The sequence below is a fragment of the Scylla paramamosain genome, chromosome 8 (assembly GCF_035594125.1).
Source record: "Scylla paramamosain isolate STU-SP2022 chromosome 8, ASM3559412v1, whole genome shotgun sequence".
NCBI classification, from domain to species: Eukaryota; Metazoa; Arthropoda; class Malacostraca; order Decapoda; family Portunidae; genus Scylla; species Scylla paramamosain.
This window is the reverse complement of record NC_087158.1, coordinates 24,172,181-24,244,269: the sequence shown is the minus strand read 5'-3', so window position 1 is coordinate 24,244,269 and position 72,089 is coordinate 24,172,181. Positions and strand designations below refer to the sequence as shown.

At 40.1% G+C, this 72,089-nt stretch overlaps 2 protein-coding genes and 1 long non-coding RNA gene across 14 annotated transcripts; 2 read left to right on the top strand and 1 right to left on the bottom strand.

Annotated features, from left to right (window-relative positions):
• Positions 1–36,811: 36,811 nt before the first annotated feature.
• Positions 36,812–38,941, top strand: LOC135103019 (uncharacterized). 3 transcript variants are annotated; one of them, XR_010269890.1, is made up of 3 exons: positions 36,812–36,925; positions 37,108–37,251; positions 38,362–38,941. It is a non-coding gene; the product is annotated as an uncharacterized LOC135103019 (long non-coding RNA). The 3 variants fall into 3 exon arrangements; XR_010269891.1 differs by having other exon boundaries at positions 36,829–36,920; XR_010269892.1 differs by lacking the exon at positions 36,812–36,925 and adding an exon at positions 36,959–36,977.
• A 3,134-nt stretch (positions 38,942–42,075) lies between these two features.
• On the bottom strand, positions 42,076–53,631 carry LOC135103017 (uncharacterized). 7 transcript variants are annotated; one of them, XM_064008864.1, is made up of 10 exons: positions 53,526–53,631; positions 52,046–52,180; positions 51,196–51,390; positions 50,257–50,421; positions 49,703–49,859; positions 49,012–49,160; positions 48,355–48,546; positions 48,025–48,063; positions 47,616–47,789; positions 42,076–46,023 (listed from the first exon to the last, which is right to left on the bottom strand). In XM_064008864.1, the coding sequence occupies exons 2-10, from the start codon at positions 52,175–52,177 to the stop codon at positions 44,158–44,160; spliced, it is 3,069 nt and encodes a 1,022-aa protein (XP_063864934.1). In that variant the 5' UTR covers positions 52,178–52,180; positions 53,526–53,631; the 3' UTR covers positions 42,076–44,157. The 7 variants fall into 7 exon arrangements, with proteins under 7 accessions (XP_063864934.1, XP_063864935.1, XP_063864932.1 ...); XM_064008865.1 differs by lacking the exon at positions 53,526–53,631 and adding an exon at positions 53,286–53,407; XM_064008862.1 differs by lacking the exon at positions 53,526–53,631 and adding an exon at positions 53,190–53,329.
• Positions 53,209–60,034, top strand: LOC135103018 (palmitoyltransferase ZDHHC23-like). 4 transcript variants are annotated; one of them, XM_064008870.1, is made up of 5 exons: positions 53,209–53,346; positions 55,606–55,721; positions 56,901–57,539; positions 57,905–58,090; positions 58,551–60,034. In XM_064008870.1, the coding sequence occupies exons 3-5, from the start codon at positions 56,947–56,949 to the stop codon at positions 58,750–58,752; spliced, it is 981 nt and encodes a 326-aa protein (XP_063864940.1). In that variant the 5' UTR covers positions 53,209–53,346; positions 55,606–55,721; positions 56,901–56,946; the 3' UTR covers positions 58,753–60,034. The 4 variants fall into 4 exon arrangements, with proteins under 4 accessions (XP_063864940.1, XP_063864942.1, XP_063864939.1 ...); XM_064008872.1 differs by having other exon boundaries at positions 55,606–55,762; XM_064008869.1 differs by lacking the exon at positions 53,209–53,346 and adding an exon at positions 53,926–54,082.
• The last annotated feature ends 12,055 nt before the right edge of the window (positions 60,035–72,089 follow it).

Genomic DNA, 72,089 nt, shown 5'->3' with positions numbered 1-72,089 from the left:
CAGGCGCGATAGTGAATCTAAGAGGGAAAAATTACATGGTCACGCTAATCTGCTGTGCTGAAAGAGTAGAAGAAAGAGAAAAGTACCTGCAGTGTTATTCCAGTCAGTTTTTAATGGAGGGAAAAAAGTGAAAAAGGGATGCAGTAAGAGTAGAATCACTAAGAAAACTTAAACCCTTTGATATAAAGGATTAAAGGCTTTCACTTGAGTTCCGCACAAGGTGAAAGACGTGCCATGCGAGGATAACTTCATTTCATTAAAGTCACTTCACGCGTGCATGTTCCTCTGCCCGCTGAAGGAAATCATCCCAACAAACTTGGGAGCATAGAACGTTTTTCAAATTGAAATTCTTATCTTACTCGATACCGCCAAAGCAACATCAGAGACGAAAGTAGAAACGAGAGGTGGCGTGCGTGGGGTGGATTCCAGCAGCCTGGGAGTGAAAGTGGAGAGGCGAGGTGTAAGTGCAGTACGGCAGCGTGATGGGTGGAGGGCAGGGGAAGGAGGAAGGAGCGTCGTATCTGTGAGGGCGTGAGGCAAGTACCAGCACAACCCACCCATGAGGTCGTCCACAGGCAGCTTGGCGAACACAGTGAAGCCGCCGAACTCTCCCGCCGAGGACTGCCGGTCGTTGGGCTGCGCGGGGCGACTGAAGCACAGCCCGGTCACGGTGGGGATGGGTTTGAACTCTTTACAGCAGTGAGTGGCGTTAACTGTATCCCCGTAAAAACACTTCAGAACGATTTCCTCGCAACTGTGAGGGATACATGGTGTATTTCAAAATCAGAGGTCATCGTGTTGTCTCATAAACCATGCGTTTAATTGTTATTAATCTACACACACACACACACACACACACACACTGGCGCAAACCTATGAATCAAAAGACTCACCACATGTAAGCTCCTCCTCCTCTTCCTCCTCCATCTCTTCAACTCACGTACCTGTAAGATATGCTGGCAATCAGCTGAGCAATGTTCATGTTTTTCTCTTTAAGGATTCTGAGAAGATCGCTATAGGCCCTCCTCGCCAACGCGTAGCCCCTGTCGGTAAACATCACTTCTTTGTTGACCAAACTATGCAGAAGGAGCGCCACAATGATGTAGCTACCGACCTCGTCACTGACTCCCTGCGCTGAGGATCAAGTCAAGAACATTTTTTTTTTTTTTTTTTTTTGTAGCAAAGCATATTTCTTTGTTTCAGGATGAGTGAAAAAATACATTCGATCATCTAAATTTTCACTTTAAAAAATATTACTTTTTAACACTAAAAACTTAACTTAATGCGGAACGCCATGTGTTGGGAATGACAAATCAGTCTTTCACATGAGACGCGATGCAGCACAGTGGATACATCAACAACCAGGAGTGCTTCAAGTTACAATACATCGTTTAAAGGACAGCTCAAGAGGGCGAATAGAACACAGGAGAAGAGACTGCATAGGAGAGCGAATAATACATATGTGCCTTTGCGAATGAAGGAAACACTCACCTTTCATCTTGGCGTTGGAGAAGAAGCCGCGGTTGCAAATGATGACGGAGGGCAGCGGAAGACCTGATATTTTCGCAGTTCCCAGCGTTGTCTGCCGAAGTGACGAGGACGCAAGACATTCAAGAGGAGGGTCGGAGTAAAGAGAAACAAACGTCACGCCAAACACGTCGAATTATTTCTTCCTGCTTTCAGTAAACCATGTGGCTTAGAGAACTGGTGTGTGGATATGGGAAAAGAATTACATAACGAAAAATAGTGCTTACTCTGCTCGGTGAATTTAAATGCGAGGAGGGAAGAGTTTCAAGAGATTATTTGGGTGAGGATGAGTTTGAGACGAGTTTCCAGTGAGGCTAAAGCATAGTAGTAAACATAACAGTACTAAACTCAAACCTGCAAATGTCGAATTATGAGAGCAATTTAGTTCCTCCAGAATTATTTTTTTCTTTTTATTCGTTATGAGTCCCTAACTTGATCCTTTTCCGCATTTTTTCATTGCCTTCCTTTTTCAAATACTCAAACTATTAACTGCCCATCTTTAAATTTACCCTTAAAATTTAATCAGCCTTTCTTACTTTTATTGAATTCCCATTGTTCGTCCTACTTTTTTTCTCTGTTTAATTATTAGCTTCCCACGCACTCATTCCTTACCTGAGACTGAACTTCTCTCTTGGAAAACCTGACAAGGAGGTCACCTTGGATGACCATGAGGCAGATATACAGCACGATGGTGATGACCGCCCACATCACGCCGAAGCACGTGCCTCTGTTCCGGACGACGTGGCCTGGGCCGTGGCACGTGGTCAGTTTGCTGAACGCTATTATCCCGTCCACAAATTTCTCTTGGTGTAGGTCTGCCCAATTCATTTTATTCTTTTTCTTCTCCTTTCTCTGACCTCCATCCTTTCCCGGCGTTCCCTGCGAGTGTTTATCCGTGAATACCGTGCAAAGAAAAGTGTGAAGGCATCTGTATTGAGGAGAATGTCAAGAGAATATTGTCGTATTCAAACTTTGAGTCTGAAGCAGACAATATTGTGTATTCTAAACGTTGAATTTTCACTCGTACTCGTCACTTCACCTGCAGTGTGTCAACATGAACCAGTCCACACTTCATGTCTTGATGTCCCCCGGCACGTTTTCTATCACCGTTGATGTTCCGGTCATGGAATTATAACTAAAGGGGTGGAACTATTCTGACACTCTTTCCCAGTGACTTAACATATTCTCCTTGCCGCCCTGCAACCCCCCCCCCTGTCCTCCCACCTGAACAGACGTCTGACCTGCGTCCGGAGATAAGCTTACAATATATCAAACGCCAAAGGCTTGTCTGACCTGGGAGGATAATTGTTTTTAAGTTTATTTCAACATACGTTACTTGTTGTATATTCCTGTCGGTTTGTATCTGTATTGTTTTCATAACATCATAGCGTGATAAGAATGGATAAAGGAACACATTTAAGAGAAATTCAAGGCCTGTCATAATACTCTTGTTCTGTCTCTTCCTTTCCCCCTTAACGTCTGGAATTATTTTTTGCCTCATCTCGTCTCTCCTCGAAGTCTCCCTCACCGTGTGTTTATAAAGAGATGCTTTCTTGGCCCACTCGCTGGAGGGAGGGTGAGGCGGCGTCTCCTTTTTGCTGTTCCTAGCACCCATTTTGCTCTGCTCGTTCAAAGCACACCTGTAGTAATTATTGATAAGTTAACAAGGGCGACCGTAGAAGCCAGTCAGGCCATACATAACACCCTAATGTATTCTCTAATATTTGCTGCTTAAAAATCATTATTGTGAACTGTCATGCAAGCGATAACCAAGCATTCAGTGAGGCACTTCGAGGAACAGGTAGATCGAAAGAACTGGCATGGAAAAAAGGAGTTATAGTCGCAGTTATTCAGGAGTTTCAGCAGTGCAAGGAAATGTAGTGATGAGACAAGTACCTCAGAGTGTCAGGGAAAAAGTGGTGAAAATGTTACATTCTCACTGGGCCTTTTTTGTACTTATTTTCCTTTGTTGCCCTTGCCAGCACTCTTCTTACATAGAAATAAATCTCCTTGCGTTTCCAAGTGCACTTCTTGGTCACCTGATACATTCTTACTTACTCCCTACATGTTAGACGCACAGTGGACTCCAGGTTGTGCTGCGTAGGGACCTCACACCAAGGGTATACAAGGTCACATGTACCTGTTATTGTCACATTTCGACAGTTTTCTCACGTACGGTCAAAATGCTCTTGACTTAATGATCACTGACGTGGGTGTTCATTGCTCCCACCGAGGCCTTTCCTCCCCCATCCCCTCCCGCGCCAGGATCACATCAGGGGCGCGTCAGTGGTATGGTTGAAAGTCATCACTCCAATCCGACATGTAAATCAATTGGCCACTGTGGAACCGCGGCCTCAGCTGTCCGGGAGTTGTAAAAGTGGGTCACTCCAACACCCGAGCAGTGAGGCAGCTGATACGAAGTTGGTGTAAGCAAACAATGAGGTCTACCAAGTTTAGTCATGGTCAGTAGTCAAGTAGCATACCACACTCCCTGTCACGGTGTTGATCACTTTCCTTCAATATTCAGTCTTGTGATCTGCTGAGAGTGTATCAATGATCAGGTTTAGTAGGAAGACCGTAATCACACCTGATGACTTAGAGAAGAGCACAAAATACAGTGGAATTAAGTGTGACGTGTTAATTGACTTGTAATCGTGACTGCACCATGACACCCTGTTGGGGCCGAACCATCCATCATCATTTGCCTGGTGGGTGACGCACTACGTGAAACCCATTCGATACATATGAACATTTACACAGAACCGAGTAACAAATCTTTATGATGAAATAGGAGTGGAAAAAGGGACTGCCACTCAGAATCCTGCTGTTAAGGAAAGCCACCAGAAGTCATTGTGGTAACTGAATATAACAGACAACAAAGCCTCTACATCTTTTTGAAAAACATTATACTTCTGCAGTGAGAACTTCCGTGAATATACCATGACACTTTACCCTTCACTCACGCACCAGTGTCCGTTAGTTCACCTTTGGGAAGTCACCGAGAAGTCAATACAGGTGTTGCGTCTGACAGGCAGGCTTGTTACCGACCCGACAGACTGCTTGTAGCCGCCGCGTTCCTTCAGAGCCACAAAAGACACCCCGTGGGCTAAGCGCCACTTCCCCGGCGGTTGATATTGCGCCACTGAAGCTGATAAACGTTCTTCACACGACGACCACACACCGAGGTGAAGAATTTCGTTAGATAATTACGTTATTGAGTGCCTGCTGTGTATACAGTGGGTCCCATTAAAAATCGAAAGCACACACACACAGACACACACACACACACACACACACACACACACACACACACACACACACACACACACACACACACACACACACACACACACACACATATCTATCTATCTATCTATCTATCACACGCTATTCCCTCTTGCAACAAATATTCCAGACCTCTTTTAAGTTTAAAGTTTTAAACCAATGACCATTATAAGCATCATAATAGTAGTGCTTCATGTCAAAGGGAGGGAAGAAGCGACGCAGCAGTGCATCTGTCCCTTGTTGCCGCCACTCTGAGTGATCACTTTATAATTACCATCTCGAACAGATCGTGGGTAATAGGAGTTCTAATGACAACAGCAACAAGATTAAGTATAACGAAGCTGTTACCTTGTCATAGGAGTTCTAATGACAACAGCAACAAGATTAAGTATAACGAAGCTGTTACCTTGGCATGAGTTCCTTACCTGTGTTATTGTGGCGGTGAGATGAACACAATGCAATACAAATACAGGAACACAATACAACACACTTCTCCCTCACGCTTCCGTCCTCCTTCCCTCCATCCGTGATACTGGGGAGGGGGTAAGGAGTGAGGGAAGGGATAGCGATCAGAAGTCAACACAAGGGGGATGGGGAACTGCAGGGAATGAAGAGGGAGGGGCTATCATCCATCACTTAACAATATGGTCGATGCAATTGTTATTTTGAAGTGATATTATAAACACATGCTGGTCACAGGTAGGACGGATAATAGCTCTACCGGTGTGTTGACCTAAGAAAATGAACAGCTGTGGTGGAGGTAGTTATCGGACTCGGTATTGCCCTGAGTGTCTTGTAAGTATTGGTAGGAGTGATGGATGGGACGCGTGGCAAGTTAATCAGACTACTGACAGGACAAGGAGTAGAAGGGAATCGTTAGAAAGTGTGTGTGTGTGTGTGTGTGTGTGTGTGTGTGTGTGTGTGTGTGTGTGTGTGTGTGTGTGTGTGTGTGTGTGTGTGGAAGGAAAAGTGTTATGTAGCAAAATAGAGTAATAATGGTTATGGACAGGAACATAAATGGAGAAAATCAAATTAGGGAGCTTTAATGGTGTTCAACAGATATTTGCAAAATCCACAAGCAAAGAAGAGAAAAAGGAAATGTTTACATAAAACCATAAAAACGAATATCACCAATCACAAAGAAAGTGCGGAGGGAGAGAGAGAGAGAGAGAGAGAGAGAGAGAGAGAGAGAGAGAGAGAGAGAGAGAGAGAGAGAGAGAGAGAGAGAGAGAGACTTAAGAATCAAGAACATGTGCAAGGCTGACCCCAATAAAATAAAAAAAATAATGAAAACGGCAATAACTTTAGAGCAAACTATATAGAAAGGACACTCAATCCTTCCAAAATGATAATTCTGCACCAGTAAGGTCTCGTGTACCTTGTATGCATAACCACAAAAAAAGCATTAAATTTGCAAGATGTTTGCAGAGGAGGAAAACTGTTGACTTAATTGACAATTCTAGGTGCTCCAACGAGGAGAGAATAGAAGAGAATAAGGCGAAAGAGGAAGAGAATGAGAAGACAAAGAATAGGAGGAGGAAGAGGAGGAGGAGGAGGAGGAGGAGGAGGAGGAGATTACGTTTCCAGAGTGTTACCATAGAACAAAGAGCAATCATAAGTATGGGTCTCTTAGTACACAAGTGGAAGGACACGTTTGCCAAGCACTCACCAACACAACACAAAATACGCAAATGGCTGAGAAGTGAACGCTCCTTAGCTATATCTTTGTGACCTTCAGTGAACAATCGATTTTTATGGCCGAAGTTTTGGCAATTATCTCATAGTGAGAGTGGCTTGTTGTTGCCTGTGTGAGTGTTTCTGCTCGACAGGTACTTTTCAGTCTTGTTTTTAAGGTCACAATTCACAACTGTTATAGGGTAAAATGAAACAGCCATAACGGTTTTAAGAACATTAATCTATCGTTTAACATTCAAATTACGAAAATTGTGAACGATTATCGAGTTTATAGGGTACACAACTGCATGATAAATAGCGACCACGGTTTTAAGAATAATTATAAAGTATTTAAAATTAGAATTACTAAATGATTATTGTATTTACTAGTTAAAAGTTAAGACATTATGTCGATGTGATTATTGATAAATGATATCCTGGAGGTTCTTTATGTTACGCTGTGAATGTGAATTACTTTCTTTGGTATTTTGCATGAATGATCGTGAGACAAGAAACAAGAGCTTGATAAGGCGATTGATGGGTGGTGGCAATACGAGTAATTGATTGATATAATGACTCTAGAATGTGAACAAAATGACGTGGTAACAATGACTTGACCTCTAACCATCGATTGTACTTTGGGACAAGCAAGGCCATTAGCAGAGTCCATGAGGTCCAACTCCTGATTCAAGCGTAAATGGATCTTACTATTAGATCACGAGTTCATTAGCGCGAGCCGACGGAACGCCTGCAAAGCTCCACCTCGTTACTGGAGTTAGGTGATCCTGCCAAAAGTTATTAGCAATGCGAATGGCGTCGTGATGGTGGCTTCCTTGGCGGCGTCACGGAAATGGAGTTGAGGATGAGCATGGCAACCTTCCTAGCACTAGCCGACGAAATCTCATCACGACAGCTTTTCCAGGATTTCGCCAAAATATCACATTCTTTTTCCTTTTTAAACTTCCCTCGCCATCTGAAAATATTTGAGTTTTTTTCTCTCTCGCTCTCGTCTGATTAAGAAATATTGATAATGTCGTCCTAAGCTTCACTCGCGATCTGAAAGTATTGCAGTTTTCTCTTTCATATTAGCAAGAAATATTCATAATGTTGCCACTGCATCCATGGTGGTCTTTTTTTTTTCAAGTCTCCAGCTTTCCAAGGTTTTAACAAGCGATCTTTCTTTTCGTTTATCCTCAAAAATTGACTCGTTCTATGACTTTTGGGAACAGCAAGTTAATCAAGCTTTTTTCCTTTCTTTTTTCTTCTTTTTTTCCTTGGTCAGTCTCCTTGACACGCTAAGAAAAATAATGGTGAAAAATCGGTCAACACTTTGAAGCTTATAACCATTTCATCTGCTTGTGAATGTTTCAAGGCAGGAGTTCTAATGTTTGTGTTGCGGGCGTGTCATGAGACTGAAGATGTGTGCATAGACTCTGCAGGAATGTGTGTCACCACATTATGATTAGGTTCTGAGTGAGACAAATTAGCAGGATCACGTCGTCGTCCAGTGTGACGCTTATAGGCACAGCAGGAACTACAAGGTTCATCGATTGATCTAACCATTTATTTTTATGCTTGTCCCTTGCTGTCATTCAAAGCGCTGTAAAAATTTGCTTGCATACTGAAAAAGAGAGAACAGGTAGTTGATTTTATATTTTCAAAGTTACAAAGCTATTTAAAACTGTAGTATAAAAAATAAAAAAAAGCGGCTATAAAGTTGTAAGTGATAGGGAGAAAATTGTTTTGTAGTGAAAGGATAACAATAAGGTCATATGGCGCCATACAGACGAGAAGGATTAAAATGAACGTGTTAAAATTTTCCTTTTTTTTTTTTTTGAGACTAAAATTTCCTCATATTTTTGAACACCATAATTTTATGTTCTCTTGGAATGTGGTACACACACACACACACACACACACACACACACACACACACACACACACACACACACACAGAAGGTCAAAGGTGCATGAGTTTTGATTTGCATGCGACTTCATCATCCCGTTGACGTCAGCCCAGCCTTGCTTGACCTGCCGCGGGTGAAAGGTCATTACCATTATTTAGAAGGACCTTCAGACGCCTCGTGTTGACCTCCTTAACATTCGCCACTTTTTTTTTTTCGGTACATGTTTTTTTTTTTTTTTTTTTTTTAGTGTCTTAATTTTATTTAAAGTAAGGACAAGTGGTTAATACGTGAGGTGTTACAGGTGTGAGGAGCAGGTGCTGCTGACAGGAAACATTGCTCCGGCTAATGTTTTCGCTTGTTTCATTTTTTTATTTTATTTTATTTTTTTTATTTATCTGGTATTTGTATATTTTTACGAGTTTAAAAGGTTTACAGTCATTTGGTACTGAGGTGGATGATACCCAGATCATGTAGTCCTCGGATCTGATGGTCATCAAGACAGATCCACCTATCCACCTACTGGCAAATCCTTCCTTCCATCCACTCAGAGAGAGAGAGAGAGAGAGAGAGAGAGAGAGAGTCTGGCTGCTCTTAATTTATAACTATTTTACCTGAGGAAAAAGCTGCTTCCTGGGAAACATGACCAATAACTTATAGAATTACGAAGGATAATCAGAAAGTTGAACCTCAGCCATCTTTTTTATTACCTTTTATTACTTACGAATGAACAACATTGAACTGAGGTTGAAGTGTCAAATTACATTATATTATATACCTCATAAACCACCGTATTGTTATCGGAAAAAGAGACTATATGTATATAATAACGATAAATGATAACTTGGTGTCTCATTTCAAAATCCATTGCTCTGTTTTTTGGAAGTAGGAAGCTAGTAGTTTTTAAAATATAGTGATGAGTGGTACAATATTACATGGGTATGCTTTATCCTGCCTGTCGTGAAAAGTGACTGAAAGAGATGAAAGCGAGGGGCTGGGAATTCTTTCTCCCTGCAAATAATAAATAGGAAGGTTTTTAGAATACGGTGATGACAGATAGAATAGTGAATGGTCTCTCTTCTTTTGCTTGTCGTGAAAAGTTACTAAAAGCAGATGAAGGCAGAGGGTTGGAAATTCTTCCTCCCTGCAACCAAAAACGAAGCAGAAAAGGATCATCTGTTTTCTATTATGTATTTTTTTTTATTCTCTTATTTTTACGCATCTCAAGTGGATGCCTCATAACATTAATGGGAAACCAAACAAATTCAGTTTACTGGCAGCACTAGTAGCAGTAGTAGTAGTAGTAGTAGTAGTAGTAGTAGTAAAAATAGTAGCAGAAACATAAGCGATGTCGAAGGTACATATAACAACGTTAAGATAATGACAAGAAGGATCATTTATCTACTGTACGTAACTTCAATACTTAACTTATCCACTTTCAATATCACCATAGGTAAGCGTGGCGGGACTGATGTATGGCCGGGCGGGGCTAAGTATGAGGAAATTTTGCTGTGCTTTGTGAGATTATCGGTGAAGGTTACATACTCAAGGGTGTTCAGATGGGGGTAAACAGGTTATAGATCAGAGAAGGGGACTATAGGGGTCTGAAAGGAGTGAAAAAGTGAATAGAGTGGGTGTGTATGTAGTGAGAGGTGGTTGGATGTGGGCAGGGTGTAGGTGTTGGTGTTGGGGTTCGGGTGTAGTGAGTAGGGTGTGCTAGGAGCCACCAAGAGTACATACATTAAGTGATTATAGTTATCAGAATCAATATAAGGTCAACATTGTCTATAGATTATACACCACATATCTTGTTTTAAGCTGCGACGTAACACAGGCACACACACACACACACACACACACACGCACACACACACACACACACACACACACACACACACACACACACACACCAGAGCTGAATTAAATAATTTCTTCACAAAATGATCCCGCGTAAAATACTGCTGTCTTACATCATCATTTGGCTTGATCGCAAATCCCATTAAATATAAACACGGTCGTTTGAACCTCGCTGGGGAGAATTTTATGTCCCCCAGACACGAATCCTTAATGCGGAGTACTTATGCATGCTTTTTTTCTTTAAATTTGCCGAGTCATTAAGAAAAGCGACCTCGCGGTATGCGTAATGAGTGACGCTGAAAAGAACAAGAACTGGAAAAAAAAAAATGTGGGAAGTGAGACTGAAAAATAAAAAAAAATGGTAGATGACTGCCCAAGTGATTGAGTTTGTTTGTTTTTTTTGGTATTGATTTTGAGAAAAGAAATGTGATAGACGAGTGGCTAAGTAAGTGAGTTCTTTTTGGGGGACGGTTTAATTTTGAAAAATAAAAAAAAAAAAAAAACGAAAAATGTTATAGCAGCGGCTGAATAACTTTGTGTGTGTGTGTGTGTGTGTGTGTGTGTGTGTGTGTGTGTGTGTGTGTGTGTGTGTGTGTGTTGTGTATGCATCTGATTATGAGAAATATAAGAGTGAGGAAAGACGAAAGAAAAGAGAATGATGAGGTGAGAGTAAAAGGCGTCTTGACCTGAAAAGAAAAGAAACAGTCAGTTATTTAAGTACAGGTGTGGTAGCCATGAAAAGTAAATGTGTGAATGAGTCAGTGAAGAAGAGACGGAGTGAGGAATAAAAATTAAACTTTAAAAGCAATGAAGAGATGAAAGCAGAATGAAAAAAAAAGTGGTAAGAAGGTAAAAAAAAAAAGAAATGCGAGTTGTAGATTCTTGTGATATTGAATGAAAATAAATGAAGAAAGTGTTGGTGAGGGAAAGAAGGTGAGACAACAAAGAGATGAGAGCAACATGCAGAAAATGACCACAGAAGCTAAAAAAAAAAAAAAAAAAGATAGAAATTGAGCTTTAGGTACAGGAAAAATATGAAAACTGGAAGAGAGCGTGAGCAAGAAAAGAAAAGAAAAAAAAGGCGGGGGACGATCATTTTTATACATCCATTGGAAACAAGAGAAACAAATACGAGGAAGTGTCGAGCAGAGATAACCACAGAAAAAAAAAAGTAAAAATCAATTAAGCATGTCTGAGTAAGTAATACGCGGAAAGACTAGCAAGAACAACACTGAGTCTTTTTCTTCATTCACTGGGCCTTTCAGATTGTCTTTGCTTTCATTCAGTGGAACTTTTTTCATTAAGGACTTTTTTTTTCGTTAAGCGGGCTTTTTATTCATTCAGTGGGACTTTTTTTCTTTCACCCGCTTTGTTGCCCTAGGCCATAACCCCATTTACTTACAAGAATTATCATGAGTTAAGAAGATAAAACAAGAAACCTTTAAATGATAGGACAAAATAGACATAAGATGAAGATACACATTGTGACTTTTCGGAGGAGTGAAACGAGGAAAAAACTCGCGGAAATTAACAGAGAAACAATAGAATATACAGTTAAGAGTATCCGTGTAAGTAACAAGGAAATAACGTGGCAGTAATAGGAAAGTAACACGGAAGGAAGTAACAAGGAAGCGATAGAAGCAATAGACTTTGCAAATACCAGGAGCAACAATACGAGGAAGAACTCACGAAAGCAGCAGGGAAGCAACAGCACGAAGATACAGGGCAGATAAAACAGATACAACAGATACACGGATCACAGAAACTACCACCAGGCTGTCTAACCTCATCGATAAACAGATTAGTAAGATTCAGTAAGGAGCAACAAGAACACACGCGCACCTCATATCGACAAGGTAGTTAAGGGCGAACCAAACAGTGTAACTTCTTAGAAATGTTTTAAAGTGACTTAGATAATCATAGGGATACTTTTTTACATCATTAAGCTAAGGAAGGTAAGAGAAAAAAAATAGGTAGTAAAAGCATTTTGGGTTATACGAAACTTGTTGAGGAAAAGAGAAAGAAGAGTAAAGTATACGATGGATGCAAGAGATAAGAAAAGTTGTAGATTTTAAAGGAAAGGAATGAGGAGGTGAAACGAGGAATAAAGCAGAATGCGAAAAAAAAATGGAAGATTGAAGAGATGAGTAGATAAATGATAGACGCTTAGAAAAATGAATGAAGGAAAGAGGAAATTGTAGATGTTTGAAGAAAGGAATTGAGTGCAAATAAAAAAAAAATGCAGGTGTGAAAAAAGCGAAATAAAAAAAAAAGTGAGTGGACAAACAACAGGCGCTTAGAAATATAAGAGAAAAATGAGGAAGATACATTAAAAATACATCAAAAAGAAAGAAAACAAATGGAGGAAGCAAAAAATAAATAAATAAAAAATATGAAAAAATGGCAGGCTAAAGAATATGAGTAAAGAAATGAAAAAAAAAAAAAATAGATGATAAATGGATAAAAGGGAGAAGACGAACATGACGAACATAGAGAAAGAAAGAGGCGTGAAAATACGAGAAAGTAAAGAAGACGAAATGGGAAGATGGAGGCCTTAGATACGTAATAACTTCTTCAAGGCGGCGACGAAGGAGAGGCCCACGAATAAGATACTCTCGAGCAGAGTGATGATGCTGGCGCCGAGGATGAGGCCCATGGAGCCCCCGAGGTCATCTGAAGGAGGGAGAAACCATCACACACACACACACACACACACACACATGATCCATACCTCCTCCATCACTTCTCTTAATCATCATCACGAAGCATTTTTTTTTTCTTTCAATCTTTTAACCTGCATTATTCTACTCGCTCCTTCCTTCCCCTATTCCTTATTTTTACTTTGATTTCATTCTTTCTTTACTCTTATCATATACTTTCCTACTTTTATTCTTTCCACCCCAATTTCTATATACCTTTATTTTTATTCACTTTCTATTATGCAATATCTGTCTCTCTCGTATTTATTTCATCCCTTCCCTTCCTCTCTTCAGATACTCGTGCATTTCTTCCTTTCCCCTCCCCCTTTCCTTCTCTCTCCTTCCTCCTCCTATCCCGCCCTCTCGACACTCACCAAGGTAGTCGCGAATGGTAGTCCTGGACAGAATGAGGCGCGAGTGCAGAAAGGAAGGGTAGTACACCGACACCACCGACGCATTGTTGCTGTCACAAAAGTGAGAACGTAGATGTTTCAAGACAACTCTGCTAATGGTGAACTCCAATGAGATTTTCCGCCTTAGTGGGGAATATAGTAAAGGTATCACTTTGGTTTACTATACTAGGTTTTTATTTTTATTTTTTAAGTTTCTAAAAAAAAAAAAGATATTGTGTTAGATGAGTGGCTAAGATTCTATAAAATTTTAGATCCTAATTGTTGCTGTGAGAGAAGATTACCAAGAAACTAATAGTAAAAGAAAAGAAAAGGATGGAAAATATGTCTTTCCTTCTCTTCGTCTTATAATAAGGTTAGTTTTTTTTTTTTTTTATCTGATCATATTGAAACCTTTAGATCTTTATTGCATCTTTAACCTAAGGAAATAGCAAAAAAGCGAAAAGGTGTCCTCCAATCCATTCTTTCTTCGTCACACCAACGTCTTGAGGCGATAAGACACTGTAGTACTTGCTGGGAAAGATACGCTTAGAAATTTTCGCATCGAGTAAAGACAGTAGTGTTTCCTGCCCTATTGCATGCGATGGTGGGTATGTACTGCCAGGAGCACAGGAGATGAAGGGTCTGCAATACATCCCTAAGTCCACAAATACTACAAGAACGAACATATACGTGTGTGGATAAAGAAAAAAATATCAAGCCTTCCTATTCGTCCTCAAATATTTAGCCAAGAAATTCTCAAGTGAACTGGCCTTTTTTCCCCCCCTTCTTTTCTGTGTCACTGCTTCCGTGTGTGTCTTGTTCCGGCAAGTGACAAGACCTTCGCAAGGCAAGTTTCTGCCAGCGTTGGTGTTCATCGCCTCGCCTTAATTGGCATACCACTCCTTCTGGCCTTGGGAGGAGGAAGGAAGACGAGAAAGGGAGGAGGAAGAGGAGGAGGAGGAGGAAAGGAACAGAGACACGGAGAAAAACGAGAGGTAAAACGAGGACAGGAAAGAGAAAAAAAAAAGATGGGCAAGGACGATGAAAAGATAGAGGAAGACGAGGAGGAAGATGGCGAAGAGGTGGAAGAGGAGAAGAAGGAGAGGGAGCAGAAGAAACTCAGAGGGAAGAATAACAAAAGATGGTGATGGATGAGGCGAAGGAAAGAACGAAAAGAGTGAGAAGAGGGGAGAGAAGGAGAAAAAGGAGGAGGTGGAGGAGGAGAAAGAAAAGTATGTTGAAGGACGAAAAAGTAAGGAGGAAGGAGGAGGAGGAGGAGGAATAGAAGGTTGCGGCGAAGAGAAAATTGAAAGAAAGAGATGAGGATGAAAGAAGAACGAGAGGAACAATAAGAGAGAGAGAGAACGAAATAACAGAAAGAAAAATGTAGTGAAACAAATAAGACAACGGAGTTTAAAGATGAAAGAAAGAAGAAAGACAAGAAAGGGGAAGCGAAAGAGGAGGGACATGAGAGAGAGCAGAAAGAGGAAGAAGAAAAAGAGAACTAGCGCAGGAGCGACAACAGTAGTACGAAGAAAGAGAAAGTGCGTAGGAAAAGGGAGGAAGGGGAAGGGGAAGGGGGAGAAAGAGGACGAGCAGGATTACTTGATTGATTGAAAGTTTAAACAGAAGGTGATTTATGAGTGCCAAGATGAATATTATGCAAGGACGAGGTACAACTTTACCATTACTATTAAACTCGACTTAATAACACACGCAAAGGTAACAGGAAGCATCAGTGTCTCTTATGTCAAATGAATTTCCAATCTAGTAACGTACAGGACACAGTGTTTCATCAAGAGTATTACAAAAGTTCCCAATGTGGACTCAAGCGCCAAGCCGTGTAATCATATTCTGAAACTCTATGTTCTCTCACCACTATTATTTTCAAAAAGCCGCAGAGATGATGAGCCAGGTTCCCAAGAGTGTTTCTCCTATGAATAATGTAGAAATTTTGTTAGTCTGTCACTACAACCGTGAAAACAGTCTTCAAAAACCCGAATCATTTCAACAGGTCTTTTGAACGTAGTGGAGGAGGTGCGGCGTAGAGGTGTTTCATAAGACATTCACAACATCGCGGAGCAAACACGCCGTAATATCCGCTACAGACGAGAGAGGGAGTCCTTATGATTGCATTCGTGGAGGGGGTGATTAGCAGCAATCCAGGTCACGGACGGGAGGTTAGGGAGTAATTGGCCACGTTACCAATACACGTGAAGGTCTATTGAAGATCGTTAGTTATGCTAGAGTTATGTAATCGCTTTCCTTTTCACTATAGAGGCTGGATAGGAGGTCTGTGTATGTGTATATGAGAGAGTAAGGACAGGTATCGTTGTAAATTAGAAAAAAAATGAAAAAGCGACCATATTTGGTTTCAAAATTTATATGAAAATGGAAGATGGTGAGAGAGAGACTGTATGTGTGTGTGTGTGTGTGTGTGTGTGTGTGTGTGTGTGTGTGTGTGTGTGTGTCTGTGTCGCTACCTACTCAACATTAATCTTCATCCTTTTCCTTATCTTGTGCAGCAGGATGGGCGGCAGGTCGTGCACTCGCGTCTTGGAGGAGAAGGTGTCCTCCTCACACACTGGTAGGCAGTTCCTCCGGTCTGGCGAGCAGGCGAGGTCATTATGTGCGTTGGACTCATCGGATATCATATAGAGCTACAAAAAGTTCATATCATTGTTTCTCTCAAAACAGTTCATCTCCCCAAACATCATCATTATGTCTGTGAATCTGTTTATGCATGTGTAAATCTATTTATGCATCTCTTTATCTTTTTATATGTTTACTTCATCTTAATCTAATATCTCAAACAGCTTATCTCCCAAACATTAAATTTATACCTGCGAATCTACTTAGGTATTACTCTATCTGCTTGTGTCTTTCCCTTTAGTTCCCATTCTCTCACACATTCACGGATCCATCTGCTCACTTACATATTTCAGTGCACCTCTCCCTCGCCGCCTCCAGCACGGGGTCCTGCGACCGACTCTCGTTTGTCAGCTTCTTGAAGGCGTTGTAGCAGTTATGACTGGTCGGCACGTCACACAGATTCTTCCCACCGTCTTCCGGAGTGAAACCAGTGCATGGCCTTAGAATTGGGTCTCCATTTCTCTCTATTACTCTGTCCTTACATCCTGCTCTCCATCTGTTCCTCATTCCCTTACTCCTCCATTGCATATGTATTCTAATCATAATCCAGTTTTGTATAATCCCTTTGACTCTTTCTTTTAGGGACTGGTGTCTCAGTTGGTTTATTTTTTCTTCCTGTTGTCCTTGTCCAAAACTACTCTTACATAACAAAGTCTTGCTCAACATACGAGTACATCCCTCTTTTCAATACTCATGATACAGACTAGCTCTCCATTCCTCCTTTTTCTCATAATCTTGCACTCCAGCCATCCTTCTCTCCCTCACTCATGATGTAATATTGCTCTCCATCCTGTCCTCTTTCCTCCACTGATATAATTTTGCTCCGTCCCTCCCTCCTCCCCTGCTGTTCGTTCCTGGACTCAAACTCAGCCAACCAATCAGCCAGTCAATCAATTAATCAATCGGTTAGCCAATGAATCAGTGAGTGAGTGAGTCAGTCAGTCACTCACTCACTCAGCCAATCAATTAATTAATCACTCAGTCAGTCAGTCAATCCAATCAATCCATTCCTCCTCCTCCAGCCCTTCCTCCTCCTCCTCCTCCTCCTCCTCCTCCTCCTCCTCCTCCTCCTCCTCCTCCTCCTTTTCCTACTGCAACTGACTCACCCTCTTCGAAGTCCCTGTAGCTGGGGAAGGTGCAGTTAGAGCAGAAGGCGGAGATGCAGCGGTAAGCCTTCATCATGCTGCAGTTGGCGGAGGATCGCAGGCGCTGGGTGGAGTTGGCGGTGTTTTTGAGATATGACATGGTGACACACGACGGCTCATCCACGTCCAATATTCTCTTGAGTCTCGTTCTGTCTATCTATTTGAAGGAGGAAGAGGGGGAGGAAGAGTTAAGGAGGATGGGGAGAAAAAGAGTGTTTTGAGGATGGGAATGGGAGAAAAAGTGTTTCGAGGATGGAAAGGGGAGGAAAGGGTTTTTTGAGGATGAAAATGGGAGGAAAAGGATGTTTTGAGGGTGGAAAGGGGGGGAAAGGGTGCTTTGAGGATGGAAATGGTAAAGAAGATTATTGAAGGATGGAAAATAAAAGATAGATGGTATTTTTAGGATTCAAGGGAAGCTGAAAACTAAGAACAAAATTAGTAAACACGAATTACTAAAACAAATTAGTAAAACATGAAGCAAGATAAAAAAAAAAGTCACATAGATGATATTCAAGATAGTGATAGTTTCTCTCTCTCTCTCTCTCTCTCTCTCTCTCTCTCTCTCTCTCTCTCTCTCTCTCTCTCTCTCTCTCTCTCTCTCTCTCTCTCACCTGGGTCAGAAACACCCTGATGGCGGTGACGGTGCCCGGCCTGATGATAGAGCCCTCCCCCAGCACCCGCCACATGGGGATCGTGATGTTGCTGATCAGAGTGACTTGCAGCCCAGTCTTGGCCATCGCTAAAATATCCACGATGGAGGCGTCGAATTCTGAGAGTGACGAGGAGGAGGGTTAGGAGCAGAAGGAAGATCAGCAAAGGAAGAACGAAAAGGAGGGAAAGGCGTAGAGAAAAAGGACAATGGTTAAGAGGGAAAAGGGAAAAGGGGAGAGGATAGAATGGGAGGGATATGAAAAATAGGAAATATAGATATGGAGGGCAAAGGCAGAAACAAGAGAAAAAGGAGGAGGAGGAGGAGGAGGAGGAGGAGGAAAAGGAGATTAAACTGCATGAGGAGGAAAATAACTATACAAAGAATACTCTACATGTTTTCTATCTATCCAAAACTTATTTCATTTTCCACTTAACACAAATCCCCGTGTAGCATTATCAGAATCAAGACGGATTGTAAGTCGTTTTTCCTTCAGTACAAGAGATAAGATAGAGAGCTTTAAACTACCGCCCGTCCTCTGTAATCACTCCGGGTAGACTCGCCACTGACTGCACAAAGACTCGCTACCTACGCTCAAGTATGTGTGGAAGTATTTTGGCGCGACTCTAAACCCTCTCTTCCTCTCTTCCATTCCCTTCCTTGTGTCTTTGAACCTTCCCGCTTTTCCTTCCTTCTTTCCTTCCTTCTCTCCTCCTATCTTCGCTTCTTGTTATCTCCTGTTATCACTTCCCTCGCTGCTTCTCTCGCTGCTTCATCTCGTCCAACTTTCCCTGGTCTCCTCATTCGCTCTCATTTTCTCCGTCTGTCCTTTCTAATCTTGGTCCTGCTTGAGTTGCCTCCTCTATCTCTCATTCACATCATTTTCTGCCCGCATTTACTCTCTCTCTCTCTCTCTCTCTCTCTCTCTCTCTCTCTCTCTCTCTCTCTCTCTCTCTCTCTCTCTCTCTCTCTCTCTCTCTCTCTCTCTCTCTCTCTCTCTCTCTCTCTCTCTCTCTCTCTCTCTCTCTCTCTCTCTCTCTCTCTCTCTCTCTCTCTCTCTCTCTCTCTCTCTCCAGTCACCGCCCAGCACACATACCAGGTCTTTGGTCGCTTATATCCCGCAGAAGGAAGGTGAGGCCGTTGTTCTCGCCGCTAAGGGTCTGCTTGATAGTAGATCCAGTGTACAGGACGTAGCAATGACCCAGCATGGTAGTGGCTGGCACGGCCATCTTGCAACAATCCTCCGGGCCCATCGTGAAGTTTCGGAAGCGACACTGCAACATGAATTCCTCACACCTTCAGGGAGAGGGATTATATGTCTGTGTGTGATTTTAGAAAGGTCCTGAGAGATATAAAGTACATTGATTTGAATTTTGCTGTTATTTGCATTTGTTCCGAGCAGTGATGGGACAAAGTGAAAGTTCTAGGTGGTAAAAGTACACTGGATTGAATTTTACGGGTTAGTTTGTTTGTAATGCTACGAGTACAATGTTCAGTGGATTTCTTATGTTTAAATAGACCATAAATTAATGTTTGGATTAAGTCATTGCTTTATAACAAGCATTTCTCGACTTAGACCAAGTAATTAAGACTTATACTAAAGTTTTATGCTGAAAATGTATGGCTTTTTTTTTTTTTTAAGAATTTCATCATAGTTATCATTTTATTTAATCAGTTCTAAAGATTTTTCTTGTACTTCTTTAGAATTTGCCTGTATAATTTTTATCCATAAGTAACTGAAGTTACATCTAAGAATGGAAGGAAAAATTAAATGAAAGTTTACACTCGAAAGCATGTTATAGTCCGCAGCATCATTCCCTTCTACGTATAGGAGAAGGAAAAGAAAAGAAAGAAAAACTCATACCAACATGAATGGAAGGGAAATCATATGAGTCAATAGATAAAAAAAAAAAAAACACAATAAAAACCAGTGAATAGGAAGAAGACTGAACGCAAAGTGGAGCAGAAGTGAGTATAGCGATAGAAATTAGATAGGATGAAGTAACCGTTGCAGAAGTAGAACGCAAGAGTTAGGGCAGATGAAGTCAAGGAGTCTGTACATTACGGGAATGGCGAAGGCTGGAGGAGGGAAATCTATTGGGATTTTATCACGCGGGAGGATGACGCTGGATGGCAGGGAGAGGATAAAAGTGAAATGAGGTTGGGAGAGTAAAGCTTGGTGGGAAGGACCCTCGTTATTCCTCTCTCTCTCTCTCTCTCTCTCTCTCTCTCTCTCTCTCTCTCTCTCTCTCTCTCTCTCTCTCTCTCTTCTTTCCTTTCTTTCTTTTTTTCATTCCTCGTCTCTTCCTTTGTTATCTCCCTTCTGTTCTTAAGGAAGAGCTCTTTATTTTCGCTTTTTTTTCTTCCTTACTTCATTACTTCCTTCCTTTCTTTCTTTCTTTCTTTCTTTCTTTCTTCCTTTCTTCCTTTCTTCCCTCCTTTCTTCTTCATTCTCTCCTTCCTTCCTTCTTTCTTTTATCTTGTTATCCTCCTTCCTTGCTCCATTCTATATGAGCATATTTACTTTTAAATTATCAATCTCTTTTACCTTATATTTTAACACACGTGGAAGGTCGCGTGATATGTTTAAAAAGAACGCACACACGCACACACACACACACACACACACATACTTGAGCGACAAAAAGTCTATCAGCTGAGTAAATGTTTCGTTTCGCTTCTGCAGGAGAGCTTGAAGGGCGTGGCGTGAACCGTTCAAGAAGGCGCGTCCCTCCTCCGTTGTGTACACCTGAGGGCGCAGTATCACAGGTAAGCCCGCCATGGCCATCAGGTAACTTGTGAACCTCTTCGTGATGTTCAGTTCTGTGGCAGGGAAGGCATAAGTGTAAGGAGTTAGACAGGAAGGTTGTGGGTGTGAGGTTAGGTGGAGGTGGTGGGTATGGAGGTTAGTGAGTTAGTAGAGTATGTAGGGTGGGTAAGGTGAGGAGAGAGAGAGAGAGAGAGAGAGAGAGAGAGAGAGAGAGAGAGAGAGAGAGAGAGAGAGAGAGAGGAGATGGAAATTTTTTGAACATGTGTAATTAACTAACCAGCCAGATAGACATTAGTAGATGGTCAAACACACAGACAGACAGACAGGTGAAACAGATATATGTGTACATAAATACGTACACATTCTTCATAAACAGAGACAAGCTGACGGACAAGCAGACAGGAATATTTACAAATAAACCGAGAAATAGAGGACAAGTTAACTACTAAATATGCATACTCGTACGTACATTTACAATATTGGCTACATTAAAGCCAGACAAACAGACAGAGACGAACTTGACATGTAAATCGACACACAAGTAGAGACAAATAGACAAACAATTAGACAAGTAGACAGACAGTTACACGGACAAATAGACAGGCATGTACACAGAGACAGAATAGACAGACAGATAGGCAGACAGACAGATCGGATGAAAACAAAAGAATCATTAGTCATGACACACGCACATGGATATGATATTGTAGTCACGTGATGGCCTCCGGAAACCAATTACCACACTCACCTGTGAACTCAACGTGAACAGGTAACGCGCCGGAACGAGTGAGAGGCGGGAAATTAGAGCAAAATCATTAACGACAAATGACCAAAAATAGCGAAGAGGAAAATGATGACTGAGAAGAGTAAAATCATGAACCATCCAGTGTCTCAGACGTTCCCAAGAGAACATAAGCAACGAAGGAGACAAAATGCGTCCTTTGGTAAATAGGTGCAAACAGGGAAAACGAAAAATAGTGAGGAGAAAAATGATTGAGGAAATACAAAAGCGTTACTTACACGTTCCCAAAAGAACATCAATAACTTAGCAGACAAAATGCCTCCTTTGTTTAAACTCCTTTATACGTTATTGTCGTGGGGCCAAATGAGTGTATTTTTGACGGTCCACCCAAAAGAACAGAAAAGACGAAGAGTAGATAGATGCCAGACTCGCTGAACCTTGTATTTTCTATGTAAGAGGGGGGGAGGGAGCATCCCTAGAGGAACAAAGAGGGAAAAAAGTGCCAGTCCCTGAAGAAAAAAAGCCAAACGGATTATTCAAAATCGGAAGATAAGTGTCTTTAAACCTCCCTCTTGAAACTGTTTAAGTCATAGGAAGATGGAAATACAGAAGCAGGCAAGGAGTTCCAGAGTTTATCAGATGAAACGATGAGAATATAGGTCAACTCTTGCACTAGAGATGTCCTTCCCTGTCCCTTAATGAACTTGAACAGAGACAAAGATAAAATAAAATACAGCAAATAAAGTACGTTGTTAGTAAATTTCGGGTAGTATAGCACGGCACGTTTGAACGAAGTGATGTAAGAAATAAGAAGGTTGATTTAAATATTGTGTTGCTCACGGGATTAAGTTGGGGATGTGACTTACCTTCCAGTTTAGCCTTGGAGAAGAAGTCTCTGTTGCAGAACACGATGGAAGGCAGCTGCAGGCCACTCGGGCTGACATCAAGAGACGACTGGGCGTGTGAAGGATTTGTTGTTAATGGTTTTGCTGTTGTTGTTGTTGTTGTTGTTGTTGTTCTTGTTTTTGTGGTGGTGGTGGTGCTGGTGGTGGTAGTGTTATTGTTTTTACTGTTATTGCTGCTATTGTTGTTGTTGTTGTTATTGTTGTTAGTGGTGGTGGTGGTGGTGGTTCTGATACATTAGGAGTTGGTAACTGCATATAAATGAGATGCGATTATTATTATTATTTTTTTTTTTTTCGCTTCGACAAAATCATCACAAAGGAAAAGTGTCAGAATAATGAAACAGAACTAATGAGTAATCTACTCGTACATGCTCACACATTAAAGGCTTGCAACACTGTCGGAAGCTTTTTTTTTTTTTTCGTTGCTTATGATGCTCCTTTTCGTAATAAAGTAAGGCACAATTAGCTGCTCAGAATACTAAAGAAAAAATAAAGTCTTCCATGAAATATTTTATGGGCCATGAAATCATCTCTTCTTTTCTGAAATTCCTTCATGCAGTAAATTAACCCTTTTAAAACTTCGCGTGAGAGCATTTCCCTTGCACTTTACAGCAACCTTCACACTAATGCATCCAACTTCTCTTTTTTTATTTATCTTTTTTATAACATACCTAGAAACATCACCTGTATCATGTAACCTGCGCCTCATGATCCAGTTACCGCAGTATCATTCATTTAATAATCAATTTTCCATGTCCCTTCCCTACTTTTTACTTTGCATCTCACCACTCTGACGACTCACCTTGTGGCGCATTATTATATTGCTGCTCCGTCAAAATTTCAATCAGTCAATCAGTCAGTTAGTCAGTCAGTCAGTAGTCAGTCAGTTAGTCAGTCATTCAGTAGTCAGTCAGTTAGTCAGTCATTCAATCATCCAGTCAGTCAGTCAGTCAGTCAATCATCCAGTCAGTCAGTCAGTCAGTTAATCATCCAATCAGTCAGTCAGTCAGTCAGTCAATCATCCAGTCGGTCAGTCAGTCAGTCAGCCAGTCAGTCAGTCAGTCAGTCAGTCAATCAATTAGCCAACCAGTCAGCCAGTCAGTCAGTCAGTCAGTCATTCAGTCATTCAATCAACCAGTCAGCCAGTCAGTCATTCAGTCATTGAGTCATTCAGTCATTCAATCAACCAGTCATTCAGTCCGTCAGCTAACCAGCCAATCAGTCAGTCAGTCAGTCAAGCCACATACCTGCGATTGCACTTCGCGTGAGGCAAATTCAATGGTGTGAAGAACGATGGCGTAGTTGAGGGAGACGATGAGGGCAGCAGTGATGACGAACCAAAAGTATCCCAGATAAGTGCCTCGCTGCCGCCACGTGTGCTTCAGGCCGTGACCTGTGCTGGCGAGACTCATGAACCTCACCATCTCTCGTACGCCCTTCTCCTTGTTGATTCCCTGATGGAAAGCAGAGACTGGGAGTGTTGAGAGACAAAGAGAAAGAGAGGAGGTGGCAGTGAAGAAAAGGAAAGTAGGTAAGGGGACTTAAGAGAAGAATGAAGGTGAATAGAGTATTAGAAGGAATGAAGATGAAAAGACAGGAAGAAAGCAAAACAAGGAAGGAGAGTAAAGAGATCAATAGAGTGGTAGAAGAAATGAAGACGAGAAGACAGGAGGAAAAAAAACAAGGAAAATAAAGAGAAATGAAGTGAAAAGAATAGTAGGAGGAATGAAAACAGGAAGACAGGAGAAAAAAGAAAAAACGGAAGAAAAGTAAAGAAAGAAAAGGTGAATAGTTTAGTAGGATGAATGAAGACGAAAAGACAGGCGAAAAACAGTGAAGGAAACTATTTTAAATTTGTCACAGTGCCAGCAGGTGCTCATCAGGCCTCCTCGGCACCGCCCCTCCCAGCCTGTACACAATACAACATTGGGTCACTGTTTACCTGATCCCCACAAGATCGATCAAGCCAGGTGCTAATAGAGGAATTAATTTGAACATTATCGCCAGACAAGTATTACGTCTGTGTGTGTGTGTGTGTGTGTGTGTGTGTGTGTGTGTGTGTGTAAGTTCATTAGCCTGTTTATCCATCGTAACAGCGGACGTAATTCATGCACGTACGTTATAATGAAGCATGTTACCTGTAGGTCATCAGGAAGTTCGTCATCGGCATCATGCTGGAGGTACGGGGGGATGAATAAGGAGGGGATGCGCAGGCCCTTCACCTGTCCTTTCACCCCCCAGGCCTCCTTCACGGACATCACGGCGCTAACACCCTCAGAAGACACGTCACCTGAAGCATACTGGTGAATCTGGCCACCTTCACACACACACACACACACACACACACACACACACACACACCATTGGTGATTGATCATATTATTCATTGAGTATTAGTAGCAGCAGCAGCAGTAGTAGTAGAGCTAGTAGTAGTAGTAGTAGTAGTAATAGTAGTAGTATTAACACTTAATCACTTTAATCACACCCACACACACTCTATCAACCAGATCATAAAGTAGTCACACACAAACTAGCTATTGACAGTCCCAGTGAGCCAAACTCTTTGCTAGCCACACGTATAGCGCCACACCACAAACTAACCACACTCTTACCTGACCGCCTCCACCGCACTCTCTTAGTCCACTGAGTGACTTCTCGACCACCTTCCTCACCACACACACACACACACACACACACACACACACACACACACACATACACACACACACACACACACACACACACACACACACACACACACACACACAAGTGCACACATTAATAATTGATCCGAGAGTTTTGAGCCAATTGTAATGTCATTTTGTAAACACACACACACACACACACACACACACACACACACACACACACACACACACACACACACACACACACACACACACACACACACACACAAAGGTACCGACGATTGACAACAACAACAACAACAACAACAACAACAACAACAACAACAACATAACCAATGGCTGTACAATAAAGCAAGTTATGTTATGGATTAAGAAAACGCGTTATGCAAAATGAAGGAAACGGCGAGATAGGAATGGAATAGAGAGAGAGAGAGAGAGAGAGAGAGAGAGAGAGAGAGAGAGAGAGAGAGAGAGAGAGAGAGAGAGAGAGAGAGAACAAACCCCCTTATAACCTTCTTGCAGTGCCATAACTCAATCAATCTCCACATATAAACTCCCTTCAGGCCCTCCACTCCTCCAAAAACAGATCCTTTTCCTCACTAAAAGACCCAAGCTATTCGCTAATCACGCCCTTGTCACATTAAAGAAAGAAAATGTATATTCCTAGCCCACTATTACGGTCCTCATCCATTTCCCATATACAGAATACAGCTCGACGCCACTGAAACATTTGGTGCCATCTATCGGCGTAGTTAAAAAGGTATTGAGGGGACGAGTGGCGCCGCTGCACACTGAAGCGAAGCAGCACATCGCACTAAACAAAGGCTTCGAGCACTAGCAACTTTAAGATCATGCAACTGTTTCGTCAGTGACCGCTCCCAGCCATTTGAGAGTACGCTGACACATACCAAAGGTGAATGTAGTGCAGGTCAGGGAAGGCGACATATCTATAAATATTGCGGACAGTAACTCTTGTATAGCTATGAGAACGTGGAGTAGAAAAGAAATCGTATAGCTATGAGGAACATGTAGAGATATATATAGAAAATAAATAAATAAATAAATAATTGCACAGCTATAAAGACCATGTAAAAATATAAACAAAATCGTATGCATATAAAAGTAAAAAAAAAAATAATAATAATTTAAGGAGCTTATAGAAAAAAAAAAATCGTATGAAAATGGAAAGGAGGAAAAAACATCCATGAAAATCCGACTAATCATTTATGTGGCCTTTGAAATTTTTTCCTACGAGAGCCTGAAGCGTTTAAGGATACTGTCCAGTCTCCTGCATCTGTATACCAGTGAATGAAGGCCGAAATGATAAGTAAATTACGTGTGTGTCAGGCAGATCAACATTAAATTACACTGAAATTCCGTTCTGTGACAGGATCTTATGGACCGTTTAAATCATTACAGTGGAAGACACTCCAGGGCTTGGCGATGACATTACCGGCATGTTGTGTCCACGCAGATATTGCCCGGAATAAGACGTCCAGAGGAGAGATGTCTAGGCTAATAATACTTCAGAACAGTAAAGAGAGGGGAAGAGAGAGAAAGACTGAGACAAATAGAGACATGAGACAGAGGAGGGATAAGTGCAGGAGGGGAAGGGGAAGGGGAGGAAAGAGATGGAGGGAAAACAAAATCACCTTTGACCTTTAGCATTGTTAGTTTGTTTTGGTGCATAATGTGCTGACACGAGATTAGTGTTTCCCCTTGAGACCTGACCCATCCATGCAGAGAGAGAGAGAGAGAGAGAGAGAGAGAGAGAGAGAGAGAGAGCTCCTACCTACATTCAGCATGTCATTCCCCTCCTTGTAAGATATGGTAACCTTTTTCTTCCCCTCCTGCACCTCCTGCATGATGTGTGTGTTTCGGGAGGCTTGTTGAAAAAGTGCCGCCAGAAGCTTTGTGCCGCCTCGACTCTGACTTGTCTTAATATTTTAGTGTGAGCTGAGGCCTGTCGCAAGAGAGGGAGAGAGAGAGAGAGAGAGAGAGAGAGAGAGAGAGAGAGAGAGAGAGAGAGAGAGGGAGAGGGAGACTTCTACAGTGCAATACAATTCGTGGAAGGGATAAAAATATGTGCAGAATAGACATACCACGTAAAAGGTAAAGAAACAATAAAAAGAGAGAGAGAACTTTGTGGATAGACAATGAATAAGAATTACAAACAATGATTATAACACCACCAGCAACATTAACAACAACAACAACAACAACAACAACAACAATAACAACAACAACAACAACAATAACGCAAAATACTACATAAACGGGCAAAATCTTTTAAAATTAAAAACAAACAGTGGGAGAAAGAAATAAAGGAAAAAGAAGAAAAAAAAAAAAAAGGCTAAACTGAAAACTGCATGAGGGACGAACAGGTTCACAGCAGGTAATATGACCACCACCACCACCACCACCACTACCACCACCACCACCAGGCAGTAGGCAAGGGAGGGGTGTCTGGTTTGGTCTCAATTATTGAAGCTTGACCTCGGCTGGCGACCTGGGGACCTGGGGATTTAAAGTGCATATGCCGGTCGATAAGAGAGAGAGAGTTAGAGAGAGAGAGAGAGAGAGAGAGAGAGAGAGAGAGAGAGAGAGAGAGAGAGAGAGAGAGAGAGAGAGAGAGAGAGAGAGAGAGAGAGAGAGAGAGGTTATTGAGGTGATGGGATAGAAAGGAAAAGGAGAGGTAGGTAATAAGAAAGAAAGAGAAGGAAAGGACACTTGATAAAGGAGAATTACATGGTGCACGTGTCCCGAAGGAGGAGGAGGAAAAGGAGGAGGAAGAGGAGGTGGAGAGGAAGGAGGAGGGGGAGGAATGAGAGTAGCAGAAAGTTGGATATTGGCATACGAAACCTCTAGCAGTTAGTTCTTCCCCCTCCCTCTCCTCCTCCCCCTTCCTGGTACTCATCCTCCTCCATCGTTCCTCCTTTCCCTTCCCCTTCATGCAACAATGGATGGAGGAGGAGGAGGAGAAGGGGAGGCATCCTGAGCAACATGGCAAACGATGCAAATACACTACAGGAATATACGGCCCGCACTTTTTCAAACGGGCCTTGCAACTAACGCAGGATGTATTATTTTATGTTTTTCGCTTTTCCGCCGCAGCACGGGAGGGAAGGGGCGGCGTGTGGTGTAGTGTACCCCCTCCAGGCACGCCGCCAGCCTCGCCATCAGCACACACTCTCTCATTATGCTGTTCTTTCGCTCATTTGAATGCATAATTAACAGGGGTACCATTCCGCTTTTATGACTTCAGTCCCGCGGATCTGATTACGAGAGTTGGTGGTCGATACCCTTCCGTTTTCTGTGTTCCAGTTGTTGCGTCGGCCCGCCCGCCTTTGGCCTGTATTCTGAAACGCTGTGCTCTCATTATGACTATTTTCGAAGGCCACAGAGATGATTAGCCGGGTTGTCTAGAGTGTTTCTCTCATAAATAATGTAGAAATCTTGTTAATCCGTCACTAGAGCTGTAAAAACATATCAAAAAATTTATGTAACTTCAACTAGAGCCTTTTCAGTGAATGGAGTAGAGGTGCCGAGCGGATTTTTTTTTTTTTCCTTTCAGAATATGGTCCTTTGTTCCCTTGCCGTACTATATGAATGAGCGATACTTCCCTACTGCTGAGTTCATCCGCTTGTTGATGTAGATAATTGTTGAGTGTGTCTATATATTGCTTTTATTTTCTTTTTTTTTTTAATATACGGCTGCACTGTTTTATGCCACGTCAAACTTCCACACCCTTTGGCGGTTATCATGTTTACATCATAACCAGCTGGTATTGGTGATTAAAACTACAAATTTCTGCCGATAATGTGAGTGAGGTGAGCAGGGGAAGGTAGCACGGGTGGTAATGTATAGATGAACAGAGGAAATGAGGTACAGATAAGCTGAGGGAAGAAAGCAGGGGTGATAAGGTACAGATAGGCAGGAGGAAGGGGAAGGGGAGACGAAGTACAGAGAAACGAGTAGGATAGGCCAGATAGAGACGAGCAGGGGAAACCAAGCAGGGAAGACCAGATACAGAGAAGAAAAGGGAAGCAAGCAGGGAGATCAGGTAAAAAAAAAAAAAAAAAACGTGGGGAGCAAGCAGGGGAGGCGAAGCACAGGCGAGCAGGGGAGCAGGCGGGGCGGTGAGGCACAGGCGAGCAGGGGGAGCAGACGGGGGGGCGAGGCAGGGCTGTGTTCATCACGTTAGCTGCTTTGCATCCGGTATTGGTCTAACTTTTCATTTGATCACCCGGAAGCTGCTCCCAACACTGCACTGGATGACTCGATCGCCTCGCCTCATCACACCAGCGAGAGCCAACCCTTCCCACCCCCACCCCGCCCCACGGCAGGCACCGAGCCAGGGTATCGATTACGCTGAGTCCGAAAAACAAGCAGCAGCAGATCTATTGACCCTTAGAAGATGTCTGTGAACTGCACTATAATATCTAAAGCAAGAGACTGAGGATAGTGAAGGTGAAGGATCCTTGTCACCCTCGGTCGTACCTAGGCCTATTTGATTCCGTTAATATGATTTCTCTGTAATGTTACATGATTCAGTCAATGATGATTATGATATTAGGGCCTCGAGGTATCTATGCATAAGTTATTACATCTACCTGTCATTGTACCTTAGCGTGATCATTAAGTTATATGTGTAATTATCCAGTAATTACTCCCTCGATCTCTGAAGCAGTTAATATTACGAGACATTCTTTGTACTGAGAATGTTTAAGTCTGATTCACTACGTAAACTGGTCATCATAAAAACATGATGTGCTGTAAGGGTTTAATTCCATGATAGACTTGCTTCGCTGCCACAGCAAACTTAAACTCAGATTTCATGACCATGTTCAGAAACGCTTCGTTCTCTTAGTATGACTGTTTTCTAAGACCACAGACATAAATAGTAGAAATCCCATCAGCATTCTTATCATTGATGATGCAGAATCTTAATCAAACTATCACCAGAATCATTAAAACACCTTAAAACCCCATTACCTTTCAGTAAACCTGCTAAAATGTAGTCGTGACCAGACGGCGAGACGCTTGAGAACACGTCCCAGAGCTTCGCATCACCACTCAAACAACACCATTTCTTTCCCTCCTTTTTCAGCTTCACACGTCACCATATCCATCTCAGAGGTGAGTGGACAGTTCCCTTCCGCTTTACTTTTACATCTCTCTCTCTCTCTCTCTCTCTCTCTCTCTCTCTCTCTCTCTCTCTCTCTCTCTCTCTCTCTCTCTCTCTCTCTCTCTCTCTCTCTCTCTCTCTCTCTCTCTCTCTCTCTCTCAACCCCGTCACGCCGCCACACCAGACGCTCCCTTTTCCAGTAAACCTCGTATGTTATGCACACAAAGTAAGACGAATCTGAGAGGGGAGCGACGACCCCGACCCGGCGAGGTGACGTGAGTTAGAGAGAGGTGAGGGTGAAAGGGAAGGATCGAGAGTAAATGGGATAGGTGAGGAATGAAGGATAGGGAATAGGTGGGAGAGAAGATGAGGATGAGAGGGAGAGATGTGGAGAAGATGGGAGAGGCGAGACTTGAAGGATATAGAGTAGGTGGAAGAGATGAGGACTGAAGAAGGATAGGGAATAAATAGGTAGTAGGAGAGGACTGAAGGAGAATATATAGTAGGTAGCAAAAGTGAGGATGATGGTAAAGGGAGAGGAGTGGATGAGTGAAACAGGGATGAAGGGGAAGAGTGAGGAATGAGTAAATGGGATGAGGATGAAGAGAAGGGATGATGTACTGCGTGAGAATGAAAGGAGAGAATAAGGAATGGATGATGAAGATAAAGACGAAAGAAGATTGATGAAGAATAGATGAAATAGATAGAGACGAAATGATGGAGGATTAGAAATAAAGACGAAATGGAGGTAAGGATGAAGGAAAATGATGGAAAATATAGTGATAAAAGATGAAAAGGAAATACTGATAATGAGTGAGGGATATAGAACGAAGGAGGTAAGAAAAAAACAAAAATAAAATAGAAGTTATTAATAGTGAGTAAAAGAAGTGAGAATGAAGAGGACAGATGAAAGTGACGTGAGACAGAGCGGGATGAGGATGAAGGTGAGAGAGGTCAGAGAGAGATGACCTACCTACGTACACAGCCTCCCACGTGACCTGCCTCGCTTCCCTTCCTCCTCTTCCTCTCCCCACCGCCACTCATCAGTGTTATTAGAGGGTCGTTTCCCCCTCTTTAGTATCCAACCCTTGACACTATCCATATCTTCCTCATCTACTTACATTCTGGAATACATGAACCATAGAGAAAATTTAATCTCTTTTATCTACTTCCTCTTTTTCTTTTTTTCTTTTTATTGCGTGTTTTGTATTCGTGTATTTTGAGGAAATTTGAGGAATGTGCTTTGTGTTTTGTTTTATTTCTCTCTCTATTTCCTTTTTAGTTTTATTCATTTAGTGTGGTATATATATATATATATTCGTTTTTTTTTCATTTATTTCATTCATTTAATATAATTTCCAGCTAGTCTTGTATTTATGTATTTGCAGATTGTTGAGAAATGTATTACTTTTATGTATTTTTCTATCCTTTACTCCTTTAACGTGATTCGTATATGTGTTCCTTTATTTCATTCATTCAATAACAGGTACGGCATATCTTGTATTCATTTATATCTGCAAACCAGAGGAATATATCTCTTTTCCGCATTTTCACCCTTTATTCTTTTACTCCTTTAGCGTGGCATTTATTCGAGTCTGTTTATTTTACCCATTTCATACCACGTACACCAAACTTTTCTGAACGTTCTTTGTCTATACGTATTTTTGTGCATTTCCTGGCAAGCCTTTCTACGTTGTTTTCTGTTTTCAGCTCGCCGCTTTTACTACGTACATTACCCACCCCGCTGCTGCCCCTAGTACTACCTGGATTTAGGCTACGTGTATACTTCCTGTCTATAGTTATACCTGTCTTTCTTCCCCTCCTTTCCCTTCGTCCATTTTCTCCTGCTTTGCCCTCTTTCTCTCTCTCTTTAGGTTTTGGTTAGGTTCATGTGTAATATTTATCTTTGGTTCTCTTCCTACTTTCTGCTATTTCTTTATCTCTATTGTCATTAATTTTGTCTTCTTTCTCTTCTCTCTTCTCGTCTCTTACTAGTTTTAGATGCCTTAATACATATTTACGTCTATAAGTGAGTCTTCTTTCATTTCTCTTCCTTATATTTCCTATCTGTCATTTATTTCTCTCTTCCCTTCCCTTTCATTTCTTTATTTATATCTACCTTTCTTTTCTTTCTTTCATCTCCCACACTTATCCTTCAATCATTTCCTCTGTCCTCCATCCTTCGCTTCTCGCTTCCCCTCTTCCCCTTCCCCTTCACTATTTTTAAGCACCCGTTACATATACCCACCTCTAACTGTACGTACCTGCACATGCCCCTCTTGCTCTTGTTTACAACCACTTACTCCCTTTGAATCATGTTGCCCGATGTAATATTTATCTGTTTAATATCAGATCTGCGTACTCCACCCTCTGCCGCAGCCTCCCTGCGTACTCCACCTCCCGCCACTCTCCCAGGTTTAGTAGCAGAGTCAGCATAATCAAAAAGGTAGCTCAGCGAGGCACGAGAATCCGGTCAGATGCCAAGTTAGAGTAAACATACAGCATTTGATCTTCCAAGCGAGATTAACCGTATCATCTTCGCAGCGCTGGAGGAGTGAGTGAGTGAGTGAGTGAAGGAATGGGTGAGATTTTGGTGAGTGGATGGATAGATGAGAGTTGAGTGGTGAAAATGTATGGATGGATTTGTTAACATGTTAGTTGATCCCCTTCGACGAAATTGTCAATAAACATTTTGAATTTAAATTTGAATAAGTGGATGATGGTTGAGTGGTGGTTCAGGTGGTGGTTCAGGTAAGTGGTGGTTTGGTGGTATGAATGTGGTGATAGTGGTGGTGATGGTGGTAAAAGAGGTTTCAAGGGTACGAAGTGATGTTATTGTGGTGACTGTGGTGATGGTAAAGGTGAAAGGTGGTGATATTAAAGTTAATGGTGATGATGCTAGTGGTGGTGGTGATAATGACAGTGGTGGACGAGGATTAGGAGGTAGAAAAATGATAATAGTGGTACTGATAGTGTTGATAATGTTGATGGTGGTGATGATAGTAGTGGTGATGATAGTGGTGATGATAATAATGGTAACGTTGATAGTGATGACAATATTGTTGATAAAGATCGTAATATTGATAACGATAGTAGCAGGGATATTGATGTGGTGATGGTAGTGGTGATAGTACTGATGGTGGTAATACTAATGGTGGTGGTGGTGGTGGTGGTGGATTAAGGTGGATATTCAGCGGATATTCAGCAAGCCAATGTGTAAGTTAGAGCGAGGTGAATGCAGCCATCACAACACCCCCAAATTACTGCCTTGGGTCATTGTTACTTAATGAGTGTGTTAATTAACGTACGTAATTAATGTATTGTCATTGCAAAAATTCTGATATATATGTATTTCTGTGGCGCTCGCAAAACAGTAAATTCCAGAGACAAATGTGGTGAAAAGCTGTATTTTTTTCTAAGCTGCTTATAAAACAACAGCGAATTTGGAGAGAAATGTAATGAAAAGATGAAAAAAGAGGATATTTTTATATACAATTTAATTATGAACAACACAAGGCTTGGGATCCATACTATTTATCATTATTATTATTGAAGAAATTATCAATGGGCTTAACTACCAAAACAGTGAAGTGATTGTAAATGAAATCGTTAAGTGAACCGTTTCGAAGCCAAACCAAATCTTTAACGCAAGGTTTTGAACCCGAACTGAGACACTACACATTGTTAGGTGTTCGTGTATTCTAAAGATCCAAGTCAGGGGGAGGTGAAAGATGCAGGGAGAAGTGAAGAGGAGGAGGAAATGAGGGAGAAGTGAGAGATACAGAGAGGAAGAGAGGAAGGAATGGAAAAAAGGAAGAAAGGGAGGAGAAACGAGAGACAGGGAGGAAGGGGGAGAGTTATAGAGGGAAAGAGAAAAGGAGGAAGGCGAAAAGAGAATTATGGAAGAAAAGAAATAAGGAGGAGGGGAGTGAGAGGTAAGGGATGTGGGAAGAAGTCATGGAGGTAAGGAGGAAAAGAGGAGGAAGTGAGAGATGCGGGGAGGAAGGGAGGAAGGAATAGAAGAAAGGAAGGAGAAGCGAGAGATAGGAGAAGGAGGGAAGAGAATTATGGAGAGGAGGAAAGGAGAGAGAAGTGAGACATGCGGGGAGGAAGGAGGGGGAGCAGACAGGCTGTAAGATGCAGGTCAACAAGACACGAAGCGGAGCACAGGGATTGGTGGTGGGCTGGCGTGATTAAACATTTGTACAGAAATTACTGATGCTGCCGCCGTCAATTTTCTAAACACTGAGGCGAAGTTTTTTTTTTTTTCGTCTACATAAGTACTTAGTTGCTTTCTTCCTTGCCACTAAACACAAGAGAGCCTTTATTATTTAACTTTTTTTTTATCCTCTGCGTAAGTAGTTTTTAGTTGATTTATTTCTTCCCTAAATGGATAAAATAGGTTAATAAGTAAAACAGGATTTTTGTTTATTATTCTTAACTTCCTTCTGCCTCCGCCTTCTCTTTCCATCAAACCAGTTAATCTTGTTTTCATTTCTTCCTTTACGTATAATTACTTCGTTGCATTATTTATTGTTGATCTCACACAAACTTAGGAAAAGAGCTATTACTATTCCAACACTTAACACAACTAATAAACGACGAAACAAACCATTTATCCCCTTTATATAATCACTTATTACCTATTTCCCCATTTCCTTCCGCCTCACACAGATGTAGAGTACCCATTAGTTATCATTCCCCACACTAACTCCATTATCGTCCCCTTCATCTCCTCACACATCCTCACACATCCACACACGTACCCGCGCCAGATCTCCCGGCTGTACCCTTCCCTATAAGCTCCTTCCCTCCACCCACTCGGCTCCTCTCCTCCGTCTTACTCAGCCTTGCATACTTTTAGCCGGGATATGAAAATAGTTGGTGCATACTCAGGGGGCGGCGCACCTCGGTAGGACGGTGAGGCGGCGCTCTCTACCTGCGCGGCCCAGTCTTACCTGGAATGTTAATGAGAGAGAGGGAGAGAGAGAGGGAGAGAGAGAGAGAGAGAGAGAGAACAGGAGAGAGAAAGAGAAAAGAGTAACTTCCAAGTGACTGTCAACTTGGGAGGAAGAGGAGGAGGAAGAGGAAGGGAGACAAGCTAGGAGGAGGAAGTGGTTGGTTGCTAAACGAATAGAAACTAAAGGTAAATTTAAAAAAAATCGTGTTGATAATTGAATTATTAGTATGGGTTATGTCTAAAGATTGTTAATATTTTTTTTCGAAGTATAGATCCGATTTTCCATTGTTTTCATGATTAAAACGTTTGTTTTTTTTCTATCTATTCATCTCTTGTTTTGCTTTTTAGTGTATAACTCGTCTTTATTTTTCTATTTTCTCTCCCCCCGTTCTCATTGTCCCCCCTCCTTCCTCTGCCTAAGTCTTTCTCTCGGCTCCCTTTTTTCCGATAATCACCATCCACCGCTTCATTCTTCCTTCCCATTCCTTCCCGGGGCCGCGCTGGTGGCGCCGCGCAGGGAGGCCCGTGTTGTAATATGCATCATCCTGAAGGGGAAGGCGCGAGGGGAGGCATCCTGGGAACAAGGGATTCATCTGTTGCTTCGAGAGAGAGAGAGAGAGAGAGAGAGAGAGAGAGAGAGACTGTTTCACAATGTTTCACTAACAAACCCTTGCTTCAGTTGTTGTTGTTTTTTCAATATTTACAAAAACATTCGTAGTATTCCACAGCTTTCTACAGTATAGAGAGTCCATTAAATAGGTTAACTTTAAGGGTACATACAAAACTTCCTTTTATTATCATCATGATCATGACACTAATTTACGTAGATAACTCCCTTTGCCCTATTCTGAACATTCTAATCACATTGTCTCTTTCTTCTAGTTCTCTCTTTACGTATCTCTCTTTGTCCTCTAAACAAGTTGATCATCTGAATTGCTTTTCTCTTTACCATCGTTCTTTTTCAATGTCGCATTTTTTTTCACGCCAGCCATATATATATATATATATATATATATATATATATATATATATATATATATATATATATATATATATATATATATATATATATATATACACACACACACACACACACACACACACACACACACACACACACAAGAATACATAGGAACAAATACCGCTTAACAGTTAGTCTTTAACTACTAATTATTACTGTTATCGTACTTAAATCACCATACTCACCATCCATACATTAAAACTCAGTAGTCTATCATTTTCTAATAATTACTACCATATTACTCACGTTCAAGTGCTTTATTTGTTCTAAAAGAATGTAAGTTATTAATTTTAAGGGAAGAATTATATGAGGCAAGTTATTTCAACCATCTTTCTATTCGATACTTCTTCGTGCACTTCCTCCTCCTTCTTGGCTTCCTTTCCGTCTGCTTCTGAATGCAAGAGAGCGACAGACTGACAGCTTTAGTGAAGACATGTCGTATCCGGATTCTCGAGGGAATATGGTTGGCATTCATCTGTGCTTTACGTGGATAACTAAACTGCCTTATTGCGTTATGGTTGAGCCTGTCCGAGTACTTAATTACGTAGTTGTTGTACGTAGTTTTGTTTTATTTATTCTTTTGTTTATTTAAATTAATGTTTGTTGTTTTTTTTCCACGGTTTGTTTATGAATCTATCCAGGTGTTAAATTATATGATTTCGCTTTTTTGTATGTGTAAATGGTTTATTTAGCAGAGAGAGAGAGAGAGAGAGATGATTCAGGTGTTATTTCGTTTCTTGTTTTGTCACGAAGATATGTACGAGTGTTCGAGTGAAGGATTGAAGCAGATGAGGCAGTTGTTCGAAGGGAAATGGAGGGAGGGAAGGATGCATGTGGAGGACGGTGATTGGTTGACTGGAGGAGCTAGGAAAGAGAGATGATTGGCTGGTAGGGCGGTGGAAAGGCAATGTCAAGAGGTGTGGAAAATGAAGCGGTTAGTCTGCTTTCAGCCTCGGCAGAAGTAAGGTTGTCATTTCCAGTTTGTAATCGCTGTTGTGGAATATGGTTTAATATATTCGTGGGTTTTAGGACTTCTGTAATTTTAAATCCTGGTTCTTGTTATTATATGGGTGTTTGGCTTGGGTAGTGGTACATATTTTTTCTTCCCTTCCCGATTTTCCACCACTAAAGACTGAATTACTTTACAGATAGAGTATGGCTTATGAGGCTGGGTGCTGTAGTGGATGCCTTTCCTTGTACCCGTGTTCATTTGAAAGCTGTGGTGTTTTCTACAGTTTGTGGGAGGTGGCCGCTTCAAGTAAGGTTCTCGTGTATGGCGTTGGAGAATGTTGGTAAGTACTATCATCGTGACTTGGTGACGATTTATTTCCCTGCTCGTACATGTTTAATGGTACCTAGGTTGTAGCTGGGTTTGTTTTTTGTTCTATGAATTGTTCTGGTTAACGTTGATGTATAACTCGCTGACGAAATTCATTTCTCTATATTATGTACTAGCAACTAGGAATTAAAAAGGTACTTCAAAGGAGATAGGTAGATTAATTAGGTCAGAATAGGATGCCATCGCTTTGCAGGCAGATTTAGATAGGATGAATGAATGGACGGACATATGCAAATGCAATTATCAATAAATGCAAAGTACATAGCGTAGATAGAGGAAACCCACACAGTAGGTACACATTAAACAACCAAACTCTAGTAGGTACAGGGTACGAGAAAGATTTAGTTATAGTTGGCTCTGAACACCGTCTAGGAAGAAAATGCATAGAGCCCAGAAACAGGGCAAACAAGGTACTAGGATTCATTTTTAAGTGTTAAAAGTAGAAGGCTGGAAGTAGAAGGCCGGAAGTAATATTAAGTTATAATTAGCGCTGGTCAGACCTCGTCTATACTATGCTGTGCAGTTATGGTCCCCACATTACAGGAAAGATGTAGGTCTATCAGTACAGAGAATTAAAGGATACAGGATGAGTTGTATTGATTACGAGGCGAGATTGGAGCTGTTAAATTTACATTAAAGCCTTTAGAGACTTAGGTTAAGAGGAGGTAAGAGGAGACATGATGGAAGTGGTATTAGGGTTACAACAAGGGAAGTAAGCAAAATTCTTAGGATCAGCAACCGGGGTAGAACAAGAAATAACCCGTTCAAGCTTGAAAAATTTAGGTTTAGGAAGGATAGGAAAAAAGTTTTCAGTGGCAGATGAGTGGAACGGGCTCGGTAATCGTATCGTGTTAGTGCTAGTACATTAGAGTTTTAAGAGATTAGACAGGTTTATAGATGGGGATAATAGATGGAAATGGGTATATTTCGTACAGCGACTGCAACGTGTAAGCCTGGCCGGTTCTTGCAGCTTACCTTAAGTGTTTCCTATTTTGGATCTTAAGTTGCATCAGGAATTGTTACGATTTACCATCAAGAAAGTACTTGCATTCTTTTCTTTCAGATGTGCCCTCTGGCGAATGCTGTGCGCGCTCCGCCGTGTATGATGGCTCTGGCCGCTGTTGTGAAGGGTTCGTCACTGGCTGTATGTTTCGAATGCCTCCTGTATAACTTACCCGTTAGACTTGGGTGCTGGCTGTGTGCTGGTATATATGAGCTGTATAAGTTGAAAGTCAAGAGACTCCTTTTCTTTTTTTTTTTTTTTTTTTTTCGTTTTTGGTGGGCTGAAAGTCACTATCTTTTTCTCCGGAGAGTCTTTGAGGTAAAGAATGCTGTAATTCTCGAGCAATAAAAGCAACTTTCCTTAGGATGCTTGCCCATTTTTGTTCTTTAGGATTATCATAATCAAGTAAACTTTACTACTATAGATTGATACATTAATCCTGTTCCGTGCCTTTTTACTTAACCTGTTGGTTACTAAACTTATTGGTATAGGAAGTTTACAAAACCTCGACCTGGCATTTTTACCAAACCAGATAATGAAAATTCCCAAAGCCAGAGTAAATGTAATCCATGTAAATCATTTGTAATCCAGCCAGTCTAAAATAATGCATGTAAAAAAAAAAATGCATACATAGCCTATATACCCTTGTATACTTCAATCAGTATTTAGTAGTATATTTATATACTATATATGTATATATACTATGTGCCGTGATAGTATAGACGGGCACTATGATAGAGTATATAATAATATAGTTGTCACTATAAAGGCGCCAGTAGTGGAGAGAGTGAAAGTAGGCCGGCCACAGAAAGGGGTCCGATCTGCCCCTATACCCCTGATATCGGGTACCACGCCTGTGGGAGGCTTTTAGGGGGTGTGGACCCTGTGGGCGGAATCGAGTACCATGCCTGTCTGGAATATGTGAAAAAAGTGAATGATAGATATGGTAATATGGTAGTTTTACCATTCAGCTTTTTATCGGAGGGAATAAATAGGTAACCCCTAATAACAATGGCATATGATATAGAAAGCAGTCCCAGTGATAGAATTAGACAGTAGCAGACACAAACAGGTTCCAGACAGTCTGACCAGCGAGGGGTCGATCTTATTAACAAGGAGTAGGATTTTACATGTTCATGGCATGACAGGTTTCTATGGTGCACAAAAATGATTCCATTACTGAATGTTTATGGTGACTGACTTCATTATGGAATGTATGGTGGTAATTGATGTGATGCTTGTATAATGTTTTTCCATAATTGATGTGTTACTTGTATTATGTTATTTCTAACTGTATTATGTTATTTCTAACTGAATCTGCTGGTTAAAAATTAGTTTCTGCATTAGATATTGTCTGTGTTCTTGCATAATGATTGTTGATCTGTGAATGTTGGATTCTCAAACTTTTGAATGAATTGAAGATGAATGTAAATAATTAGTACTAGTTATATTTAATATGGAATGCTGGATGGATTTGGCATACAAAGGCTACTGGAAAACGCTCATTTCCATATTTTAATTGGTATTAACTGTTTCTTACTAATTATTTACGTTTCTTACAAGTCAAAATTCCTCGCTGGCATTAATCTTCAGTTCAAAATTAATATTCAAATTCCTCGCTGGCATTAATCTTCAGTTCAAAATTAATAGATTCAATTCAAAGTTAATAGTGACCATAAATGTTACTGTATATCTCAACATATTCACTGATCGAGCAATACAATGGTCGTGCAAGGACAGACAATATCAAATGCATAAACGCAGCAAATAGAGTAAAATCCCTCTTATCCGGCATCAATGGGACCGCCGACATGCCGGAAACTTGAATAGAAGTGAAAGTATGTCCACAATCACCACCCTACACTCACGCATCTTACCATAACAAAGGTCCTCTTAAGTGTAAGCACAACACGCTTCCTCTTTTCTACAACTTTAGGCATGATGAAGGCATCAGGCGCCAAACGGTGCACATGCGGGACTGAGTCACTGAGTAAACAGTGCAGTGGGCAGCGGGTGGCGCGAAGCAGTGCGCTCTGGTGGCGAGGGAACAAAGTATGCCTCGCGCGGGAATTTTAATTGATTTTATGAGTACACATTTTTTTATTGATTTTAAGGCTCGGGGAAAAACCTGCTGGATACTTGAAGCTGCCGGATACTCGAATGCCGGATGAGAGGGATTTTACTGTACTGAATTGCTGCTATTAATGTTCAGTTGGCAAAACGTGTTATGAGTATCACAACAATTACCATAAACATTCCATAATTAAGTGAATCTTTGTGCACCATACAAACCATGGTGCACAAACCTATCATACCAAATATAAAACAAATAAACATCCTCCTACTCCTTAAATAAGACTTAATTTCAAGACTGCATTACATTTTCAAGTTCCACTTAACAGTTTTAAGTTCTTGCATTGATCTTGGCCCCTCTGGAAACTCTGCCTCTGTGTATGCTACTGTCTAATTCTGTTGCTCTACTCGTAGAATTGTTTGGGACTGCCTTTTTCCCTCAGAAAATAATCTTTTTCATAACACTTTATATATTTACCTTTCATAACATTTTATATATTTACCACTCACAACATTTTATATATTTACCATTCACGTTTCTCGTGCACACTTGATACAAAACGTCAATGCCAGTCAGGGTATAGGGACAGATTAGAGGTGGATCTTTCCACCTCTTAAGTGGACATTGGTATTTTTCTATAAGCTTTCCTCCTCCTGGTGTCTCACACCTCCTGGCCAGCCTATTTTCACTTTCTCCTGCTCTGCCTTGTCCCCTAAATCATAAACATTTTGACCCATGTGGTTTTATGGCTTTCTTCATATTTTGTAGTGTTTGGGTCCTGCTGCTATATTTCTTGTTTCCTCAGCTCCTTCCATATCTTCTTCTTCTGACCTCGTGTTTGTGCTCTCTGGTTCCCTAGTCCTGGACTTCTGGTAGGAAAATGTAAATTACCTTTCTGGAGGGGGACTGGCTTATTATTCTCCCTACTTCATCCATCTCCATTTCTTCTTTCTTCTTGTTTATTTTAACATCTCTTTTTCCTTATTTTGTCTTCTTTCTTCTTCCTTGACAGTACAATATCTACTGTGGTGTGGGGATACCACATCATTCTTAGGCCCATTAAGGCCCATCCACACAATCAAGCACAGCTTGATGCTGTGCTCGCTGGGCATTGCTAGCAACCAGGCTAAGTCCAAAGGCACAACTGTAGTGTTGTCCACATGGTGTGGATCTGGGCCAATCAAACCCACACAAGTCAAAGTGTGCCCTTAGGGCATGAACAGTGTTTGATGATTTCACACAACTAACAAAACAGGCACTTTACAAGTATCTTAATGAACACAAGCAGGGAGCCAGTCTATGGACAAACTGCCCATGTGCTCGTGGGCACAACTCGATCATCTGGATGTGGCTTTAGATGTGATCAGGTCCTGAGAAGGAACTAACATCAAACTAGCTGGAAGACCAATTAGGGAACTAACATTCAACTAGGTATGTTACTATCACTGCACACAGGCTGATCAATGTAAATAAAAATCTGACATTTAGAAATCATGATAGGTGATACATAATGGTGATATATAACTGATGATACATAGTGGTGATATATATATAACTAACGATACATAATGGTGATATACACCTCACTCAAATACAAGCATGCCATGTTCAACAAAATTCAATGACATGAATTTGATGCAGTCCAGTGTTTAAGTACACACACACAAAAGGAAAAATCAACTATGCAATAATACACAAAATAATTAAGCTATTCATATTCATATACAGTGCACTTTCACTCTTCATACATATGTACAACATGAACATTGACTGTAAAAACATTTCCATGGAATGATAAAATCCTTGAGAGTAATTTTCCATACTTGGTCTTTACTGTAACAATGCTGATCAAATCTCCTGTGGAGGCTTATGTAAAATGGATTCCACAATGTCAAAATGAAGACTTGAGTAAATGCACTTACAATGAGGAATGTGAGGATACTCCCTTGTCACATTTAATCTGTGCCAATGTAAAAGGCATGATTTTCAAAGTCCACCATCCCCCCACCCCCAAGAGAATTAGAAATACATCATACAGGATTTTATGAACGTTGAAAGATGTAAATGTGATAGATGTAAATGTGATACTGATCACAGTAAGGGAATGTAGAGCAATAAGAATTTTATATCTTTTGTCTTGTTGTGGCAGGACCTGTTTGTGAATATCTAAAATATCATGATAAGAAATCAGAAGTGTGGTAAAATGTAAATGATGAGGGATGAAATATATGAGAGTTGCAAGACAATAGGAAAGGAAAGATATTATTTGATGGCACGGAGTAACTCAATTCTGCACTGCAATATATATGGTGAGGAGTGATGCCCTCATTTTCACTCTGTCATTACTTTTCCACCAAAAGTTGTCCCTTCAATTATACTCCACAGATCTCAACTGTCAACAGTTGAGTTCTGAAAAGTTCTGTGAGTATGTAGTGTTTATTTCTTCCAAAATTTCTTGACTGGAAATGGAAGATTCCATTGTTTTTATAAACATTTAACTGGATCAGCTGACTAGTAAGCCTGCATCAACACACCAGCAAGCTGCAGTACTAATAGCCATCTCCATCTATTTGCAGGACCAGAAAGTAATATCACAAGTGATTCATTACAATAGACTAACAAATGTACCAATAAAACCACTGACTGATTACTCCAAAGGACTGTCAATGTGAGGCTCAATGTTCACTGAATCCATAACTATAGTTCAGTTACAGCTCCCTTCTCGTACCTCAAGGAAAATCTTTGAGTAATTATATTATCTTGATTATAGTTCCATTTTTATCATACATTCTTAGTATCGCTGATTACATATATTTACAAAATGCAGAGATTCTGTTTGCGGATGTGTACAATCCCTCAGAGTACCAAGCAGTCAAGTCTTGTAGATAATGGCAATTACATTTCACAAGGTAACTTAACTACTTGGCTCAAGAAATCTCACTAACCATATGCTATATCAGGCCCTGATATTGAGCATCTTCAAACACTGGTCCATCAAAATACTGACCAGAATGTTTAGTTATTGCACACCTCAGTAGCCTGTCTTTGGTGAAACTAAGAAGGGACGAGGCACGGTTCCTTAGGTCTGTTATTCATATAGTTCATTGGGCAAGATTTCAAGAAATCAAGGCAAAAAATTCAGAAAACTAAGAACCATGACTAAAAAGGAAGCATCCTATAATTCTTAACAATAGGTAATATGTCAAGGCAAAAATGACTATCAACTAAAGTAACTGTCATAATATATATACTTTTTCTAAAAGAAAACTGTGTTGGTCTTACCACAGACTCCTTGTGGTCCACAACTAAAATGGAAGCACAGACAGATGAGTCACCATTTTGTGGTAAATTTCACCTGTTTCATCATGGTCACAATATTTCTTATTTATTTTTTCTTTATTTAAAATAAGATCACCACCTATAATGGTATATAATGATCAATGGGTACTTGTACAAAAATATCCTCATCCCAATGGATCACTGCTAATATCAAGGCCAGTTAAGCATAGGTGTAATCTTTCTACATTCATTCCACAAAAATAATGTAAAAATAGTTTTTCCATCTAAATATCAAGGGGAATGTGAAGCTAAACTTTAAATGTACAAAACTTTCTTATAACAGTATGGAACACCCTTCTGAAACTTCAACAATTAATTTATCAATGTTTCAAAAATATCTCAATTTCTGTAACTTCATTAGCTTCAACAAACAACTTCCTAAAGTAATGATTCATAATACAACTAACTACTTATTAAAAAATAGAAAGGAATCACTCTAAACCTTAATCCCCAATGAAGTTGTTTGCAGGCGTGGTCACAGGTTGCTGCTGCCAGTGGCGCACTGTACGTGTGTCAGACTGTGCCATGTTATGGACAGATATTGTGCGCAGCTCCTCCCTGTCTGTCAGCACCTTTCTTAACGTCCCTTGTCCTAAACCCCCAGGTTCATAATTCACCTGTCTACCCCCCACCAGGACTGCTGCCCCACTGCCTCCCTGCACGTGGCTGATGGTGGGGAGGGTCACGTCCCGAGTGGTGACAGTAGCTGTGGCAACTCCGATGGATGCCGACACCTCCCGTGAGCTACCTGCTTGAGTCTGTAGTGTGACCTCCCTGGTGGCTGGCTCCAGCTGGATGTTGAATGGGCGGAGGTCACTTGACACAGACACTTGCTGTATTCCACTAGTGGCTGGCTGACCTGTCACTACTTGAGCAGCAACTTGTGCAACCTGTGTCATTTGGTCAGGAGTGAGGTCCGTATACCTTTCAAGATCTTCAGCCCGTACCTCCACCACCTGTCCCTGTAGGGAGGCAAAGAAATGGCCCACGCCTTCCTCTGTCCGCTCCCCACCACCAGTAGTGTGGATAATGTACCGAGGCAAATCATCCGCTTCTATTATGTGGACTGGTCTTGACACCACCTCCACAGTTTCTCCATCTCTCACCCCACTCCGCACCAACTGCACTGATCCATCCAAGCTCGGCTCAAGACTCTGGTCCTCATCTAGCTTCATGGTACGAACAGTAGTACCTGGACTTGTTCCCCCTTCCCCTTTGCCTCCCTCAGCTGCTACTACTGTTGGGGGATTAACCTTGATGTAGTTTTCCAGGTTATCTGTGTGGCCGTGCTGCTGCAGGTGGGAAGCCAGCATGGGTTTCCGCATGAATCCCACACCACAGAGCATGCACTCGTAAGGTTTCTTATCTGAATGTATGAATTTATGTGCATTGCGATTATCCCTTGAATTGAAAGTTTTCCCACATATATCACATTTAAATGGTTTCTCCCCTGTGTGTATCCTGAGGTGTTTTTTATAGTGTTCAGGATACACGAAGCCAGCATTGCACTGCTTACACTTGTGTGGCCGCTCGCCTGTGTGCACACTCATCACGTGGTACATTAGTAGCCTCTTCCTTTTGAAAGCCTTGTGACACTGATTGCACTGATACCTCTTTTCCTGATAATGAGTGGTTCTCTTATGGGACTGAAGGTTGCTCCTCTGACTAAAGGTGGAGCCACAGATTTCACACTGGAATGGTTTCTCACCAGTATGAGTCCTTTCATGGTCCTCTACTTCACCTTTTCTAGCAAAGCGTTTGTGGCATATTGAACAAGAAAAGTTTCTCACTCCTGAATGAGTGATGGCATGAAGATCTAGACTTCTCTGGGTGGCAAAAGCTTTTCCACATGTTTCACATATGTAATTTTTCTTGCCTTCATGCACATTCAGATGATCAGTCAAATGGTGAGAGGTAAGGAAATTCTTGCCACAAGTTCTGCATTGGTGGGGCCTCTGACGAACCCCATGGGTTTTCATGTGTGTCTTGAGAATGTGCTTTGAAGTGAATTTTTTGCAGCATTGGTCACAAGCATATGGACGATTGCCTGTGTGAACGTTGAAATGCTCCTGCAACGCTGCCTCTGAGCGGAAGCGCTTTGAACAGTGGGTGCAGCCAAAGGTCTTGTTCATATGGTGCCTGATGTGCTCCTTCAGCTGTCTGGGGAGAGCATACTTACGTGGACACATTGTGCAGACATATGGCTTCTCCCCAGATGCTATATGTTGTTCTAGGTGGCACAGTAACTCTGCCTTTGTGGTGAGCCTCTCCTTGCACACCTCACACTCATACAGACGCTCAGGATGCATCTGAAATGGAGGGCAAAAGGCATTATAAAGAACTATGGACATATATGTGTTTAAATACTGTGTATATTTGAAATTAATAAAAACTCTGAAACATGAAACCCTATTATGACTAACCTGTATATCTTATAGTATTGTTTCTCATATAAAGAGCTTTCTCCAAAATTAATTAAATAGCATAGCAAAAGGTAGAATACTCTAACATTTTAAATATAATCCTAAAAATGCTGACCTAACAACCACACACACTCATCTCCCATTGTCTCTGGCTGCTATAAAATCATTCTAGCCCATTGTTCTGTCATACTTACCTCTCAACACTCCATCCATAAAGGTGATAAATAACTACGGAAACTACAATTCATTGGGAAGTATTCCCAATTAATACATTTCCTGACAAAAGTTTGCTGTCTCTCTTAGTTGCTTCCTATCTACTTCATATGACTGAATTATCTGCCACAATGCCTTCCTACTTATTTTACCACAAAAACATCATCCAATATGGGAGTAAAAATGAAGCTTCCCACACAAGAAATCTTCTTTAAGCAATAATTTTACAATTTACTGGAGAGAGAGAAAAAAAAAAGGCTACCAGAAAGGATCTATAACATATCTTAAGTTCTAGTGTGAATTATTCACAAGTGTCAGGCTAGTCGTCAGACATTCATAAACACCATCTCTTAAACTTTAATTCAATGAAAAGAAAACTGTGAAGCACTTCATGCCCTGTACATCATGCAGCAGCTGCTTCAGAACAAATTATGCACTGATAGTTGTATGGAAATATACATCAGTTGCTGTAAGTGAAACAAATACATGAAGTCATTTAAATAATCTTGGATTATGATTGGAGCTGAGCTGCAATAAGGATTTCCTCACACTATGAACCATCTTCAGTACTTAAAACATTACATGATACATGAAAATGAGCTTATGATGATGGCAACATGTGGTGGCTTGGAGTATGTAGTATTTAGGACTGATTATGACAAAGAAAAATTTGAACCAGGTCTACCACCTCTTGTAATGCAGTGCTGATCACTTCAGCTCTTCTGTATCATGGATTCACACACACCTAGATGCACAGGAGGATGAGTTCACTGGCTTTGCACTGCAGTCAAGTTGCTAGTTATAACTCCCTCAAATTATATAATGTATGTAATTTATGTCAGACAAACAGAGGAGCAACAAAGACCATGATTAAGCTTAATATTTTTTGATAAGGCAAAAGTCACATCAACCATTAATCATATCCTTTTATCTATAAGCCAAAAGCCAACATCCTTAAGAAAGAGGATAGCTAAAACATTGTACCCACACCCAGATAGTCTCACACTTAGAAACTTGGTCTTTTCTGATTAAATGTTTTAAGAAGCCTCATCTTTGCTTTGAAAGGCTCCATACATGCTTGAACATGTCAGAATTATTCAGAGCCAGCATGTCAGCAAACTCCCTGCACTGGCATAACTCTGTGAAATATTTCTGGATCACTGCATGCATTTTTCTGGGGTATTTCCTAAAAACTATCAACTGTGATCAAGCTTCCAACCTTTATGTGTCTCACCAACATAAAAAGGAAAGACATGCATACAAACCTCCCGCATGTGTGTCTGGATGTCTGCAAGCACAGACATTTTAAGGGAGCAGAAGCGACACTTGTACTTCTCAGCACCATCCTCCAGCAAGTGATGGTCAGGATTGAGGCCCTGCTCCTCTTGCTCCACATTCAGCTCATGTGTACCCAGGGATGGCAAAGTCAAGCCACTGATCTGCAAACATACAGCAATGTAAAGATAAAAAATACAACACATTAAATATAATATGAGAATTAATCTATATTCTATCTTGTCTCTGGTACATACTGAATCTGTTCAAATGTCTGATTTCTTTTTTTTATTTTTACTTGGAAATCAGTTGCAGTCAAGAGGTGATAGTGTCATCACTATTTCTCAGGTTTAAAATGCTCACTACTTGTCAGACACTTCAGCTTATGACACTACTTGCCAGACACAGCTCCTGGTTATCTTCTGGGTGTTCTGTAAACTGAAGATGTCACTATAAGGGCTCTCAATTTGAGAATCAAGAGGGCATCAAGAGGACTGTCATAGCACAATTGATAGGACCTCTGCAAATATTTTTTGTGAAGGAATTCCTGGGCTAAGTGTGCAGTCACAAGGGGACAGAGTTGGAAAGTTTAAGATACACTACTTCTCTTCCTGACACAAGACAGATACTTCTTGAACAAGCTTTAAATCACATGAACTCACTCTTTATACTTACAATACTCAACTTTACGGATAACATTATCTAAAAACCTAAGCAGTAGTGTCTTACCTGCACACAGCTCTCAGTGTCCTCCAGGTCCAAACCATCCACCTCCATCACATCCTCCACAGTCTCTACCACAACAGAGTTCTCTAAAATCTCCTCCTCAACCATCAGCATGTCTGTTCCACCTTCCTCCTCTAAGTTGCCCTCCAGCCTCCCAGAAAGGCCATCGTTACTGTCAGATGATCCCAGCAGACCCTGAAAGGAAGAGGAGTCATCTTACAATACTGAAGCTCAGTTAACAAAACATGTTGTCTTTAGCTTGCTTTTATATCATTCATCAATGAAGGTCAATTATCATCAAGCAAACTCACAAAGTACCTGTAAAACACCACAATGACCACATCTACACTGTACAGCTAGCCAGGCTTAAGTTCTAATGTAAATACCCACACACAAAACTTCCTATTTGGTGGTAGCATCTATGCCTATCACTTGGTAAGTAGAGGTGTGGACATTTCCATTTTAAAGTGAAGTCTTCACACCCATGATATTAGCTATGATATTACTGCATTAAGCCACACATGCTTTACAAGTTCCTCAAGTTGTCTTTACAAAGGGCTGTATCAAATACTTAAGACCTTATTCTGGAAATATACAGTAAGGTTAACTTAGCTAACTCCTCCACAATCATAGAAAAAGGCTCCTCCTGCCATCACTTGCCTGATGCTTAAGGGACTCCACATTGTCACCGGCGGCCAGGCCAGTAATAACTTCCACAGACTCCTCCTGTTTCACCTCCAGCTTAACACTTGGTGGCCGGCCTCTTGAACGTCCCCTGCGGCCCCGTTTGCCTTTACCTCCTCCACTTCCTGTAAACAAAACACTTTTTATAAAAACAAAGGAATATTTTTGTGTCAATCACATTCACGGAATTCATGAAACAAAGATTATGGCCTCTCTCACGTCCTTATCTTGTGTAAGTAAAGAAATTAATGGTATGCTTCACTCAAAGACTGGTTCCCTGGTGCAAGAGTAGCTGACTGTGAAGGAATACTGTTCAAGGTTTCACCTTTTGTTACAAAATCTACTCATCAGATAAACTAAGTTGTAAAAAATAAATTACCAATAAGAGATAATGACAAAGATAGCTAACAAAGCAAACCATAAAAATCATGAATTAGGTCAAGTAATGTACAGTAACTGCAGAAAGTTGCAAGATCAGATGCCTACTATTCTCCTTGATAAGGGTTCATAATAAATGTGAGCATCCATCTCCATATTCTTCTTGTAACTTCCTGTGATTAGTGTAAGATAAAAATCCCTGCTCAACCACTCACAATCACTTTCCTCTGAATGTGTAAATACTACTGACAAGTGATTTTCCACAGGGTATCAAAACTTGTTTACTCACCTGAGCCCATGTACACTTTGAAGTCCTTGTCATCCTTGGTGAGAGATGAGGCTTCCAGGTTAAGAGTGTCCTCTTCCAACACATTGTCCACATTCTCCGACACTCCTGAGTCTTGCTTCACCAGGGCCAGTGTCCTCATGTATTTGTTTGTCACCACCTGAGCGATATCAAATAATGTAATTGCAGATAAGGGAGCTGACACTCTTCTGCCTATCATTATGAAGACAACAAACATATGCTGTCCACATTTGGGTGTAGAAGTGCAAATGTGTTGTCAGTTATGTTGACAGGAAAGACAGTTGATGGAAACAAGGTTCCAAAGAAAGCAATGAAGTACAAAACTTGGTGCATCACTGCTTTCCAACATACTTCTATTTTTTTCCAATTTCTATTTGAAATTAATTCAAAGATCTCATCCTGATATAAAAATAATATTAGTGAAAACTCTGAAATACATGTAAATAGAAACCCTAAATGTATCTCAGAATAAGGAAAACAATTCATTATTATCCAGATCTACACTAGAATAACATAACATATTAACATCTCATTACCTGTTTCATATTAATGAGTTGACCTTCCATGGAATCAATGTCATCAATTAACTTGAAGCATTTCTTACAAACAATACTTGAGTGAGCCACAACAGCACTCACATCCTGGTTGACAATGGTGCTCAGGATGACGTGAACTTGCAGTTGTCGATGGGAAGTCTTTGCCTGTAGAAAGAAAATGTAAACATATCATAACTTAAACATGAAATCATAATAAACACTGCTGTATCAAATGAAATCTGCAATAACATAAATTCACTTTTGTATTTTATGTCCTATCAGAAATATACACCAGAATCCTCACATTCAGCACCTGTATTATAATACACAACATAAAAGTCCATATCCCTTCTGCAAACTGTATGTGACCAAGCATCTTCACTATTATTGCCACTATTCTCATGTGAAATCACGACAATTAATTTACCATTGTGTCTTTTGATTCTGTACCATCTTTTGAACTTGGATTCTGCCTTAACCTCATTCTCTGTAACTCACACTAAAGCATCAGTGAGCAACACCTCCCATGGAAGTGCTACACTAAAATCACAAGGCAAAGCAGTAATGAAAGACCCCTGGTTCACACTCATATCTGAAGAAAATTCATCTCTCAATTTTCTGTTTATCCTTACTTCTGGCAGCACCAACATTCTAACATTCTAACCAGCTACTCCTCAGTGTCTAACTCTCACGCACTCTAAGTATTTTATAAAAGGCTTTCCATACATTTCAGCAAAAATAAAGCAAAATTTCTTCCTCTGAATACTTTTCCTGCATCTTCCACATAATGAACATCATATCAGTTGTCCTTCTATCTATTGCAAACCAAAACTGAATTATTTGAGAAACTTTCTTTCTAAAATTTTCCATTTTTTCTACTTCACCTAATATAGGATTCCTTTCATACTACGTCCAATGATAACAGAAACAGAAACCAACCTTTTCAGAGAAGACTTCCATGGCTCCTCGGGCTGACACTCCCAGCTTGGCGTTGCAGACCAGGCAGTGAGGGCTGGACTGTGACGTGTCCCGCTGCAGCCTGGACAGAGGCTCGCCATGCTCCTGCAGTTGATGACTGAGAGAGTGTGGTTGCTGCCTGTCCTCGAGTCCACCCTGCTCATTTGCTCTCTCCAGCTAAAGGCAGAGTGAAAATTATTTTCTTACTCATACTTAAATAAACTAATTGTCAACAATAAGACATGCAAGGTGAAAGTTTATCCTTAAGGCATTTCAATACTAAACAAGTAAAATAATAACAAAGAAAATTTTGCCTCACATTCTTACATACATGACTATACAGAAGTGAATAATGAAGCACAATGAAAACGGTAAGAAATTTATCTGAGCATCTAACAGCATAAAAATGTGTTCTTGCCATGAGATCTCAATTCATGTAACTTCCTGATTGATTATAAAACCCTTCAATGCAACTGTTACCTTTGTTGACTGTGCTCAGTGAACAGACCCCTGTGACTATTTCAAGCAACAGATATAGGTACTACTACTAAAAATATAATCAGAACACAGCACAGGAGCTACAGCAATTCCAAATCCAAGATACTGGCCGTGACATGTTGAGGGGCAGCATGACAGAATGGTAAAAACAAGTCCTCTCTATCCTACTCCATGAGGTGGTGGTAAAAATGGAAGCATGCACCTACCATTACTGTCCCAATCACTAACCATTACATGAACTTGGCCCCATGAAGGCTGACGAGGTTAAATTTCATACATAACTTTTCTTGATATACAATTGATATACAATGGAAATCCTGATCCAAGGACCCACCTGATGTGCCGTGAGGATGTGCACGTTGGGTGGCTGGTGTCCTTCCTCTTCCAGAGCTGATGTCTCCACTAAGGTGATCATCTGGGCTCCTTCATCCCCCAGGGGAGACACGTCCAAAGGCAGCCCCTCCATCCTCTGTAAAAAAAAAAAAAGATAAATAAATAAAGTCATGTATGTGCTTATCAAAGACAACCCACCACTACACACTGAACTTACATGTTGCTCTTAGGTTTCACATTATTTGTATGTGATTACAGCAGGAAAGTGTTCTTCACAGACTTCTTACTCTTTTTCCTGGTTGTCATTAGCTTAACTTCCCTTACAAATGAAAGACAGCACTAACAAAACATTACACTCCAAAAATATCTAGGAAAATTTCTCTAAGATAAGAATTTTGACTACTTGTAAAAGGTAAAATTCCATCCCACCCTTCATCTAGCCAGTGGGAGCTAACCTAACCTAGCCTAACTAAACTAAGCTAACAAAGCTTAATGAAACCCGATTTAAACAGCCTAATCTAACCTGACCAAAGGCAAACCGAAACCACCAAAGATGTATTCTATTCATATCCAAATAATCAGACAGATTGGTTGGCAGCACCTATACTGCACATTAACCAAACACACAGCAGGTCACAGTGAGTGTCCCTCGTCAGGAGGTTGAATATTTGATTATATCTAATTCCAGGGCTCCTCACTGCCCAAGACATCGTCCCACACATACACAGTTATAGTATGTCTTTAAGAAGATAGCTCTACAGCATTTTTGTTGATAACATACAGGGCTCATGCTGCTTTCCCTATCTAAATCAAATAATTTTCCACCAGTCTAGCAAAGTTGATGAAAAGGAAGAAGAGATGTGGTTTTATTCCATGCCATCATCCCCTACACTACAAAATATCAAAACTCACAAGTCTCACCCTCAAAATCAAACAAACACAGACTAATACACAAACACCAAATTAACACAAAACTCACTCCAATCATATTTAAGCAACCCTAAATTGGACGTGAAAGAAGAACACTTGTCTTGGCATCCTTGTCACCTGATGCAGCTGTCGCACCCTCGCACAGCAGCACACCACGCCTCCCTCCAGTCCTCTAAACAGCACAGGGCACCACCACAAGACACCGCACCACGTACCCTGCACAGTCAGCCGTCAGCCCTTGAGGTGGGGAGAGGGACGCCCTAAGCCTGACCTCACGCCATCACCTCCCCCACACATGACCCAGGACGCACCAGTCGTCTACACCATTATATCCATGTCACACCAACGTCCCCGGTGTGCGTCTGCCCCAGGGTACAGTGCCAGCCCCCCTGTGGTTGCCTGCCATCACGCCAACACAGGAATGCCAACCCAAATATCCAGCAACCCAAATACTTAACCACCTTGTTCTCTTCTCTGTCATTACTACATCGCTTCCTCTGATTGGACGGTACTTTCCTGGATATTTGGCATGAGTCTGTACCGGGTCTTACCTCAGAGAAGCGCTAGGGAGTCCAAAAATCTACATCCATGAGGGACAAGTCGGGATGGTCGGGCTGTAAAATGGCGGGACAGTGGTGCCATGTTTCCTGTTTCGGCCCATCAATCTGTCATCCCCCAGCACCTCTGGTTTTAGCGTCTTTTAGCTTAGACCTGTTTTTATTTCGCTTTATTAAGTTTAAATAGGATGATAGAAGTTTGAGGGGTTTGTAAATAATTTATCAGTCCTGTGTTTCGAATTTCGCCTGATCTACATGTCATCCCCTATAACACTTCTTATCTTCGCATGTATTTTTTTCATATATATATTTGAATCTATCTCACTAAATATACGCAGCATCAGGAAAGTCAGGCTGGTAAATAAGGCAGTAATAACATTCACCACCCACCACCTGCGAGGAAGAAGCGGCACCACTGTGATTGTTGTTGTTTACCATTTCCTCGGAAGACAAAAGACAGGATGGTGTGAAGTTCATGAGTTCTCCTGTCAGATGGTAGTGTAGAACTCTGGAACTCAACCCTAAGCACGGCCAGAATCATGGTTCATAAGGTAAAATAAGTAAGGGACAATAGGAAGTAAGCTTAATAAGATGACCGGTAATTTTACTCTCCTCTAGACCACAGTAGGGATGATCATAGATTACAATTTTTCTGATATTCTTGACAGCAGCATTTCGTTGTTACTTACAGCACGTAACTAACACTACTTACAATGGGCTAGCGTATCAGCAGATTTGAGCTACACTAATATGCACATCCTTCTCTACTTGCTTGACTGGGCTGAGTTATAGAGGCCAGGCTGCTGGGTAAACTAGGACCAGATATAGATAAATAGAATAAAAGGTAAAAATAATAAGATGAACATAAATTAGAGTATGCAAAAGGCTTATTTGATGAAATAGCCAAATGCTAGAACATAATTTCTGTAGAGTTCATATTAATTTACACGTTAAATTTCTGTAATATACTAAGAAGACAGGAAAACTGCACAGAAAGCTGTAATCTCACCTGTTGGGGATGCACTGTGTTGAGGCACACCAAACACTTGTTCATGATGTGTTTACTATGGTCTAGAAATGAAACCCGGGGTGGACATAAGTGAAGATGAGAAGATGATTTGGATGATTCACCTAAGGTTTGGATTTTGAGTTGGAATAAACGATGATTCAAGTTTGTAATAAAAATAGCCAGAGTTGGTCATCCGGAATGGTCCGAGTTGGTATTTAAGAATGGTTCATGTTGGAGATGGTCTGAGTTGGACTTACCCCATCCATTGTAGTGACGAGGTTTCTATAAAAGTCCCACTAAGGCTAGAAAGACTATGTTTTGGTTAATGTGCAGAATAGTTGCTCCCAACTGATATGTTTAATTTTTGGATATCAACAGGATACATGCCCCACTTAACATCTGTGGCAATTTTGGTGGGCAGTCAACTTTTAATTAGGTTAGGTTAGGTTTGATTTGGTTAGATTAGGTTGTTAGGTTTGGTTATGTTAGGTAAGGTTAAGTTAGATTAGGTAAGGTGAGGTTGGTTAGGCTAGGTTAGGTTAGCCTAACCTGGCTAGGAAGAGTGGGAGGTGGAGTCCCTCAATTTTTACCTATAGCTTAAGAGTATCAGTTATTATTGAACTCACATCCTTCAGAAACTAAGTCCATACTTGTTTGAATTTGCAGATTTTGTTATTCTGAGTATTCTGTTGGCTGATATGGATTGGCATGTTAAGAATTGCTAAGTGATTATTTAGCAATATTATGATCTAAGGTTGTTTAGTGAACACTTACACTGATTGCTTGACCATATATGCTTGATCCAATGCACCTCACAACCATACACAATCCAAGCCCTTAAAGACCACATATGATACAATCCCCTCGCTAACCATGTGATCCAATCCATCTATTGACTGTACGAAAGAAACTTGACCTGATGATGAAATTGCAATTGTAATCTGCAAATAAGTAAGAAATAAGTATCTCTGATCACGAGGATAAGGTTAGATGTTATGTGTTTATTAATCCCTAATTGGTACTGGATGTGTTTTCTGCAATTATTAGTGCTTTTCCTGTCAACAGGTTAAATATGATGATTCTGCCCTGTGCTGTTGTGAGTACATCAACGAGAACAATCAGCGGTCCCACCTCCTGGCGGTTCTGTGCGACTGTGAGGCCATTGACGAGGCATTTGAGAGGTGATTCAGTGGTTTCACCTGATAATTATCTCTAAATTAATGTATGTATAATGAACATAGCATACCATATGAGTGCTGTGAGTTTTGCAAGCATACACAGAAAGTTTTACAGTGAAGTATATGCTGAGAATGGCAGTTTTCTTATGCTTTCTTACATGAATGATCTAACACCCAGCACTGCACAGAACTCAAGTAAGTGCTTTTCCTCTAAGGTGGCCATTGCAGTGTGTGGTGGATGTATTTATATCATGTGTACTTGGGTACTTTGTAATGCACAGACTGATGTGGAAGTGCTTATAAAGTATTTGTGCACCAGTATTCCTTGCTTTTTTTTTAATTCTTATTCCTACTAATACCATAATCATGTTGGTCTACTCAGGGGAAAAAAGTGAAAATGTCTAGAAGAAAAAAATTACAAAATGGGATAGATAACAGGTTTGTCAGATGATGTACAGTACATGTAATAAAAAGGAGAAACTGGTATTGGAACACAATGATTACTTCAGGAAGATTTTGTAATGAAGCTTACAGTGCAGGTAAAAAAAAAATACATGAGATAAAAAAGGAAACAGAAGAGTATAACAGTTGAACTTGCATGACACATGACTGTACCTAACATTCCTGTGGCATGCTCCTATCATGTTGTTCCTTCCCAAGTTTCTTCCACAATTTCTTGCACATATTTGCAGTGTGTTGTACTGAGCTATTCAGCTTCATCCTCTCCCTTCTATTTTGACAGCCAGTATGCTCAGTTTACAGCTGCAGCTTCTCTCTTTTGTCCTACATGATAGATAGATGTCACAGTTTATTCTCTGAAGGTGTAAATGCTTCAACAAAGACTCTGTAAACTTCATGCATTCCTTCTTGATAAAATGATAAATATGATAAAAAATAGAGAAAAAAAATATGTTAGTTTCCATTTATATTTTCTTAAGTGCACACAAAGATGGATTATCTTGATGATTTCAGTTTCATGTGTGCCTTCTTTTGTTTTTCTCAATAATTTATTGACAACAAGGCAGACAAACCTTTACATAAGATTAATTGGTTTAACTAATATTTCATAGATAAATATGGCATATAAAGTAAGATTATTCAAATTTTTAACCGTCATGAATTGTTGATTTTTATTACATACACCACTTCTGTATCAGTAATGCTGTTCTGCTTTTCTTACAGAGTTTTCACAAGGCAATCACTTCAGCAACATAACATTGACAAGATCATGGACACAGTTGGTGACCGCCTGAGGATACCCTGGCCTGGCGGGGCAAAGAAGGTGCCACTGGATGTTGCTGCTGCCTTGTGTTGTGTGTTCTTCACCATCTTTCTTGGGAGCTTTTCTTGGACTCTTACTATAGTGACATACAGTTTCATCTTACCATCACTCATGCTTGTCATACATCAATCCATCAAGAACACAGTGGTTACGCAGAATGCTCAGATATATAAAAGAGACAAATCTCTGTTAAAAAAAAATCCAAGATCACGATTTTATTTTTCTTGGCTTATTGTGTCTCTCATTTCTCTTCTCTTTATATACTATACTCAGGTCATTGCCGAGCTTAAAATCAATGCACTGGAGAATTTTGCATTCATGTCGCTAGTTTGTGTGTCATGTACGTGCATGTACCTTGTCCGTGCCACCACTTGTCCTGGCTTTGAGTCTAAGAGCAAAGAGGGCAGTGAGGAAAGTGAGATCTTTGAGTCAGGAGCATGGAGGATTTGTGGAGAGTGTCAGCAGCAGGTGCCACGCCAAGCCTCCCACTGCTACAAGTGTGACACCTGCTTCCTGCTGCGGGATCACCATTGTGTGTGGTGAGTCCCCCTTTGATTGATATTAATTCATATACTTCCCTCACTTGTTTATTAGACTTCAACTTGTTTTATTAAATTACTTGATTGTATTACAAACTTCTCTTCCTAAGCTTTTATTTTTTGCATCATTTGAAATAGCATGCAAAAATGTAGGATGATGAATAAGAAAATAAAATTAACATATCAGAAAATCCTTCTGCTTAATTCTTGAGCCATGAGGAGTAGAAAGTTCCAATAGAGATTCTTACTTCATTCTTTTTTCATTTCTATGTCTTAAGGAAGTACTAGAGATAGTAAGTTTGATATATATGTGCCTTCAGTTAAAAATGAGTAAATATTTAGTGAAATGACACTTTTTTCTTCAGGCTGGACACCTGCATCAGCTGTGTGAATGACCGCTGGTTTGTAACTGGGCTCACCTTTGGTCTGATGGCTCTGTGTTATGGTGCCCAGCTCAGCCTGACCACAGCATGCCATCCAAAACTTGTTGATGTTTACTTCACAACTATCCTTGTTCCTCATATCTGCACCAATGCATTCATGAACTGGCGGTAAGTTGTATATGTATGAGTACATCAAACTATTAAAAAATATGCATATACATAATACAGTTCTGTCATGAAGTATTGTTTGAAAATAGACAGCTACAACAGTAAGATTTTCAGACTACTTCTCAGATATATAATACTTATAATGCACACTTCCTTCCTTGTCTTCTTACAGTGCATAATGTTTTGCATTTCACCAGCCTAGAAGCTGTCTCTCTCAGAAGTACCAGTTATTTTCATTCTTTATCATACTCTGAGATGTTTTAGAAATTTGTTAAAACTTCATAACTACTGTATATATAAAGTGTTATACATATATAATACTCAAAAACTCTAAGAAATACAATACTTTTTTTTTTTTAATGTAGTTCTATGAATTGCAGGAAGAAAGATATCCTCATCTCACCAAATGTCCTCAATTCTGAACATTACTCATATTTGAAATATGATTTATCTTCCCCAGATACAGCTTGTCTGCATCTGCTGCATGCTACAGCATCTTCCTGGCAGTATTTGTGAGTGTGGCATTGGTGCAGCAAGTGGTGTGTATGCTGTGGGGGGTAAGGCTGAGGGAGTTCAGGTACAGACACTCTCAGTCTAGGTCAGGGGGTTGCTCTGTCAAGCAACCTTTTGAAAACTGCTTCAGGTTTTGGTGGAGAAGCTGAGGTACCAAAGAACATTGTTTGGAATATTAATACAATTGGCACTGTGCACGTTTCACATGAAGAGGAAGAGTTGTAATATTTGCAATGCTGTCAGTATTCATGATCGTTTCCACTGGATGTGTCAAAGGCAGTCCATAGGTTTTAAGTTAAAATTTGTAGATACAATTATTATGAATGACATACCTGGTCATTTGTATTAGGAACAATGAGAATGACATATGAAGTCCATCAGAAAGCACATCAAATGCATCCATAATATAGGTAATCTCATGAAGAGTAATCAGTTTAAATTTCAATATTATTTCAGGATATATTACATTGTTGCTAGTTTTTATCCCTTTTGAAGTATCAGTATCATCACTGTATTTTTGTTACAACCAGCAAGAAAAAAGAATGATACACGTAAAGTGTGAATAGTGTGAAGGAAGCATTGGATACAAAAGGGATACTTGTACACTGAAGAAGAGTGGTTGTGCTTAAATATATGTATGGTGAGCACCTGTGAATACATGAATGTAAATGTGGCCTACACAGGATGTTTTCCCACAACTGGTTCAATCAGCAGATTGGTCCAGGTACATAAAAGTGGTGGGTCTTTTATGATGCAGTAAGGATGGAGATCAAGATAGGGATTGAGAGATGTGATTATGGAGGATGAAAAGTACATAAGTGGTAAAGTGGAACAGTGTGATATATAAGAATTCACACATCATTGAGATCTCTGAAGAGTAGATTATACTTGCATACATTCATACTCACAAGGATTCCCTGCAATAATGTTGAAAATTAATGTGAGAATGAATACATAAAAGTAAAATGATGATTAAAAAGGCATGCTTAAATGTACATTTAGGATATTTTTCTAAACTGATTTGAATAAAATGTGTTTTCATAATAAAAAGTGAAAAAGTGTTATATCATAATATTAAGAAGTGAAAAAGAAAATGCAAGACTAAAAAGTTTTTGTGCATTTTTTTTTTTTTTCTATGCTATCCCATATGAATGACAAGCAGGCAAGTTTGTGTCACTATGTGTAGTCCAGACAGCACTAGTGAACCAACACTGCAAATTATGTGTGATAGAATGGTACAAAAAGTCAAGCTTATATTTGTACAATTCATTGTCACCATTTTTGATTTGCTGATTCAAATGTCAAATACCAAAGAAAAGACAGTAAAGTGTCTACTGGCCTCCTCTGTGGAGGTGAGGCTCAGGTAATCAGTGATGATTCTTGTGATAATTTTTACCCAGAGTAACCTTTGAAAATATATCTTTAAAAGGATATCTATGAATTTCTTCATCCTTTTTTATTGTCTAGTTTCAGGTGCAAATTAAATGCAAAGTAGAAAAAGGAATTACAGAAGAAAATTAATAAATGAGATAAGGAATTTAGGATATGTATAAAGTTGGGTACTTGAAATTTTCTTTGTTATGGGACTTTTCTGCATCAATTTTATTATCTTTTAAACTAGACAATATATGCCTTGGTTATCCTTGTGAGAAATTCATTAGTAAAAAGTGAGGCAAATTGATAATATCGTTCTTTAAAAAATAAACACACACACACACACACACACACACACACACACATACATACACCTGCAGTTATTCTCACCTGGACTACAAACTTTTCATTATCACTGCTACTGAGTCCCTTATACTAATATACATAACACTTGCAACAACAGCACATCGTTACCAACATAAATATGTGGGGAAGTGATTGACGCGACATCATTGCACAAAGGGTTTCGAGACTCGGTTTAATTAAGCTACTGAAAGTCGAACAAGCAACACGGGTCAAATTTTCTTCTCTACTACGAGGACATCAAGAACACACACACACACACACACACACACACACACACACACACACACACATGTATTCTTAAAAGTTCAAGGGCCACATAAATGATCTGTGGGTTCTAAGGAGTCTTCTGTCAATAATATGGAAATCTTGTTAAAAAAGAACCATTGTGTAAATGTAAAATATTCTTTTCAATTTTTAGAAGTGGTGCATAGATAATAACTGTATTTCAGTTTTAAAAGAAATCATGGCAATAAAAACACACTTTAATGGTTCATATATACTTTTTGTATCAATGTTCTTTTTTTCTTCTTTTCGTGATTTAATCTGTAATAGAGGAAAATTTTTACTTGCAAATTTTTATATATTTTTATTTTTACAAGTCCGGACCTTAATTGAAAAGAAATGAAAAAAAATTCTAATCTCAGAATTTCTATCTTATAGTTAGGATATGTTCTTTACTTAATATGTTACTAAAATCATAAACAAAATCTTTAATTAGAAATCCGTGTAACTTCAACTAGACTCTAATGAATGAAGTGGAGATGATGCGCAGAAGTGTTTCAGAATACTGGCCACACACACACACACACACACACACAGGTCGTTGTCAGATTATTATTGTTATCTTCACCATCACCATCATCATCCTCGTTACAATAATTGCACTATACCATTACCATTACGGTGCGGTCATCAGGGTCCTGTCTTCTCATCCCCCTAGCTGCTCCTGCGCCTCATTGTGTACCTCATCTGTATGCAAATCACGCCGCGCCGTAGAATTTAAGATTGTATAAACAGATCAGCCTTACTTGGCGGCACGTGCCCTATCAGAGAGAGAGAGAGAGAGAGAGAGAGAGAGAGAGAGAGAGAGAGAGAGAGAGAGAGAGAGAGAGAGAGAATAACATTGGGATTGGATACTTTTAGGTTATTAAAAGAGCTTAAGGAAGTGAATTAGTTTCGTCATCCTCTCTCTCTCTCTCTCTCTCTCTCTCTCTCTCTCTCTCTCTCTCTCTCTCTCACACACACCAAGTGAGTAAAAACAGACAGAAAAATGAAAAAAAAATACAGAAGCATAAAAAAATTATGAGAGAGAGAGAGAGAGAGAGAGAGAGAGAGAGAGAGAGAGAGAGAGAGAGAGAGAGAGAGAGAGAGAGAGAGAAGCTGTCAGATGGTATGGAAAGTTATCAGTCAGTTTAATAATTTTTTTTTATTTACACATTTTTATTTTCGTTTTTATTTATTCCTATTTTTTCATCAGCAAGTCTTCACTCTAAGAAAGACGGAAGTTTTTAAATCATCTCATTTCCGGAGTCAATCTTTTCCACCTCACCTCGGCGAACACTCAAATCGGAGATGAAGGACAGGTAAATAGTGACTGCTCTTGCTTGCCTTGGCTCTCGAGTGTGTTGCGCTGCGCTGTGTACGAGTGTTGTGCCGTGATGTACTTTGTTGTGTTGCGTTGTGCATTGTGTCGTGTATTTCAAGTGTTGCATTGTATTATACTGTGCAGTGTATGAATGTTAAGTTGTGTCGCGTGTTCGAGTATTGTTGAGCTCTAAATAAATACAGATGGATCTAAAGTCTCTCTCTCTCTCTCTCTCTCTCTCTCTCTCTCTCTCTCTCTCTCTCTCTCTCTCTCTCTCTCTCGTCTTTCTTTTCCCCTGTCCCACCCTTTCTTCCTCATGCCACTAATGCAAAATTCACTCCGTCCCTCGTCTCCTCCCACCTTCATCTTGACATTTGGCCGTCCCATCCTCGCTCTTCCGCTCAGCGCGCTCCAGAGTTAGCAAGGGAGCGAGAAGACATAAATCAGCAATAGTTCAAGTCGGGAGGAAGGCGAAGTGGCGTGAAGAGTGATGAGGGACGAGCTGGGAAGGATGCGAAGATATTTTGATGGATCTTTCTCATCCAGCTGACATGTGTTGACCTGACTTCACTTCGGGCTGGCTGAGATGGCCGCCGGGGAGGAATTAGGTCACGTGTGTTGAGTGGCTGAAGTGACTCCGAAGTGGATTTTTTTTTTTCTTCAAGCCCAGACATCGTTGCATTAAGGATGAGCTGAGGGCACCATTTAGCATATTTACCTACCGCACCCGACCTGATGACCCGTAACCTTGAGATCCTCCCCCACAGGGATCATTGACGGCGAGGGTGACGTCAAGACGACTCCCTTACGATGATCACGACGACTGCTAACGCTATGGCAACGACTATGTACAGGAGCGATTACAAAACACGACGATGATGACGCCTTGAGTTATGATTATGTATGGACCTACACTTCTGCGTCGCACCTCCATTGTACTCAAAAAAAAAAAAAACTCCATTCAAAGTTATACGGTTTTTTTTTTTTTTTTTTTAATTAAAGGTGTGCTTTTCTTTTCATGGTTCTAAGTAGTAACGGATGAACATTATTTTTACATTAACAGGAGAAACAATCTTGGGAACCAGACTAATCATCGTTGGTGAGTCTAGTCTGTTCAGTTTATATTTTCCTATCTGATGACGATGCAAGAGTGATCAAGCAGTAAGTGACTGTCTGTTTGTCCATGCCTGGTTCCTCGTTCCTCCTCTCACTCTCCCTTTGTTTTCACCGTACTGTCTCTCCCATGAAGCCCTCAGTCAATCAGAATTGCAAATTAATAACCACAATATATGACCAAAAATACGAGTTCTAAATTATAAATAAAGATCACAGTGGATTGATTTGTGCAGTCTTGTGGTAAAAGAGAAAGAAAACGAACGGGAGAGGTCAGTTGAAAGTTAAAGGGATAAAGGGTCGGTTATGGAGACTGAAGGGAGGGCGGGAGGGCGGGTGGGACGGTGCCGCGTGCCTTCACTTCCCAAACACTATTTCATCAGCGTGAAGTTTGTCCCCGGGTGGCGGCAAGCACTCTTGTTAGCCTGTCATGTCCCGCTATATTGATGAATATATTCAGGTGTGCTTGCATTTACATGTATTTTTTTCCCTTCGCTCTACTGCATTGCCTAGTTGTTATATTTCCTTGTATTTATCACGTCTTGATTTTCATAGTACGGATGAGTTTAGACACCAAAGGGAATTTTATGTATGTATTCAGTGTCAATAAAAGCATCTTATCGTACCTATTATTAAAACTTTCACCATATCTAAACTAAGGTGTGCTCTAGTAATCGCCTACACACCTGGCCTTACCTGAGCACAGGTGTAACAGTAAGCATAATGGGACAGCCAAGTGAGGTAATTTCTTCTCTTTTTCTCCAAAGTTTTGCCCGCGAGAAAGAACAGGCGCTAAGATTCGGCCTAATGACATTATAAAATACCTAGTTTAGGCCGGGCAATAAGGCTCGCGTGGCGCTGGAGAGGAGGGGAAGGGATGAGGCGGGAGGAGGGGAATGGAGAGGGAAGAGGAGGAAAGGCGAAGGAAGAGGGAAGGGGGAGGGGAGGAGTCATATTTTGTTGTTATTGCCTCCTTGGCCCCGTGTGTCTTTGAAATCATGTAAGGAGGAATAAGAGGCAGATTAAACTCATATGTACTAAAGATCACGCCGCACAATTCTCCACATGCTTGAATAATTATGTGTAGAATTTTTGCGAGTTTCTGCTGATGATTTCCCACACTAAACTAAACGCTAAATGGATATGTTCGTGTGCAGTTTCTATTACCTCATTCCTTAATATGATTTCATGGTCTGGTGTGTAATTGCTGTGTATCCTCTTGGTTTTCCACATATTCATTTTTTCTTATCTATTTTCCGGCTTTCTCTGCGTAAATGTTAAATCATCTACTGTCTTTTAGATGAATATTCACATTCTTATTTCTTTTTTTTTTTTTTTTTTTTTTTTATACTCGTATATCTGGTGTCCTACCTTGATTTTATTGTTGAATATGTAATCCCTGAATATCACTTTTCTTTTTCTACGTATCAGCTTCAAAACATACATACTTTTTTACTTTCCGTGTGGAACTGTTACTTCATTTATTAGTTTTTCTGCTTTCTTCCTCATCCTCTACTTTGATTATTACATTACTTAACATACTCAATTAGTTTTCTATTTTCCTTCGTCTCCGCATGTAAAACTTCTATCTATCTATTTATCTATCTGTCTATCTATCTATCTATCTATCTTTCTATCAATTTACTTATTTATTTACTTACTTACTTTTATTTAATTTATTTTTTGCCTCGTCACACTTAACAAGCCACCTGCTCCTTCTTATGCTGCTCGAATCACTTTCTTCGAAGCTTCAAACTCCGCAATACAGATTTTCTCACTCTCATCCCTCTCTCCGCATTTATCCAGCCATCTCAGGTCTCAGTAAATCTTTCCTGACTTTCTCACACCTTCTCAAATAATTACTCGCTTCGCTACACCTGTCTATACTCGTTTTTCGATACGAGTGTTTTATGGCAACGATCTATAATGCTGTAATCTAAATGGTAATCCAGATGAGTAGATAAAGGCGTCTTTTCTGAAACCATTAATATTTGATAGATAATTCTTTACACACACACACACACACACACACATTCTCTCTCTCTCTCTCTCTCTCTCTCTCTCTCTCTCTCTCTCTCTCTCTCTCTCTCTCTCTCTCTCTCTCTCTCTCTCTCTCTCTCTCAATACTGGTCTATTAAACTTTCTCCATTAACATTTACATTTCTTTAAAGTGCAAATTTTTTCTTCGAAACAAGAACACATAATAATAGTAATAAAAAAGTAACCCTGTGACACTGCAGAGAACACGAGAAGGGGTAATAATAATAAAAGGAATAATAATCATGAGTTACTGTACCCTGAAAAAAAAAAAAAAAAAACAGAATAAGGAGAGTACGTAACTAGGTCACTAATAGTCAGATGGGTTCCAGGAAGACCAGCCGGTAAAGATTGTGAGTGTAATTTACGAAATGGAAGGAAAAGAGGAAGAAGAAAAACAAAAAGTAAATGTTATTACTACAGAAAGTGGAAATGCGCAATTTCTGAAGCTTCTCTTAACTGTCATGGATTATTCTCAGCTTTAATAAAATAGTTAAGAAATAACGTACTACATTTTGAAAGATAACGTTCACAGCAAAGGAGGTAATTTAATAGTTAGTAATGATTCTTGAGTGTATCTAGTTTAATTTTTGTTTAGTAAAATTGGATTGGATTACTGGAAAATAGCAGGTATTCTCCGTAGTCACAAAGTTAATGGCTTCCCTGGCTGGAGTAAGTGTTGAATTACTGCGATTTTCCGTCGTTTATATGAGGAATTGTGAGGTAACGTATCATCACACGACACTAGCTTCTTAACAAAAAAAAAAAAAAAAAAAAAAAAAAGAAAAGAAATGAGAAAAGAAAAAAGAAAAAGACGTCGTAACAAAGGAGAATATATCTCTCGCATTGTCTAATTTCCCATAAAACAAGACATAATTCTGAAAGCGTGAGGATTCTACAAACATTTCTCTTTTTTCTCCTTCCTGATGCTATTGAAACACCTAAGAAAATAAAAGCTTCTGAGCAAAAATGATACAACATAATCCATCGTTCACATGTTTCTATTTCTCACAAAAGAAAGCCAGAAATCTGAAAACTTGTCATTTACCTTTCCCTTTTCAACACTTCACATGACAGACGATTTTTGAAAGTTCCTTATTCTGGACTGATGCAAGCGTAACTCACAATTAGGACGCCCCTACGAGATATCTATAGACAGGTGATTTATGGGGCATTCCTTCTAATCATGATCGAGCTTTTTATTTAGTGGTTCAGGTCGTTAGAACATGTGTCTTCCTTAGCCTCAGCGGTGGCAAGACGGATGGGTCACGGCTCTCAGGTGTTGGCACGAACAGGCAGACGCAGCGGCGGGAAGGAGGTAAGTATATACGTGAAGGAAGGAAGTTAGTTTGCTAAGGAAGGAGTGAATATACATAGTGTTTCAAAAAGATGGCCCCGATTTGAAAAAAAAGATCTCCGCAGCCATGAGCCGACGGTAGGTCATATACCATTCGAGAAAGTGATTATTTGAAACTTTATTCCTCGTTTTTTTTCTAATGGTAAGAGTTTTATTTGCTATCGCTATGTGGTTATAGACGTATGGCAATTGCAAATCGAGTCAACCTTTTTTTTTCCTGTAACTTTTATTTATTTTTTTTTAAAGTCTGCATGCATTTGTCACCGCCACTCTTCGTTGACGCTCGCCCACACTCACTGCAACTCCAATCAAACATCCCAAATGAATTACACTTCATCCAGCACAGCTACAGCAAACCGCCTTAACCTGACACACCAGCTACCAAGCATTAACCCTATTACTGCTATGGTCATCCTTTGCTAACACTCAAGAACACTGTTAACAATAGTGTCCTAGCATGGTCAAAGGAAAGATATATTAAGAGAATAGGTTAATTTTTGTCTTTTCTAGGCTAGAGAATAAATCAGGAAGTTGTTGTATGAATGGAGTTTAAGAAGTTATGATTCTGGTAGATATGTTTCGCAGTGAAAGGGTTAATCAAAGGGGTAGTGGTGAGCCTAGGCCTGACCAGAAGTTTTGAAGAGACGTCACTAAGGAAAGACATGTCCGGTTTGCTATCTTCCTCGTAACAAAACTAAGATCAACACAGCAGATGCGACAAAATCAAATAACATTCTACCTAGTGTATTTCCGTAGCGGTAATCCTCAAAGGGGACAAGGGAGCATCATAAATATCTTAGTAATTCACTGAAACATGCATCACGGCAGGGAACAGAAGGCTTATTGCATCCATTACTCGCATAAAGGTTTGGAATGCATCTGTCTGGCATAAACATTCACTCTTCCCTTATGTACCTTCGTTTCCCGCCAACCAATGGGCAGTTTGTTATAATCTAGACAACATTCAGGAGACTATTCCCCACAGCACTGTAAATCTTCGCATACTCGAAAGAGAGAGAGAGAGAGAGAGAGAGAGAGAGAGAGAGAGAGAGAGAGAGAGAGAGAGAGAGAGAGAGAGAGAGAGAGAGAGAGAACTTGGCATTATATCTTTTATACACACGAGGGTAAAACGCTAACGTTGTTGAGACTGGGATGGAAAGAAAAGGAGGAATAAAAAAGGAAGAGACTGATCGAGGTGAAGTCAATTTTTTTACTGTCGTCCATGGAAGGTAAAATAATAAAGAAAAGAGGAGGGAAAGAGATTATCCATTGCAGTATTTTCACGAGCAGGAAGAGAATAAGACTGAAATGCCTAATACACACACACACACAAACACACACACACACACACACACACACACACACACACACACACGTGCCAAGCAAACAGACTAAGAGAAAAGCAAGGAAATCATCAACAAACCAGACAGCTAGACAGGAAAAGAGACACCCAGACAAACAAACTCGCACGAAGAGAAAAATACGAAAAAAAAAGCAGACGCAAAAAAATAATGAAAAAAAAAACAACAACCGGGGAAAAAAGGGAGACATACGAGGGAGAAAAAACACATTGATCGAGCAGGACAAGTAGTGTAAGAGGCAATAATGAAGCGCGCGATAACAAAGGGCCGGGATAATGAGTCTTTGTAGCGGAAGAGAGCAGAAAGAGCTGTGACGAGAGGTTGGGTAAAACTGTGACTCTTTTGGGACGCTGAGCAGGTTGGACGGTGGGTAGGTGAGGTTACGGATGACGTGAACTTGTAATTTAAAGGCGATTTCCTACTTGATAAAACAGCCTTATTGCCCTTATTTTTATTATTATTATTATTGTTATTTATTTATTTATTTATTTTTTTGCTGAAGCGACATGTCAACTCAAGGGATTTTAGTTGGTAAATATCATTGGCCAGAAGTCGTGACGTAAAATCAAACCACTCCTCCTTTCTCAACCCTACTTCATATTCGCCTTCCTGTCCCCCTCCTTCCTTATTTCTACATTAATTATACCCCATTCCATACATTCTAAACTCTCTCTCTCTCTCTCTCTCTCTCTCTCTCTCTCTGGAAACGTCATGTCACCATTTTACCCATTTAAATACGTCTATCATGTCCCCATACACCTTTCTCTCTAGTGAATGCAGGTTGAGTCATTTTACCATATCTTTACACGGTAATCCTCTGAGTCCCTGAATCATCATAGTCATCCTCTTTTGCGCTGGCGTTACACATGTAATACGGTAGCTTGTAAGGTTAGAAGGGATATATATACATTTGCCAGCTAGCACGCCACAAGCCTGGACAGTGCCATCTCTCAGTTCCCGACAAAGCTGAGATAAGGAATTCGCTTGTCAACACCTAAGACGGACCGAGATTCGAGCTCGACCTCAAAAGAAATTGCAGAGTTGTCAGACAAATGGGAAATGTCATTCAACGAGAATAAATGTCAGTCTTTAACAAACGCACATTCACACACGCGCATAGACACAGACACAAGCATACACATCTACAGTATACCCATATATCCATACACACACACACACACACACACACAAATAAACACAATGGTACGCACACAAAAGAATAAGATTTAACTATGAAATATGAGACAAATGAATAAGTAAAAACCGTGTCTGAATTCATATTTTACGGTTGTCTGTCTCTGATACATCTTTCTATCTATCTATCTATGCACCAATACATTTGTCTACCTATCAATCCATCTATCTATCATTCTATCTATCTACCTATCTATCTATCTATCCACTTACCTACCTTCCTTTCAATCCGTTTATTAATTCATCCATCAATCCATCTATTCATCCGTCCATACATTTATTCATCTATCTATCTTTCTGTCTATCTATCTATCTATCCATCTGTCTATCTATCTACCTATCTATCTATATATTCGTCTATCTACCTGCCTATCTATTTATTTATTTATTTATCCGTCCATCCAGCCATCTATCCATCTATCCATCTATCTATCCATCTGATTGCATGTCTGTCTCTTTGTCTATATTTCCATCTATCTATCTATCTATCTATTTATCTGTCTGTCTGTCTGTCTGTCTGTCTGTGTGTTTGACAATATACACCTTTTTCTTTCTCTGTTTTATCAAAGGGGGCCAGAAGAGATGTGTTTGTACAGTACTATCACATATATACGTATAGTAAATAATACACGTACATAAAGAAAAACAAAAAAGAAAGAAAAAAAAAAACGATGACAGGCCCTTCAAATATTTGCACATCCTACGAAACATGAAAAAAAAAGTGAAAATGAAATAAGTGTCTGAAACTGAGGTGTCAAAAATAGGATGGATAAAAAAAGAAATAAAATAAAATAAAAAAATGAATAATAACAATAATGAAAAATAAACAATAAAGCGTGGAGCAGAACATAATATTGGATAAATAATATAAACAAAAGAGACGTAGGAAAAAAAAATAAGAAGGCAGGTTTAAGGTTGATGCAAATAAGAACATATTGTCAAGCGACTGGGAATGAAAGGAATGAGAAAATTAGAAAAAAATCCCAAGAACTGCAGCGAAAATATCCTGAGAACTTTAAAGGGGAAGAATGAGAACAGGGGGAGATTGTAATGAGAGATATGAATGCACGGCTGGGAGATAAAACTGTGTAATGAGTGATAAGTGAATAAAGACTACAATACAAGAGGAAAGGAGAGTTATAATGCTTGGAAAAAGAAAAATATTATGGAAGGTAAAAGAAGAATATCTAATGATCGTGTGAGAAGAAAGAAGGATGATGAATGTTTCATGAAAGATAATATTTATAAACACATGAAAAGGATGATAATGCTTGAAAAAAAAAAAAAAAAAAAAAAAAAAAAAAAAAATATATATATATATATATATATATATATATATATATATATATATATATATATATATATATATATATATATATATATATATATATATATATATCAGGAGCAAAAGAGAATGGAGAATATTTAGTGAACGTTGTGTGAAGGAAGAAAATTGATGAATACTGTGTGAAAGAGAATATCTACAAATAACAGAAAAAAAAGGCTGATAATGCTTGCAAAAGAAAAATATGAGAGAAAATAAGTGGGGAATATGTGATGAACGGGTGAGAAGAAAGAATATTGATAAATGCCTCTATAAAAAAAAAATCTAAATATGCAGGTGAAGACGATAGAAATGAAAACACTAATGATCAAAGCGAAAATGAGTAGGAATGATGGAAGACTGCTGGATATATTAAAGAGGATAACCAGGAATTTCAACGTAGTTATAAATGTGACGAGGAAACAAAGAGCGGGAAAAATGTACAGATAAGTCAGATTAATGGATGAGATAAGAAGGAATGTAGGAGTTTATATACAGAGATAAGAGGATGCGGATGAATAGATTAAGGCGGCAAATATTGAAAAAGAAAGAAAAGGAAGATAAATGGATGACAAGTAAAATGAGAGAGAGAGAGAGAGAGAGAGAGAGAGAGAGAGAGAGAGAGAGAGAGAGAGAGAGAGAGAGAGAGAGAGAGAGAGAGAGAGAGAGAGAGAGAGAGAGAGAGAATGAAGTAGTAGAAAAGCAGAAAACAAAAAAAAAAAAAAGGAAGAAAGCATGAAAGTACGAAGAACAGAAAGAGAAGAAAAATAATACAAGGAAAACAAAGATACAACACGATAGTTAAAAAAAAAGACTAAAAAAACAGAAAAAGAAACACAAACACGAACAAGAGGAAGAAAAAGGAAGAGCAAGACAGGAAAGAGGAAAATTCGTTATGTAAAGAGGAGGCCTGATGAGGAATGGGGAGAAAAAGACCCCCTATAAATTTGAGGTAAAACGGCCCGATGACACATGGGGGCAAAGAAAGCATCTATAAATTTTAAAGGGAAAAGGAAGAGACTATTTGGGAGAGAAGTGAGTAATGAGCAAACGGACAGAGAGCAAGTCAAGTGCCAGGAGTTCCAGCAGAGCCTCTAGGGAAGAGTGGAGAGGTGTCAGGGAGAGAGAGAGAGAGAGAGAGAGAGAGAGAGAGAGAGAGAGAGAGAGAGAGAGAGAGAGAGAGAGAGAGAGAGAGAGAGAGAGAGAGAGAGAGAGAGAGAGAGAGAGTCAGAGAGAGAAGGAGAGGGTGCATTGCAAAAGAGATTGGATGGATATTTGTAATGAATTTTAATGAGGGAAAGTGTTAATTAGTGTTAATTGTACATTGCCTAAGTCGAACAGTATTCTAGGGAGGTTATTTCGTTCTTACACTCTCTATTCTTTACTATTCTGTTTTCATGCAACCTTTCGATTCTCATTGCAAAAGAGATTGGGTGGATATCTGGGATGAATATTTATGAATGAGTGAGAGTGTTAATTGATGTTAATTGCTCATTGGCTAGGTCGTAGGATATTTTCTGCAGTTCCTATCCCCCTTTTAATCTCTATTCCTTACATTCATTTTCCACCCTTTCTATTTTCGTGAGAAGAGAGGAAGGCAAAAAAGCTGACCGTGCTGAGGGTGAACTATAGCGTGAGGATGACAAAGAGGCGGGAGAGGCTTGAAGAAACTGACGTGTGGGACTGACTGATTTGATATTTTGAAGCTGTGATGTGTAAGATGGTCTGACTGATTGACGGATTGATAGATGAGTTGATTAATTTGATATTTTGGC

Bases quoted from the DNA above. Each gene is read 5' to 3' on its own strand.
- LOC135103018 (XM_064008869.1), top strand. The intron at 55,722-56,900 runs GTGATTCAGTGG...CTTTTCTTACAG, and splicing joins ATTGACGAGGCATTTGAGAG to AGTTTTCACAAGGCAATCAC. The intron at 57,540-57,904 runs GTGAGTCCCCCT...TTTTTTCTTCAG, and splicing joins CGGGATCACCATTGTGTGTG to GCTGGACACCTGCATCAGCT.
- LOC135103017 (XM_064008861.1), bottom strand. The intron at 48,064-48,354 runs GTAAGACACTAC...TGACATCTTCAG, and splicing joins ACACTGAGAGCTGTGTGCAG to TTTACAGAACACCCAGAAGA. The intron at 47,790-48,024 runs GCAAGTAGTGTC...GTATGTTTGCAG, and splicing joins ATAACCAGGAGCTGTGTCTG to ATCAGTGGCTTGACTTTGCC.